Consider the following 57,413-nt stretch of genomic DNA (forward strand, 5'->3'; position numbering starts at 1 on the left):
AGGGTGTACACCAGCAGGAGGCCGGAATGGAAGTGGAGCTGGGGCTTGAATCCAGGCATTCCAACATGCGGTGTGGGCGTCCCAAGTGCCCTGCCCTGAAAACTTCTTAATGATGCTTTCATACCCATTTGGTAATTTGGTTCATTAGAGTCTAGGGTGAAAATCATTTTCCCACAGGATTTGGAAAGCATTGCTCCATGAACTCTGGCTTCAGGGTTCCTATCACACAGTCTAAAGTCATTCTGATTCCCAATCCTTTAATTTATGTTTCCTTTTGGAAATTTCCAGACTCCCTATTTTTCCAAAATTATTCAGCGACGTGCCTGGCTGTGAAATTGTGATCACACCCTGACCTTGGCGCTCACCAGGTCCTTCCTGGACATCTCCGTCCTTGAGTTCTGGGAACTGGGCTGAATGATTTCACCGGCGGATTCTTTCCCTGCTTTCTCTCTGTTCTCTATTTCTGGAACTCTGGTAGTTGGCGGTTAGGCCTCCAGGACTGGTTTTTAATTCTCTTATCTTTTCTCTCTGATTTTTCTCTTTGTGCTCCACCTTTTGGGAGATTTGAAGAGGGGAACGCTGCGTCCTCCATGCCCTGACGCTGAATGTCCAGCCCCAGCTTCCGTCTCCAGGGCTGTTGGCCTCCAGCATGGACGCCTTCCCAGCACCCTGTGGCCACCTGTCCCTCCCTCGGGGCGGCTCTGTGCCTCCAGGGTGCTCCTGTCTCCTGCAGTCCCCTTTCACAGAAAAGTCCCATGAACCTGGACCATCTAAACCCCAGGGGAAGCTGTGACGGTGAGCCGGGCTGACCCACTGAGGGGCTCCTGTGGTCAGAACCTCCAAGCCTCTCCCTGCTGGGTCTGTCACAGAGCAGCTTCCTCCAGTGTGGGGCACAGGCCTGGCTTCCAGCATGGTGGATGGGGGGAAGGCAGGCTGGACTGGGGACGAAGGCCCCAGGCTCCTCTCAGGCAGGGGAGCAAATGTGTTCTCAACATCACTGGCCGATGATGAAGGACGTGGACGAGCGGGACTTGGGGAAGGAGCTGGAGTGTAGGTGCTTGTGTCCCTGTGAGGCTGGGATGCCACCCTCCTGACACACGGGCCTAGGAGCTTGCCAAGTCCTGTGCTTTGGGGTTCCATGGAGGTTCTGTGATGTAGGTGTAACCAGTTGGCGTCTCCATCTACCTTCCTCCTTCCTGGGGGTCAGGATGAGATGAGGGGCCCGGGGTCTGAAAGCCCCAATTGTCTCATCACGTGGTTGGTTCCTCTGGCAGCAGCCCCCACCCTGAAGGTATCTGGGGGCTTCAGGCTGCCGGTCGTGTTAGCACTGAATATCCATCACCTCATAGATCCCAGGGGCCCTCGGGGCAGAGATCCCATTTTTTCCTTACTGTGTCACAGTCCTCAAGCTGCAGCACTTCACCAACACAGGTGTCTGCCTCCCCAGGGCACCCTTTCCCTCTTCCCTCCACACGGAGGCCCCCGCTCCTCTGCATCTGAGCCGCACGACCTGGACAGAGGAGAAGAGTGTCGGACAACATGGGCACCCCTGCTTCCTGGGTGTTCAATTCCCCGGCAAGGACACAGCCTCCCGAAGCCTCGGGCTCCCCGCCTGCACATGAGGGTGACACACACTCCCCAGAGGGTCACAGTACGGGTGACAAGACGCAAGCACAGAACCTGTCCCACTGAAGGGCTGAGGAAGCCGTGGAAGTCTCAGGGCCAAGGACTCTGAGGCTTTAAACGTGCTTGAATTAGAGGGCCACGGAGGGGACACTGAGCGCCCCCATTTCTCTCTGGGGCCAGAGAAGAGGGCTCACCGAAGCTCACATGGGGTGCTCAGCCCCCGTTCTGTACCCACTCATCCGTGGATGAGACAAAGATATTTTCTGCTTCAAAGTGACTTCCTGTCTAAGGAACATTGGTCTGTTTTTGCCACAACATTCAAAAAGCCTTGCGAATCCAAAGGTCTGCCCAGAAACAAGTGATGAGGGCCCTGGGCAGCCAATGGGATCGTGCTGGCCTTGCTACCTGCCTGGGGGGGGCTCCCCCTCCTCATCCTGATCGGTGAAAGGCAGCTCCGCCCACGTGGGGTATTTCCAGCTTGGTGGTTTTCACTTCCACATCCACCAAGTGGGCGGAGTGGCCTGCTCTGGACGAATCAGACTCTTCGTCAGCACCAACTTCAAGAGGTGAGCCACGGGGTTCAGGTCCCAGACGCGCAGGCAGCAGCAGCAGCAGCAGCAGGTGCACAGTTGAAGACCAGCGAGGCCAGAGCCATGGAGGACCAGCGCGACCTCATCTCCAACCATGAACAGATGCCCATGCTGGGCCAGCGCCCTGGGGCCCAGGAGAGGTATGTGTGAGCCCCAGGACAGCATGGATCCTGGGCTGCCCCGATGTGCACAGGAGCCCTGGGAATCCTAGAAAGGATGAGCCTTGGCCCTCGCACTGAGGTTCTGGTTGACCTTGAGCCAGTCTCTGGCCTGCTCTGAGCTTTGATTCCTTTAGGGCAGGGGATCCTTCCCTTCTTAGCAACGTGTACCTCCCTGCTTCTGAAAATCAGGAGAGCACCCAGAATGCTCTCCCTAGGCTTTCACACAATGTCAGGGGCTTCGCAGATCCCCTGAAGCTGCGCCATGAACCTTAGATTAGGGCAAGACTTTGAAAATGTTCTTGATCCAGCTGGTACTGTGGCTCACTAGGCTAATCCTCCGCCTGCAGTGCCAGCACCTCAGGTTCTAGTCCCGGTCGGGGCGCTGGATTCTGTCCCGGTTGCTCCTCTTCCAGTCCAGCTCTTTGCTGTGGCCCGGGAAGGCAGTAGAGGATGGCCCAGGTCCTTGGGCCCTGCACCCGCATGGGAGTCCAGGAGAAGCACCTGGCTTCAGATTGGCGCAGCGCACTGGCCGCAATGCGCCAGCCGTAGCGGCCACTTGTGGGGTGAACCAACAGCAAAGGAAGACCTTTCTCTCTGTCTCTCTCTTTCTCACTGTCTAACTCTGCCTGTCCAAAAAGAAAAAGTTCTGGATCCAAGTGTAGAAGCAGCTTTGGAAAGCAGCTGTTCCCCGAGGCCCTTCCTCCCATGACCGGGTATGGGGGTGAGTGCTGGTGCCAGGCAAGTGCAGGGGTCTGCAGAGCAGGGGGAGGGCTTCAGAGAGGTCAGGAGGGCATTAGAGGGGAGGAAGTGGGCGTGGCTGTGCCCCATCCCGTGCAGCCAGCCGGAGGACCGACCCCAGGGCCCCTCTCTCAGTCTCCAGCCTCACCTGTGTGTCCTCTCTGCCCCCCAAGCCCCAAAGAGGCTAGAATGTACCGCCCTCAATGCTAGTGCCCCCCTCCCCCCATCTCTGAAAAGTAATTTCCAGCCTATGGGAACTCAGAGTGAGATGTAATGTCACCTGTTGCCAGGCAGAGGGAGGTTGGGGAGAGATCCTCCCAGGTGTTTGGGGACAAGGCAACCTGAGAGGTCATACAGCAGCCCTTGGGAGGCCCAGTGAATCCCAGGCTGAGGGGGCTGACTCCCCGAGGAGCACTGGGTTCTGTCCAGGTTCTGCTGTGGCCACATGGTCTTGGAAGAGTCACAGCCTCTCTCTGGGACTCGGTGCGACAGCAGCCCCGGCGCTGTTAGTGCCTCGTGAGTGTGTCAGACCCGCAGGTGAAGGCGGACTCCACCCTAGGAGCCGAGCACTCTCATTACCCCCAGTTTGACAGAGCAAGAGGCTGAGGCTCACAGTGGTGACTTGGCCAGGTTATCCCGGCCAGGGAGCGCTGGAGGCAGAATGTGAACCCCGCCTGGCCTGACTGCTGGGTGGGGGCTCACCCCTCTGCTCAGTCCCCGCACAGGGAAGGAAGGTGGGACGGGGCACCCAGTGAGCTGCAGACCCAGGTGGGCTCAGGGTGCAGAGAAGGCGCCCCTTGTCAGATATTGGGCTTTCACTTGAGGTCAGTTGTTGCTCCTAAAACCAGCCCGGCCCCACGGGCGCAGGCCCTTGCCCCCTGGAGCGCATCTGGGAGCCTTTCTCAACCGCTTCTGCCTGGAAACACATGTGTCATGAGTCCTGCCAGTTCTGGTTGGCTCCTGACTTCTTATTTCAGACGCAGGGTGAGAGAGTTGGCACTCTGCCAGGACCAGGGGACAGACGCTCAAGGTGCATAAAGAGGAAGGAAGCCAGATGCTAGAGTTAACTATTAACTCTCCTGAGAATAGCACTGGGGATTTTTTTTATAGAGCACCATGCGTAAAACCCCTTTCGGTGGACTTTTTTTTTTTTTAAAGACTTATTTTGTTTGAAAGGCAGAGTTACAGACAGAGAGCGAGAGAGGGAGAGAGACTTCTATCTGCTGGTTCACCACCCAAATGACTGCAGTTTTTTGGGAGGAGGCCAGGAGCCTGGATTTCCATCTGCATCTCATGTGGGTGGCAGAGATTCAAGTACTGGGCCATCTTCCGCTGCTCTTCCGGATGCATTAGGCAGGGAGCTGGGTTGGAAGTGGAGCAGCCAGGACTTGAACCAGTGCCCGTATGAGATGCCAGTGTTGTGGGCGGCGGCTTTACCCACTGTGCCACCGCACCTGCCCCTCAGTAGACTTTCCTACCCAATCTCACCCACTGGAGGAGTTACAAGATCGGCCCCCTAAGCCTGTGCTGAGGCGGATTCCAGCCCAGGTCCTGTGATCTCTCTGATAGAAATCTGTAGCTCCTTAGGCCTCCCAAGAAACTGAAGCTTAGAGAAGGGGAGGGACTTCCCAAGGGGCTAGCAGAGGGGGTGGGCGGGAGAGCTGGAACCTAGACAGGCCTGAAGTTGGACAGACGCTCCCCAGCCGAGTGGCCAGGCCCCTGTGTTCCTCGGGAAGACCGAGAACAGAAGGTGTCTTCCCCTGCTGTCTGACTGCCTCCTGTCCCCCCCTGCAGGCACTGTGCTTTTCCTCCCAGACTAACTCTCCTCTGGGCAGGGCCTTGGCCTGGAAAGCAGAGGGCTGGTAAAGAGAGCCAATGAGAATGAGCGTGCCTGTGATGTCTCGAGTTGCTAGGCAGAAGAGTCTCCTGGAGTTTCCTAAACCATCTTCCCTGGTAGCTGCAGGAAGCAAGGGGCAGTTCCGTCCTGACAGTTTCCAGACGTCTCCTTCTTAGTCCGTTGTGTGTTGCTGTGAGCGAACACCAGACCGAGGAACTTACAAAGAACAGAAATGTGTTCTCACAGTTCCGGAGGCCGGAAGTGCAAGACGCAGGTGCAGCACGTGGTGAGGGCTCTCTTGCCGTGGACTCACCCGGTGGAGGGCGTTAGGATGCCCTGACAAGGGCACCTCAGCCACTCATGAGGGAGGACCCCTGGCCGTCCAGAATGCGAGAAACCCACGCGGGCCCGGACGCCCTGGGACGCTGCTTGGCCACAGTCAGAGCCGGCTCCAGAGAAAACCCCTCCCAGCCCTGGAGTGGCTGAGGCAGAGGCCCAGGCCCTGCCTGGCAGGTCCTTGTCCCCAGAGGCAGAGTGTGGGGCACAGGGAGCGCTCCAGCCCGACGTCCACTGCTCTCCCAACCCACTCCTAAATGTCACGGCCGCACTTCTCCTTTTCAAAAGGTGGGCCACACTCTGCGTCCCGGTCCCGCTTCCTTCCCTTTTCTGATTAATTCTGATTTCACTGTGGGAGTGGGACCTTCCCCTTACATGGTAAATACAGACATCTTTTGACACACAAAAACACAACCCTAAAATCCACACACACACACACACACAAAACACCCAGGGGCAGGCCTTGTGATGTAGTAGGTAAAGCTACTGCCTTTCACGTCAGCAACCCATTTGAGCACTGGTTCATGTCCCAGCTGCTTCACTGCTGAATCAGTTCCCTGCTAATGGCCTGGGATAAGCAGCGGATGATGGCCCAAGTGCGAGCCCCCAAGGAAGCTCTCCTGGCTCCTGGCCTCAGATCAGCCCAGTTCTGGCTGTTGTGGCCGTTTGGGGAGTGAATCAGCAGATGGAAGATCTTTTCTCTGTCTCGCTCCCTCTCTGTAACAATGACTTCCAAAATAAATAAGTCTTTAAAAACAAACAAAACAACCCCAGCCTCTTCACTTTTCTTGAAGGCAATCGTGATCCTGAGCAGGTCCCCCAGGCAGCAGGAAGCTGGGGAGACCTCCACCTGCACCTGCCATTGCACACATGGCCACCAAGGCCCACACAGGACAAGGAACGTGGCTCTTCCCCACTGACCCCTGGTCCAGGGGCAGCTCCAAGGTTTCTCCCTGGGAAGACTTTAGCAGCACGGATGGCTGGGGAAGGCCAGCATGTTACTTGTGCGAGTGCATGTGTAGCAGGGGTGGCCCCTGGGCTGATGGAGCCAGGGGCATGCATCCCCCACTCCCAGCCATGAGTTCCCTGACCTCTACCCCCCATTCTTCCCAACAGGAAGTGCAGCCGCGGGGCCCTGTACACAGGCTTTTCTGTCCTTGTGGCTCTGCTCCTGGCAGGCCAGGCCACCACCGCCTACTTCCTATACCAGCAGCAGGACCGGCTGGACAAGCTGACGGTCACCTCGCAGAACCTGCAGCTGGAGAGCCTGCGCATGAAGCTTCCCAAGTGTGCGTGCCCCACTTCCTCCTGCAGCCCACCCCCATCTGCCCCTCCCCCCAGAGCCCCGCCCCCTGGCCCTGGGATCGCTCTCACGTTCTATTCCCTGCCCCACAGCTGCCAAGCCCGTGAGCCAGATGCGGATGGCCGCCCCCATGATGATGCAGGCACTGCCCATGAAGAGCCTGTCCCAGGGGGTAAGGGCAGCGCCTGGGCGGTGGGAGGGAAAATATGCAGCCTGGATGGGACACAGGTGCCAAGTGCAGGGGCATGGGAAGACAGCTGACCCAGGGAAACCCCATGGGTCCGGAGTACTGGGGAGGGCTGCATGGAGGAAGAGCGCTCGGCAGGGTGTAGGGGAGGAGGGCCCGACCCCCAGTTTACAAAGTGCTCTTCACCTCCCAGGGCACCTTCCAGTCCCCTCCATCTCAAGCCCTGAGTACCCCATACCAATATATATTTTTTAAAGATTTATTTACTTATTTATTCAAAAGGCAGATTACAGAGAGGGGGACAGAGATCTTCCATCCTCTGCTACTTGCTGAGTGAACCAGAGTGTGCCAGTCCGAAGCCAGCCCAGAACTTTTTCTGAGTTTCCCACCTGGGTGCAGGGGTCCAAGCACAGGGGCCATCATCCACTGCTTTCTCAGGTGTATTAGCAGGGAGTGGGACTGGAAGTGGAGCAGCCGGGTCTGGAACCTGCACCCAAATGGGATGCCAGTGCTGCAGGTGGCGGCTTAATCTGTTATGCTACAACACTGGCTGGCCCCTGTGGATATTTCTACATAGAACAGTGAGCTACTGACAAAGCCCTGGGCAGGAACCTTATGCCAACTCAGCCCATAAGAACATTGAGGCAGCAAGTAGGGGACTCACTCAAAGTCTCATGTTCGATGGTGGCTGAGATGCCTGGGCTGCCGGCCCTCACCTCATTAACTGTTCCTTCTTCCCACAGCCTATGCAGAATGTCACCAAGTATGGCAACACCACACAGGACTACGTGATGCACCTGCTTCTGGTGAGTGCAGGGCAGCTGCCGGGTGGCCTGTCTGCCCACACAGGACCATGTGAGCGGCGCCCCAGTGCCTACACCACGCCTGGCTGTTCCGCATCATTGGCAGTCCAGCTTGTTTTTAAGATGAACAGAGACCAGAAGCTTGCAAAGGACTGTCTCAAAATACCCCCCTTTATCTTCCGCAATTTTTACTCCATGTCTGCTCTGTGCTGGACACTGTCCAAGGCTCTGGCTCATACTGGTAGACCAGACAGCCTGCTGAAGCCACTGAGATCTCAGGCCAGTTTGGGGGACAAGTGCCCAGGTGATGACCCAGGCAAACTGGAGGTAGTCAAGGAAGCCTTCCTGGAGGTGACTAAGTGTGTGAAAAAGACTTGGGCTCATTGGTAGAGCTAGCCTGGGACCTGATTCCCAGCCTTGGGGCCTGGTTGCTATAACAGCTAGAGTGCTCCTACCCCCCCTCCCCCACCGTGGCTAAGGTCCAGCTCAGGCTCACTCCTCAGGATGGAAGGCAAGGGGAACACGAGCTGCACTCTTCACTTTGCGTGCCAGGGAACTCTTTTTCAACCTTCCTTCCTGCCCCTCCACTCCACAGAGGTCTGACCCCCTGAAGGAGTACCCGCAGCTGAAGGGGAGCTTCCAGGAGAACCTGAAGCAGCTCAAGGGCACCATGGACAGCTTCAACTGGAAGGTGGGCGGGTCTCCCTGCACTGGAGCCACATCCCTGCCCTGACCCCACGGCTCCAGCAGGGCTGGGCAGAGACGCTGGGGAGGCTCACCAGCACGTTCAAAACCCAAACACCGCAAGGTGCTCACCAAGCTGCAGCCGCCCTCCCAGTGTGGTGGTCTTGTCCAGCCCCCTGCCGTTTCTGTCCCCAGGGGCAAAGCCAGGCAGGTAGGGGTTTAGGGATGGCTACTGACCCCGACTCCCTGCCTCTCCCTGGACTAGGTGTTTGAGAGCTGGCTGCACCAGTGGCTCCTGTTTGAAATGAGCAAGAACTCGCTGGAGGAGAAGCCCACTGAGGCTCCAACCAAAGGTTCGGGGAGTGGGAGTTCTGGGGGGCCTCCTGGAGCTGCTGATCCAAGTGCCACAGAATCTCCCACTCTGCCTCCACTCTGTCTTTCCTGCCCATTCTGGGCTCAAGTGCCCCCAGCACCCAGCCTGTCTGCACCGTCCTGGGATGACCTCCCTTGTGGAGGACAGCACTGGGCAAGGGAGCCTGCAGGAGTCCCCCTGGTGACCTCCCCAGCTCTGCTGCCCGCAATCCCAGGGACGAGGCCGAGTCGCCCAGCCGGTGAGAGCCGGCCAGCAGGGCCCTTCGGAGTTTTGTCTCCTAGCTGCCATGTTGCTTTGGGCAAGTCTCTTCCCCCTGGGCTTCAGGGTCCTGAGGTGAAAGGTCCGTGGCATCCCCTGCCCAGGGCCTCGGTTTTCCCACTGATTTGTAGGAGGGGCCTCCCAAACTAGCTCCTCCCACCGCTGGCCAAGTGTGAAACAGACAGGAAAGCTCACTCATTGCGGCGCCCGAGGCACCTCTCTACAAGTCAGCATCACAGCTACAATTCCAATTGTTCAAGGGCTTTGAGGAGGAATCACCACGTTCCGGGGTCGAAGAGCCGCATGGCCATTCTCATCCCCTCTCCTCTCGGACCCGGCTAGGCCTGTATGATGGGTGGCATGACTAAAGCCACTTGGGCAGAAGGCATGAGGCCCATAGCAGTGGTGTTTGGGTCTCACCGTGTCTTCATCATGCCTGTCGCTTCAGTACTGAGCAAGTGCCTGGAAGAGGCCAGCCACGTCCCTGATGTCCACCCGGGCCGGTTCAAACCCCAGTGCGACGAGAACGGCAATTACATGCCGCTCCAGTGCCATGGCAGCATCGGCTACTGCTGGTGCGTCTTCCCCAACGGCACCGAGGTCCCCCACACCAGGAGCCGCGGGCACCATAACTGCAGTGGTAAGCAGTGGCCGCTCCACCAGCGGTACTGAAGGCCAGGCAGGCCGAGGCAGGCCGAGGTGAGAGCTCCCTCCTGGCACGGGAGGGCGTGCCTCTCTGCATGCCTCTGTCCTTGCGATTTCTCTCTTACATCCACGCTCATCCACAGCCATCCATGCATTGTCCTCCAGTACCCAGGTGTCCCACACACCCACCATCTCGAGCCTCTTCCTTGGTCTTGCTCCTTTAGGTCCCCCCACTTCCTCACTGGGCACCTGCTCTGCCCCACATTAGGCCTGTGGCCACCTGAAGTGCCCCTGGGCACCGTGCCAGTGGTGGGCTGGGAGGGACTGGAAGTTAACACATCTGCTGTTGCTTTGCAGAGCCAATGGAAATTGAATACCCATCTTCAGGGCTGGACATGGCCAGGCCAGAAATGGGTCAAGGTAAGGGCCCTGCTTGGGGGATAGGGGGTGGGGTTCTGGTCACCAGCTGCCCATCCTCCACAGCAGCCTCCCAGGGATGGAGGGCTGGGGGAAAACTGCCTGAATCCAGTCTGGGCAGGGGGGCAGCAGATGGCGCAAAGTCCCTGACCGCTTGGGGGCCCCAGGATGCTGGGAAGGCAACCTCAACTTCAACCTGCTGCTTTCTCCTAGTTTTCATATGAGAACTGCAGAAGCCGCCTCCAGCATCCAGCCAGCTCCGCACGCCAGCTTCTGCTCCCCTCCACCCCCAACTGCAACCCCAGCCCCTTCCATCTCCCACCCTGTACCTCAACCCATGAGACTCTGGTGCCTGGCTCTCTGTCACCCTCAAGTCAGAACAGCACAGACGACACGGGTGGGCCACTGCCATGCCCCCGTCTGCCATGGGATGAGCAAGAGCTGGGCAGACCTTCATCAGTGCCTCTAGGATCCGGACTGTGCGTGAGGTGGCAAGGCCCAGGCAGAAGGGACAGCCCTATTCCCAGACTCCAGGATGGACACACCGGTGTTCCACCCCTCCACTTCTGGCTTTGGCCCCAGCTTCTTGGCCTGTTCACCTGGGGGATAAGCCACCTGCTTCCCCTTCCCCCTCACTCCCCAAGTGAGAGCCCAGTCTCTTCCTCTGCCACCCCCAAGCCCCCACCACCCTTGCACTCAGCCGTACTTGTCACAGCCCCCAGGGCCACAGCTCACACAATAAATGGTAGGAGGTAGACACTTGGGCTCCGGTGCTTCTGTTGGGATCGCGCTCGTTTACCCTAAATAGTCATCCAGGTGGGGAAACACAGGGGCTCAAACCCAGAGACCTGAGGGGCCAGAAAGGGCCAGGGCACCTGTGGTCCATGGACATGGGTACACTTGGCTGCTAACATACAAAGATGCTTCTCTTCCAAAACGAAACAGCCTGTGGCCTGGCTTTTTAAGCACAAGCTCTTCTTAGTCCAGCTTTCTTTCACTTTCCCATGTCCCCAATTCATGTCTATACTGAGAACAGCACTCGTGTGAAGACAGATGGCAGCCGACATCGGCCCGGTGTCAGGGATGGACAGCAGGGGGACTATGCCAGCCTTAAGAGGCTGAGCCCGGGGGCTGGCACTGTGGTGCAGTGGGTTAAAGCCCTGGTCTGAAGCGCCAGCATCCAATGTGGGCGCCAGTTCGAGTCCTAGCTGCTCCTCTTCCAATCTGGCTCTCTGCTGCAGCCTGGGAAAGCAGTGGAGGATGGCCTGAGTCCTTGGGCCCCTGCACCCTCGTGGGAGACCAGGAGGAGGCTCCTGGCTTTGGATTGGTGCACTCTGGCCGTTGCGGCCATCTGGAGGAGTAAACCAGTGGATGGAGGACCTCTCTCTGTCACTCTTTCAAATAAATAAAAAATCTTTAAAAAAACAAAAAAAAAAAGGCCGAGTTGGGCTCAGCCAGTTGTTGATTAGAGGGACACAGCCCACTGTTCCAACTCCACAAATCAGGTCCTCAGCACAACTGCCCCATTTTAAAACTGCTGTGGCTCAGTGAGGCTCACTGTAGTCTGTTCTAGATCCAACAGTCCTGCAAGGTCGGGCCTGGCCCAAAGCCCTGAGCGTGGCTACACATCACCCTGCGGCTTCTGCACCTCCAGCCCTTTCCTGCACAGGAGGCTAAGGCCTTGGAGAGAAACCCCCACGACCACCACAGTCCCACACTGCCCTGGGGTCGGGGAAAAGGGCTCCGCATGGCCAGGCTGGAACTGTAGAAGGCATCCTTTGCCACCCCCTCCTCTCCTCAGCCCGTAGCCAGGGCTGTGGCCAGCACACAGCATAGCTCTCAAGCTCACGTACTCGCCTGCACCCTCACGAAACTGCTGGGACCTGGACATGAACCTTCTCCAGCTCGAAACCAAGGAGCACCTCCTCTCGCCAGGTCTCAGCTCCAAAAGGTGGCTCAGCAGGTCCCTTCCATTTCTGAGCACAGGGCAAGTGCGAGAGCTGTCCTGGCACCAGGAGACCAACGCCTGCCCTACTGATGCAGCGCCGGGGGCGTGTCCCTGAGCCTCCTCCTCTGGCCACTGTCCGTCTCACTCAGCTTTGGCTCGCAGTTGAGAGGGAATCTCAAGCACTGCTTTGTGCACCCCCGCGAGGCAGCCAGAGTGTCTCTCCTAGAGCATGCCAACTGCAAGGCGCTTGCCCAGAGGCACTGGGAACCTGCACGTTTCCTTTCAGTCTTTATTTTTTTGAGTTCTTAAAAAACAAAACCAAACCACAACTGGAAAAATGGACAAAAGGACAAGGCCTCAGTACCAGCAGGAGCCCAAGTGGCAAGGGATAAGCCGCTGGCTGGGCCTCCTGGGGCTATGGAGCAGGCTGGCGCAAGTCCCAAGGCCTTTGGGCAGGTTGGCTTTGAAGAGCAAGAGGCGGGTCCCTTAAAAAAATATATATACTGTACACATCTATGCGAGCGCCCGTGTTGGGAAGGGTGGGCGAGGCCACGGGAGCTGGGCCCACCTCGTCGGACCAGCCCCCCGCAGGCTCACTGGCTTGGCCAGTGTGGAGCCCCTGGACTGATGAGCTTCTGCCGCACGGAGAGGAGTTCTAAAATCAGTTCCAGCCCACGGTGGGCAGAGGTCAGAGGCATAGGGGCGGTCACCACTCAGTGAAGAGATCCCTAGGGAAGGAAAGGTCCAGATGTAAGATTTCCTGACCCTTCTCCACCAAGAATAAAACCTGGCATTTCTGACACGCGGGCGGGACACGAGCCACTCCCAGCACACAAGCAAGACCGGCCGCTGCATGAACTATTCTGGGCCGTCCTGAGGCTACCACCCCGGCTCCTGGCATCACCGTGCTGGCCCTGAGGGATGGAAGCCCTTGCCCAGCCCCCTCTCAATGGGGGCAGACCCTGCCCTCCCACCTCGGTGATCAGGAAGTGTACCTGTGCCTTCGGCCCGGCCCCTCACACTGCCTGCTCGGCCACCTTCTGTGAGGAGAGAATGCGGGGGCTGTTGCACCTGCAGCCTGTCCCACCCACACTGCCCCCACCACTGCAGGCGTGGCGGCCCCCTGGGGCTGCAGGGGTGCCTGTGGGCTGGGGCCTGGTGTCCTCCAGGATGGCCAAGGCTCTGCTGCAATAGGGCCACCCTGCGGTCAGGCGCCCAGCTGGGAGCCGCGGCTGCTCCAGGTCCCCTGCCCCCTCAACACCCATCTGCCTCACAGGTGTCACACCCCCGCCCTCCAGACCCTGAGAAGGGAAAGAGGCAGGGACAGGCAGGCGTGTGGGGGAGGGGACAGGGCTGTGTCTCCTGGCCCGAGGCCCCCTCCACACGCACTCTACCTTTTTCTTCTTTTTCTTCTGGAACGGTGATTCAGGGTCTTTGGCTGAGGCTCTTTTTGCTTTCTTCTTCTTTTCCTTTTTTTCTTTGTCTTTTTTTTCTGAGGGAAGAAAGTAAGTTTCCTGAACAACAGAAGTCAATTCTGAGTCTTGGGGTCAGTTTGAGGGAGCTTGTGGGGTGAGGCTGGGCCCCCGGCAGGGCTACCAGTGCCCTTCGGGGGCCAGCCTTAAGCTCCTTCTCATCCATGGCCACCTGGCCTCTATGTCGTGCTACTTAAAAAATTTTTATTTATTAGGGGCAGGTATTTTGGTGAAGGGGTTAAGCGGCTGCCTGATGCCTTCATCCGCGGGAACGCTGGTTTGGGTCCTGTGCTTCCCATCCAGCTCTCTCCTAATGCCCTTGCGAGGCAGCAGGTGATGGATCAAGCACTTGGGTTTCTGCCACTCCCATGGGAGACCCGAACGGGTCCCTGGCTCCTGGCCTTTGACCTGGCCTGGCACCAGCCGTTGCAAGTATTTAGGGAGTGAACCAGCAGATCAAAGATCTATCTCTGTCTTGCTTTCTTTCAAAAACAAACAATCTTTGTAATTTTTTATTTATTTTATCCATTTGAAAGGCAGAGAGATGAGATCCAGAAACAGATCTTTATCTACTCGTTCTCCCCAAAAGCCTGCAACAGCTGGGCATGGGCCAGGCCAAAGCCAGAAGCCTGGTACTCAATCTGGGTTTCCTGTGTGGGTAGCAGGGACCCAAGAACGTGACTCAGTACCTGCTACCTCCCGGGTGCACAATTAGCAAGCTGGAGTTGTCGGGGGGGTGGGGGTGGGGTGGGGATGGGGGTGGAACTTGAACCCAGGTACGCTGATGTTCATCAGTGTCTCAAGTGGTACTTTAACTTGTATACCAAACGTCCACCACATTAACTCACTGTAATTTGAAAGTTCTACATACTTTTTAAAAAAACGGCAGGGTCTACCCCAACTGCCTGAGGGTGAAAGGAAGTCCTGGGCACACAGCCTAGCGCAGAGATCGATCAAGACCGCTGCTACTACTGGGGAAACAGGCCGGGAGGGCAGAGCTGGGCCTGAGGTTCAGGGGTTCTGCTTTCGGGTGCCCTCTGCACTCAGGGAGGTAGATGGCCAGGGAAGCAGGCTCCTCGGAGATCTGAGGACCTCATCGCTTGTCCCATCAAGTGTATGTGATGGGTGGAGGCTGCCCGGGCGTGCTCTGGGCAGGGGGAGCAGGCCACCCTGGGGCTTCCCTGGCAGCACTGACCATGTGCTCTGGAATCCCATCCTGCCTGCTACTGGCTGTCCCCGCAATCCCGGATGAAAACCACTTCCTGGCCTGCCCTCACCCGCCCTGTGGGAGAGACCAGCGCTGAGCCTCCTGGTCCTGTGGGTCCCTGGCAGCCCCTAGAGTGGCCTGAGGAAATGAAGTCACTTACTCTTGTCAGATTTCTTCTTCTCCTTCTTGCTCTTCAAGTTGCTTTGATCGCCTCCTTCAACTTTTGCTGTTCCCAGCTCCCCTTCTGACTTGTCCCTGGCCCCTGGGGAGCCAAAAGGCCCCTTCGCTTTCTTCTCCTGGCCGTCACCACTCGTTTTGTCTCTCTTTGCTTTCCCCTTGGAAGTCCGGGAGGCCTTTTCTTGGGAATCAGCGCCCTCCCTACACTCCCCAGCGGCTGCCAGCTTCTTCTTCTTGCTCTTGGGGGCCTTAGGGGCCAGCTGGTCCACCAACAGCTTGCGCTTGCGGCCCTTCTTGCTGCTCTCCTTGGAGGCGTCCAGGGCTTTCTTCTTCTCCTGCTCCAGCAGCTCCGTCAGCACCTTCACCACCGAGGCCTGCACCTGGGCCTCACTCAGGGGCCAGGGCTCGCCTAGGAGGCGCTGGGTGATGCTGCTGGGCAGGATTGAGGCTTGGGTGCCTGGGGCTCCCTTCTTGGGCTTCCGGGGCTTTTGAGGTGTGGTGCCAGAGGTGGCCTGTTTTCTACCTGTGAAGAAAGAACTTGGGGTCACAGATCTATGGGAGCTGGCGGGTATGAGAGCCGAGGAGGTTCCAGGGGAGACCCTGCCTCCCGACAATGGCACCGATGAGGAAAGTGCAGCCTACGGGTCACTACGCCCCAATCTGGCTCCTAAGCCCACACCTCTGCTGGCTTCCTACACTGACCTCACTTCTAACTTAGAGCTTCTCTCTCACTCCAACCTCCGCTTGGACAAGCCCGGCCTAGAGCTGGAGCGTAGCTGGGATGTGGAAGGCAGGCCAGGGCAGATCGCATATGTAGCTGGGGGCCGGAGCCTGGGTTCTGGGCCACGCTAGGCCACCCCTTTTTGCTGTGACTTTGGCCAGCCTCTGCTCCTCCTGGGGTCTTAAGGTTCCCGTCGTCCGCAGTGGACTCCCAATGGAAGTAAATGCCATGCAAGCGCATGGCTCTGCCCACTTGACACGGTGGGCCCATCGTCTCGGTGCCAGGTGTCCTGGGCACACACGTGGTGGCTGACTAAGCAGATTCACTGCCTGCCAGAGCGACTTCTGGTACAGCCTCTGTTTAGAATTTTCCACGCCTCTGCCTGCCTTTGATAATTGTGTGCTGACTACACGTGTTAAAAAAACCTTCCACAGCCCCCTCTAAAACATCTCCTTGTCGCACCCGCCTCCAACAAGGAGAATACTGGAGAAGAAAGTGAGCAGTGGCTCTGCTCCTGACCCAGCCCGGGGCGAGCTGCACCGAGAAGCCCGGGGACTGGGCCCCAGTGCTGCCTCTGACCCCAGGACCGCGTGGCACAGGGCTCCACCACGCCAGCCCTGGACAGGTCCACTGGGAGAGGCCCAGCTGGGCACTCTGTCGCACGAGGCTGGTGTTGCTCCCTGCGGTGTGCAGGGAGCCTGACTACGCCCCAGCCCCATGCGGGGGTCGCCGGCCGAAGGAGGCCTGATCCAGTCCTTTGGGGACTCTTGGCAAGGAGAAGAGCCATCTGGAAAGGAAAGCTGAGTGCGCCATCTGCCCTGACAGCCTCTGCCCCAGAGCTCACTGCTCTGCTCCTTACCCACAAACAGCTCTGAACATGGAGACTGAGGAACCCCTAGTGCTGTCGTGGGTGTGTCCATCCGGGACACTTGCCCTGTAGCTCTGGCAGTGTCAGGGATGACAAATGCCCAGGTCGGGTGGCCTCAGTCCTCTGGTCTACTCTTCAAATATCATGTGGCTATTTTCCATGGTGGGGGGTGGGCACAGCTTGATTCAGATCAGAGACACTGACTCCTGCCTTGTACGGTTAAGACACAGGCCCAGGGGCTGATGGCCTGCTGGGAGGCTTTAGGGCAAGGCGGAACAGCCTGGGGGCCACCCCTTACCCAGAGTCTCCTCCATGTGCTAAGACTCTTGCAAACGTGGCCCACCCTTTGGTCTTAGCCCCACATGGGGCTCCCTGTAATCCAGCCCAGGAGCCCATTCGCTGGGAAGACGAGTCAGCAAGCATGGCTAGACAAAGGCAAGGCCCACTCCACAGGCCAAAGATGCTGCTTCCTCCAGGCAGGGTCATCCCACAGGTGTATTACCCCCTCGGGGTAGGATACAATGTTCAGGCCATCCCAGACCACAGACAATCCCTGCGCCTGGATGAGCTCCTCCAGGTCCACGGCAGAACCACAAGGCCTCACTTGGACAGGTACTGGTAGGAGTGCTGCTGGGGCAGGGCAAGAACGGACCCACGGCCCTGTCTTTCCACATCCTGCTGTGTCTTAACTCACCTGTTTTAGGGGACACGGTGCCCACAGCTTGCTGTGGCTCTGCCTCCTGCTTGCCATCCAGGTCATCTTTGGTAGCCGGAGTAGAGGAAACTAAAGGGTTGGAGTCTGGCCTGGGAGTAGACTTTGAAACCTGGGAATTGGCTGGGGTCAGCCCAGGAGCCACATAACCTGAGAGGAGAGACTGCAGAAGCCCAGTGTGAAAGAGGCCGCCAGCCCACCCCACCTTGCCCCTGCCACATGGCCTGCTGGGAGGAAGCCGGTCCTGGCACATCCAGGACCAGGCCAGGCCTGTCAATGCAGAGTGGGCACTACAGCCCCAAGGGGGGCTTCCGTGTGCACTTTCTAAATTATTTTAATCAATGCAGACACATTTAAAAAGGAAACCTCCTATTATAAATGCAAATGGAGGTTTGGTATTTGGTACAGCAGTTAAGCCGCTGCGTGGGACGCCTACATCCCATATGGGAGTGCCCAGGTTAGGGTCCCAACTCTGCTCTCCATCCCAGCTTCCTGCTACTGTGCACCCTGGGAGGCAGCAGGGGATGGCTCAAGTACTTGGCTCCCTGTCACCCATGAAGGGGACCCATATTGAGTTTTTGGCTACTGGCCTTCACGTGGCCCAGCCTGGGCCATAACGGTCACTTGGGGAGTGAACCAGCGGACGAAGACACCTCTGTCTCTTTCTGCTTTTTAAACAAAACAAAGAAAACCAAAACCTAAGAAAAAGCAACCATCAGCAGCATGTGCCACAGACAGAGGGCAGCCCCTGCACTCTGCCTGGCAGCACGCAGAACGCAGCGCAATCTTTCCTACGGCCCCAGAGGCTGACAACCTGCAGCTCTGAGCTGAGTGCAACCTCGGGGCGGGAGCAGCCTGGCTGTGTCGTGCTGCCTGGGCCACACCTGGTGGCTTGTGACCGGGACGACCTTGCCCGGGGTCAGCCTCAGCCTAGGACTGCACGAGGCAGACCAGATTCTGGCCCGGAGTTCCTGGCCCAAGACGCATGAAGTCACCAACCCTGTCCCCCGCCCCGCAGTTACCTGGGAAGGCGCCACCACCTCATCCTCACTGGACTCGGAGGTCTCCTCCACCAAGGTCTCCTTCCCAGTGGGGACTGAACCTGCTGGAGAAGCACAGGTATCCTGTCGGGAGTCCCTGGTGGCTCCTGCCAGCTGGGCAGAGCAGAGCAGAGCTCTTCAAAAGGGCCTGGGGAGGCCCTGATCTTGTGTGTGTCCTCACCCACCTGCCCAAGGCTTCCTATGGATCCCCATCCACAGCATTCCAGGTGAGACACCTCAACGCCCAAGCTCTGGTTTCTAATTCCCAAGACACCACTCATATTTCCCCACCTTCCCTTGTGGGGGGAACATGCATCCGGAATTTTAGGGAGTTGGTCATTAAAGGGAGCATATCAAAATGCTGCCAGGGGTCAGGGCTTTGAAATCATTTGTACTGAGTCCCTCACGGAGCTGTGCAGGTGGGGAAGCTGTAGCCCAGTGTGCAATGGTTTGGCCCAGGCCATGGAAAGATTCGAGATCCAGAGCTTAGGCCACAGCCTGCGGCTCCATTAGGTGCGCTTCTCTCTCCCCTGGGCTGCCCGTCCCTCCCTCCCCCTCCCTGCACCTTACCCGGCCTGGGGGTCGACTTGGTCAGCTGGGGTCCCTCGGCACCCTCCTCGCTCCCTGAGGAGCTGTTGCTGCTGTCCTCGCTGTCATTTGAACTCCCAGGGGCTTTGGCCTTGGGGTGTCCCAAGGGAGGGGCTGTGGTCTGCTGGCCTTTGCTTTTTCTGAGGTTACTGGTCACTCTGGCCTGGATAGCGGCGCTCTGAGGACTCGTCATGGGGAGTGCTCCCACAGTCCCATCAACCTAATTTGGTTTAAGAACGGAAGGAAGAATCAGGCTAAGACCTGGTCCTGCCTGAACGCTTCAGCAGGGCCGGGTACTGTGTTGGGCCTCCTGAGATGCTTCCCACCACTCTGAAGAGGGGTCCTGCACGTCCTTCTCCCAGATCAGCCCACTGTGGTCCAGGGACATCGAGACAGCATTGACGTGCCAGGGCCGCAAGGCCTGCGGCCGGGACTCGGCCACACCCATCTGCACTCTGTGGTGGGGCTGAAAGGTGAACACGGCCTTGCCTCTGGAGCAGAGCGAGGGGGTGTGGTCCCCTGGGCTCCCCAGACTCACCCCGCTTGAAGACTGGGTCCTGGCACGAGGAGGCTGGGCCTCACTTGCTTTCTGGGCGAGGACCTTCAGGGCAGCCTGGGTCAGCGGGAGGGATGCTGGGTTCCTCTTTGTCACCTGTGGATAGCAAATAGCAGCCCTGAAATTCATGGGTTCTTGGGGTGTCACCTAGGCCATGCCTGGGTCGGACTAGGTCTGGCTGCGGCGGGAGGGGACCCAGGCACCAGGAGCCGGGTCTTCCTCTGGGCGCCTGCAGCCTGGGCCTGTGCGGGGGCAGCAGCCGGGCCAGCTGGACTACGATTAGGGTCGACAAAAATCAGAGGGGGTTTAATCACCTTGAAAAACAAAAACAAAACACATCCCCTAGTGATTAAAGGCTTGGTCAGGGGAAGGGGAGGTGGGGTGGAGAAGGGGAGCTGAGGGACAGTCATAAGAGCAATATCACTCTCTAGGCAGAGAAAGGAGTGCCAGGCCTCAGGTTATGAGCTGGTCTATGTTCTCAAAGTGCAGAGCAAGCTTCCTAGGCCAGAGCAGGGAAGGGGCCCGGGCCCTACCGGAAGCTCCACATTCAGTCTCTGCCCTCCTCGGAGACCCATCTCACGCCTCATGGTCTCCCTGGTACCACTCCTACTTCTTCCACCCACCAGCACTCGGAGATAACTCAAAGCCGGGAGAGTCCTTGCAGAGGGCCTCAAGGCTCCCCTCAGCTGTCGCACAGCCCCTCTGCCTTTGCTACTTTCTCCCCACCTTCTCTCAGGTGCTTTCCCAGGCCTAGGGTCATGGCACCCATGGTCTTCCTGCTTGCATGCCACCCCAGCATTCCCTGTACCTGGCTACGTCGCCTGCTTCAAGGCCACTTCCCGGGGGAGCATTCCCTGCCCAACTTCCTATAGCAGGTCACCCCATCATCCTGAGCTTATGCTTGGTGCCCTCCGCAGCACCTCCAATTTGGTGAGAACTTTTAGTTTAATGGCTGCTGTCCTCTCCGTCCTGCTCTGGCCTCAGCCCCAAGGCCTGGCATGGAGGGATACATGGTTTTGGGGGCTGTGACCCCAGCCTGGCTACCCACCCAGTACCCATGCTCCCAGAAGCTCTCCCTGGACTGTGGCTCGTGAAGAGCCAGTGAGAGGGGGGCATGCCCAGGTACCAGTGCCTGAGAAGGAGGCATGGGGTCTTCAGTGGGCGTCTCTCCAGGCAATGGGCAGCAAGCTAGTATGGCCAAAGATGCTGAGGGCCAAGAGCTAGGTATGCCGAGCCCAGGCCCGGTCAAGCTGGAGGCCCCTGGGGAGCGCATCCTAGTTTCACCATCGAGACAGTGGGCCACCAATCCTGCCCTGCCCAGTCTTGAGATTCAGGCAAGGACCAAACACGCACTGAAATGGTGACAGTCAGGGAGACCGATAAAGTCACCATGACACATGCTTAAGTAGAGCATTTATCATGTTCACGGTCATCTTAAAAATGCAAAGAAAACAAAAATGCAACTGTGTGGGTAAAGCTGGTGACGGGCCCTGGGAGCAGAGCTATGTCCCCAGACTGCTCTTCCTGACAGCTTATGGTGGCTCTGAAACCTGCGGGCTGTGGCCACAAGACCAGGAAGGCCTTGGCTACTGCCACCGCCGGGGTGCACAAGTGTGCAGGTGACAGCCAATTGTAGCCCCTTGCCCCACCGGCCCATGCAGGTACCTGCGGGGCCGGTGTCTCCTGCTTCTTGCCTTCTGACACCCGACTGCTGTCCTCACTGCCGCTGGCCCCAAGGCCTGTCCTTGGGCGGCCAGTGGGCACCACGCTGGTTCTGTAGGCTGAAAGAGAGGGATGGGGCAAGTAAGTGCCCAGGAGCCCCACGGCCTCCCCAGCAGTGGCAATACCCCAGTCCAGCACTCAGCCCTTCCTGGGGCCCTGTGCCACGCTCAGGGCTTCCACAGGAGGAAGCTGGTTATAGCCCCTCCTCGAGCTTGCCAGGCGGCCGCTGTCCCTGTGTCACAACAGGAGGAAGCTGGTGTAGCCCCTCCTCGAGCCTGCCAGGCGGCCACTGTCCCTGTGTCACAACTGGGCTGAGGGGGTCCGAAGAGCTGCTATGGCAGTGACTCGAGTTTCCTTTCCTCCGCTCGCCTCTCCGCAGGCCAGGATGCTGCTCCTGAGCAAGAGGCTGGCAGGCGGGCGCCAGGGCTGTCCTTGCGGCTACAACAGTTTCACGAAAATCGCCCGAAGCGTTTGTGGTTGCGTGCTGCTCACTGCAGCAGCAGATACAACAGCCCCAACCAAACCCTTGTGTCCTCTGATAGGGCACTGGCCAGGAGGAACCATGCGGTAAGGAGAAGATGACCCAAATCCCACAGCATCCCGAGATAGCCACTCAGAATCCCGGGGCCTCACTTTAAAGACAAACATGTCCATCCTAGGGTTTTGTAAGGTCAGCAACTGTAAACCCTCAACAGTGATGGAGGCAGTGGGATTACAGGGGGTGTTGTCTTCTTTTGCGCTAACCTGTATTTCTTAACTATCTCCCCAGTTATCAGATATTACTTCCTCATAAAAGTGTAACACCAACAATGGTGACATCGACCATTTTCTTGCTATCACTGGTAGAAGCAAAGAATCTCAGAAGTCAAACCCCAGAGCTGGTCCTGTCTCTGCTGACGCAGTCCCTCCCCGAAGGGCTCCTGTATAGGGATTACCTAACGAGACAAGTGCCTCAATACCCTCCTCACAGCCCACTGATACAGTACCCCAGCTCCAGAGGAGCCTGGTCCCTGCAGCTTCCAGCCAGTGGTCTGGGTCCCACGGCTGGGGTGGCCCAGGGAAGTCCTGGCGATTACTGCTCCAGGGCCACAGGTGAGCCAGCCCTGCCTCCAGATGCCTGATGCAGCACCTGAAGGCCGAGCCCCAAGCCCTGCTGACAACACCTGGCTGTGCAAGCTGGCCCTCGTCCTGTCCCTCGATGAGGGTGGTGCTGCCGGGCCCTCCCAGCCGAGCCTGGGAAGTCTAGCACGGCAGTCAGCTCCACGCGGGGCTGCGCTCACCAGGAGCCAAGGACTGCGTGGCGGGGATCACGTCCTCATCCTCGGTCTCTGAGGAGCTCTGGGCTGAGCTTTCCGAGGCCCGGGTCTTCCTCTGGGCGCCCGCAGCCTGGGCCTGTGCGGGGGCAGCAGCCGGGCCAGCTGGACTACGATTAGGGTCGACAAAAATCAGAGGGGGTTTAATCACCTTGAAAAACAAAAACAAAACACACCCCCCAGTGATTAAAGGCTTGGTCAGGGGAAGGGGAGGTGGGGTGGAGAAGGGTTTCACAAAGCAAGGGGTTCAAAGAGCTGGGGGGTACTCCCAGCCCAGCAGCTCCCAGCCCACAGCAGCCCATCTGCCCTCACACTGAACTCCCAGGGTCAGTGTGGTACAGTGGGAAAGCCCAAGCCTGGAGGAACAAGGACGGCTGCCCGAAGCCACAGAGCAAGGCCACTGGGCAGAAGAGCATATTTCGCCTTTTTTGCCTCTGACCATCTTCAGAGACAGCTACCCCCGAGGGCGGGCCGAGCAGCGTTCTCCACAGCTCCCAGGTGTGGTGCACAGTCCACCAGGGGAGGCCTCCACAGCCCAGCTGCCCCATCCTGGAAACATTAAGGCAGCACTCCCAGGACACGGCTCCGAGGGACACCCACCTCATTTCCCAGCAAATAAGCTGCCCAGGGAACCGGGCTGGAGAGTGGGGCAGCATCCAGTGCTGATGAACGAGGGGACCAACTGTCCCCCGAGGCAGCATCCAGTGTTGGGACTCTTACTGAGCACCCCGTCACAAGACCATCGGGGAAATGGGGTGCTGTCTGGGTGGGTCCCTTTCGGGGGTGACGCTGAAAAGTGGTTGTGAATAAATCCTGGTGGATGACGTGCCACGCCTGAAACTGGCTTCAAAGTCGCTTCAGATGTGGGGAAGTGAGTGGAGGGGTTTGCACAAAACGAGCCCGCACAGGAGGCAGTAACTGCCAAGGCTGGGGAAGGCCTGTGGGGGTTCTTTATGTAATTTTATCTTTGGGTATGCTTTACATTTCCCAATAAAATGATAAAAGAAAGCGCAAGCAAGTGGGCAGCAACAGCTGTGTGGGGCTCTACAGGGCCGTGGGGCCGGGAACCCTGGTTCCCGACATATCGCTGCACGCAGCAGGACTCCGGGTCCGGGGCCATCCCCCGAGACCTCCAGCTAAGGAGAGCCCGGGAGCTGGGGTGTCCCCGTTCCAGGCCGCACTTGGCGGGGCTGTTCAAATATTGTGCTCCCCCTCTGGCCAGGGGAGACGCACGGCCTGAGGTCGAGGGGTGGGGAGGGTCGCTGGGACCGGCTCTCTGCCTACTCCACCACACTGCTCAGGTCTTGGGCCTGACTCAGCGACCTGGGCTGCTGCAGAGAGCTGAAGTCAGAAGGAAAGCAGGAAGGGGCCTGCCTGAGGGGGAAGCTCTGCCGGGCTCAGGCCCTCCCTAGCCCTGCCAAACAGCCGCCCCCGTGGCTGCTCTGATCTGCCACTTTCAGAGCCTTCCTTCCCACGTGATGGAAAGGGGAAGGATGGAAAGTGGGAGAAGGCTTGCGGTGGAGGGAGGGGGATCTATATATATGTGAGAAGACAGAGGAACAGATTGCCGAGGACCAAGAGAGGCAACGAACCCACTGAGGCAAACAATAGCGTCTTGGGATGTTAAAAGCGTCTCAGCGGCAAACACCGCCTCCTGGTTCCACCTGCCCACGCCGGCCCACCCGGGGCCCCTGGGCTGTGGGAAGGAGGTGGGGCAGGAGGCTTGGCTGCGGAGGGCGGGGAGAAGCAGGAGGGGGACCAAGGCCCAGTGCCGTCTGCAGTGGGAGTGTGAGGACCAAGTCTGTAGAGTTTAGTAAGGTGGGCAGCACTGGCGTGGGCTGTGTTCCCCCCTCTACCATGACAGCCTTGGTTCCCCACCTGAAGGAAGGGGGAGCAGTCACGGCAGGCTAGGCTCACCCACTGCAGGGTGCCCAACTCTGCACGCTGCACGGGGCCTGCTTCTACGGTCACCGAGGAAACTTTGGTGGGCAGCGGAGCAGCGAAACCATCACTGTCCGAATGCTTGGCCATGCTTTTATGCTTCCCTGCAGGTGCTGGGCAGTAAGGACCAGAGGAGTAACAGGGGCTCCCTTGCTGCCCACGGGCCTGAGGCCTGCAGAACCAAACCTGGGGCTCTCCGGGCAGCGCTCCCTGCCTCCTGTCAGAGTTGAGCGCACACCACTTGCCCCAGCAAGTGTGTGAGGGCAGCAGGAGGGCACAGAGCTGGCGGCCCAGCCTGCCAAACCCGGCAAGGGCACAGTCACAAAGGCACCATGCCTCTAAGAGCCTCCCTCGGAACTGCCTGGGGACTGGTCACCAGACCCTGGGCCAGCCCCACCCAGGCTGACTGAGGATGCCCCTCTTTCTGGGTGCCATCTGGGGTTCAGAGGGCAGAGGCTCAGGGAGGGATGTGGTCTTGCCCAGGGTGACCAGCAAACTGGTACCAAAGCCAGGACTGGAAGCCAGTTCTCCAATCACATGCGGCCTCCATTAAACACCTTTAATTTCTTTCAAGGTGTCCTTTTGGGACCCATATGTCTTTTAACGTTTTGGCAAAGTAATGGAAAAAGTGGCACTTTAAACAAATTGGTTAATTTGAATTGATAAGTAAAGACGGTATGTATTACGGAATAGACCATGTTTTGATACATGTATGCACCATGGGGTGGCTAAATCAAGCACCAAACATATGCACTGCTTCGCACACTTACTGTTTTCCTGTTACCATCACTCACTGCCAGCACAGAGCCTGGCCTGAGGTTAACACGGCACAACAGGCCTGAGGCACAGTGCAGGGCCTTCGAAGGGAGCCACCCTTCCTCCCCAGCCTCCCAGCCCGGGGCTCCGCCCACCACCCCTGCATCGACTCCCTTCCCCCACAGATGGGCTAATAATAAAAAGTGAGACTTGTCAATAGAAAACGCTCGGTAAATGCATAATAATCATAATAATCCTAATGAGCGAGCTGGGGATTAAGGAGCTGCGAGTCCCCCAGCAGGCGGAGGCTGCAGCTTCCCTGGGCTGCGCCCGTCTGCCCTGAATCCTCCAGGGGAAGGCACGACTCCCGACTTCTTCCCTTCTGCTTTTTCAGTAGGGACTCTAGAATCTTCAGGACTAACATACCAATTAAGCGGTTCAGTTTAAGCGTGATGTTCATTTTAATTGTGTTAGTACGCCCCCGCAGAGAAAGGCGAAGGGGCCCCCTCCCTCTCGGCTGCTGAGAGCCCTCGGAGAGGGAGGCTGCTTCACAAAGGCTCCCGCGAGAGCCACGGGGCAAGGCCTGAGCCCCGGAGAGCAACGTGTCAGGCACTGCCAGGGAACCCAGGCTGGCTTGCGTTCAAACACCGGATCTGTCTATCTGGCACCAGCCACATGACGCTGGGGCACTTCATTCTACTTCTCTGAGCCTCACAGCCTCCTCCGGAAAATGGAAATAATGACAGGACCTGTCCTCGTCGGGTTGTTGTGGAGACTACACAGAACGATAAAGTCCAGGGTTCCGCACAGAGGAAGTAACCAGTAACTTCAGTTGTCATTGGTTTTGTATCTGCAGGCCTCAGCACTGATGCACTGACAAGGGCATAGTAGTGGAAGGGGAGATGGTTAAGGAGGCCCCCTGGTCTGGGGATTGCAGGATCCAGCATCTCTGTACTCCAAGGGGCTTGGTAAATGCTCTGGAAAGGCCTGTGTACACACAGAAACTTGGACCACCCAGCCTGACTGACGTGGGCCTGACCCCACCCTTGTGGGTGCAGTCTGGGGACAGCAGAGCACCTGAATGTGCCAGGTGCCTGATCTTGGGGGAGGCATACAGGTTTCTGAGAGCCCTGTAGACAAGGCTTGGGGATCTCCCCAGCCAGGGAGCCAGGGAGCCAGGGAGCCAGGGAGCCAGGGAGCCAGGGAGCCAGGGAGCCAGGGAGCCAGGGAGCCAGGGACTGGTGTTTGCACGTTTCTTAGCCCGCCGGGCATCGTGAGCATCTGGGAAATCGCTTTAGCTCTCAGGGCCTTGATTTCTGACCTATCTAATGGGCCTACACTGCCTGGCCTGATTGACAGGAGGCTGAGCCAGGGCTTTCTGTACTTACATCAGCACACACTCAGGGGAGACCCATCACTGTCCCTACTCGATGGCCAAAACAGCCGAGCCTCAGGGTCAACAAGGCACTGCCTAGCCAGGAGCCAGTGGCAGGTGGTGCCGGGCTCCGTCTGCACGGAAGCCTGCCTGCTCCACCATGCTCTGCTGCCTGCCTCACACAGTCACGGCAGGAGGGCAGTGTCCCGGGGGAAAGAGCTCTGGTGACTACCACACTGCTCCAGCTGGGGAGATGTGCCCTGTGGGAGAGATGTGCACCCTCCCTCCCCAGCCACCAGCCGGCTCTGAGCCCCTAGAAGCTGCAGGAAGAAGGCATGGCCTACCTGGCTTGAAGGCCACTCCTCATCACTGCTCTCTGAGGACTCCTGTGCCTTTTTCTCTGGGGGTGCTGGGGTGAGGGTCTTGCTTCTGGGTGTTTTGGAGTTACTGTCCTTTCGAGGCGATAAGACCTGAATAAGCACAGAGTGGGGGAAGGGCATTAGCTGAGAAGGAAAGGTAGCCAGCGAGTGACACTGCACGCACCTGCCTCTCCGCAGCCCCTCCCTGCACACAGAGGGGACAGGTGCTGGCCTGGTGTGCCCAGACACTGGAAGCACGTGCCTCAGCCCTGCTCACCCTCCTTCCATAGCTGATGCTGCACTTGACAGGGACAGCTGCCTCAGGCGAGGCTGCAGGTATGAGCCGGAGGTCCCTACACAGCTCCTATCTGCTGTAATACTCCCCAGGGAATGGAGGGCTGCCAAGTACTCCGCTGGCTGCGGGCCCCTGCTACCTGGCTGGACATAAGAGGGGCCTCCCTGGCGGACACTGTGGCCAGAGCCAGAGGACCCAGAGAGGCAAGAGGAAGTGCTGGTGGTGACACCAGCTCAGCGGAGGCCAGAGGTCCCACATCTTACTACCTGGCCCAGCGAAGAGTGGGGCCCAGGCTGTCCGAGCTTCTGATTTGCTAAGAGAAGTGAGATCTAGATGTGTACCCATCTCTCTCCACTCTTCCAATGGGGCAGTTACAATGCAGTGGGCTGCCTCCCTGCCAGCTCTGCCTGTCTGCCTTGCTCAGAAGCCCTACTGCATTCTGGGGACTGCCAGCCAGTCATGGGGACTGCAGGCCGCTCATCAAAGACTGGCAGGAGATGGTAGCACGTTGAGCCGGAGGTCTGGGCAAGACCTAGAGGGAGAGCCTCCAGGGGGACTCCCTAGCCAGCCATGAACTTGAGGCCTGAGGATCACCAGGACAGAAAGAACCTGGGCACCAACGATGCAAGCTGGGGAAGGTGCCACCTCGGTCCGGGGACAGTCAGCTCCTACTGCTTCAGCTCTTCACAGCAGGGTTCTATCCTGCAGCTCAGCCCATCCTGATGGAAATGCAGTGCGAACTCCCATCCCCAGCTCTATCACCCGGCACACCACCAGAACACTCTGTGACGACACAGGCACCTGTCCCACCCTAAAGATGGTAAGCTCCTTGAGGGCGGGGCCAACACCATGGGTGTGGTGTACCAAAGGCAGAGCATTTACCAGGATTCGCTATACTTGCTTTACTCTTGAGGAAGTCAGAAATCATGAGAGGCAGGCTGGCCTGGGGCACTCCTGGCTTCCCTTAAGGAGGAGACCTGGCCATGCCGCGAGTACACGACCACAAGGCCACCAGTGATGGGAGGTGACAGACACTGCCCCTTTACACCAGGTAGGGGCTCTGCACTCTGCCCTAGTGGCTAACACTGCTATTTCTCCTGACACCAAAGCTCAATGCCAGCTGCCACCCAAGACCTCCACCAGGCCTGTCAATCAGCTCCACACCTGAGCCCTCTAAGCAGAGGAGTTGGTCACCCTGAACTTCCGCAGGACACGGCTGGCCCTGCTGCCTTTGCAAGCAATGGAAAGCTGCCCAGACAGAGGCCTTCTCATGCCCCCTCTCTTCCTACTCTCCAGGGCCTAGGCTTCACACTGAGCTAGACGAGCACCCTTGGGTGCTCACAACTGCTTCGTGAGGCCCAGGCCCAGGCCCAGGCCCTGGTGACGGAGGTGACTTTCTCCCTCTTGCTGGGGCCTCACAACCCCTGCACCACGGCCCGGACTTCCTTCCCACTCTTGCTGGGACGACTCCAGACTCGGCTTCGTGTACCTTGGCAGGACTTGCTTGCCTAGCCTTCCACGGGGCTGGTGTGTCTGCTTTTGCTGTGGACGCCTTCACAGACGTGGGGGCGCCTAGGGCGCCTTTCATCGGGGAGGCCTTGACTTGAGGGTTTTTTACAGCCGGTTTCACCTAAGGAGACACGGGATACAGGACCTGAGGGAGGGGTCCTGCACACAGACCTTCATCTCTTCCTTCCCCACTGGGCCCTGAACCCAGCGGAGCAGCGAGTGACTGGCAGGTCTCACCTGGGCTGGGGTCATGGCTGCAGGTGCCTCCCCTTCGCTGTCTGACTCCTCGCTGCTGCTCTCTGAATCCTCCTTCTTCCCCAGCTGGGCCTGGGCAGCTGCAGGCCCTGCCTTGCCAGGGGGCACTAGAGGGACCCCTTTCCTGGGGGACTCCTTGGCAGGGGCTGAGGCAGCTCTGACCTGGGGTGTCTTTCCCAAGGGCTTCACCTGGAATGAGACAAACAGTTATCAGGAGAGGGAGTCCTGAGGGCAGGCGTGTGCAGACAGGAGATCCGTGGGGCACACGCAGCGGCGCTGGGGTGGCGTTCCCGTGGCTCCCATCAGAGGGCAGCACAACGCCCTCCCCACCTCTGCCCCGGGCCTCACCTGAGCTGGTGCCTCCTCCTCACTGTCTGAGGACTCCTCACTGCTCTCAGAATCCTCCTCCTGTGGCCTCCCAACTGGCCCCTTTTGGGCAGGGACTGCTGTGGCCACTGTCTTTCCCACGGCACTGTTCTGGGGGGCTCTCACAGGCAGCTTTACCTGAATTGCAAGGAAATATGAGACTGGAGATGGATCCTTTTAAGCTAAGCTCCCCACCACGGCTCGGGGAAGTCACCCCAGCCTATGCAGGACCCTGGGCAAGGCTGGGGGCTAGGCTCAGACCTCCTTTCTCTGCCCACCTCCCAGCCTCTCTTACGGCTTCTGGCCCCACTTGCCTTGGCTGGGGATCCCTGCTTGGCCTGGGCAGCTGCAGTGACAACTTTTCCAGGTGGTGACGTGACCCCTTCGGCTGAAGATGCTTTTGTAGAAGCTGCACTGGCTTTGGTCTGAGGGGTTCTCGCCGAGGCCTGTACCTGGAGGAAGAGGGAATTATGGTGGGAGAAGTGAGGGGTGATGGAGTCAGAGGCCTGAGGTTGGATTCTGGCTGCTCCATCTATGGCTGAGAACTTGAGCAAAGTGATCGCACTGGGCCTGTTTCCTCCTCAGTATAATGGGGATGATCAGGCCCAGCTCTAGGGCTGCTATGGTGATTAAATGGACACTGAGTGCCTGGCACATAATATCTGCTCAAATAAACTCATGGTTGTAAGCACTTTTCTTAGTGTGAGTCCAGTGCAAGAGGACCCAGAACACAGGTGCCTTCTAGGCTGACTTTCAGCTAGGGACCTTGTCATCAAATCCTGGCTAACAGACTAGACGTCAAGGACCATAAGAGGTAGGAAATCTAGCTCTTCTTCTTGGCTGGAATGCTGAGTTGATAGCTGGAACTCAAGCAGCCAACCCTGTCTACGAGGCTGAGATGACAGAACATGAAGAAAACATGAGGTTTTCTTGGGCTTCGCCTTTCTTAACTGACATCCAGAGAATCCCGCGATGCCTGTCAAGGTCCCCAGCAAACAGCTCTAGCGAGGTGAGAGCCACAGAGGGGGAGATGCCCAGCATGAGATCCTGACAGGAGAGAGTCCTGCCCCTGGGAACCAGAACGGGGAAGCGGGCAGCACCCCAAGGCCCTGACTCATTCAGACACGTCCTCTGGTCAGTGTCAGAAGACAGCCTTCCCCTGGCATCCCGCACCCGCCAGAGACCAAGCCGAGTGTGGAAGAGCCGGAGTGTGGTGAGCAAAGCTCCCCAGAGTGCAGACACACGGCACGACCAGGCAGGGCGCACTCAAGGTGGCCGGAGGGGAATCACGGCTTCCACACCGACGTGAGAAAGCAAAACCAAAGACAAGGGGACTAACTTGACCCGCCAAGTCCCATTGCACAAGGAAAGGACTGAAATCAGACGAGACAGGTTCCCCAGCCACAACGCGATTAAACCGGAGATCAACAACAGAAAGCAACCTGGGTAATCCCAGATATTTGGAAATTCAACACCTACTCCTAAATAACCCGAGGTTCGAAGAATAAAAATAAAACGCCCACCTTGTGGTGCAGGTGGGAGGCTCAGATGGAAAGACAAATATTTAAGTGATCTGCACAGTGAAACACCGTAAGGCACAGGGCGTGGAAGGCCTGCCTGCAGCCTGGAGGTGGCCAGAGGAGCCTGCCGTGCCGGAAGGGGACTCTGCACGGCTCATGACCTCAGGGAGGACTCCTAGGACCTCGGGTGCCACGAGGCAACTCAGAGCGGGGTGAAGAGACCACGACAATGTGTGCTCTTGTTCTGGGAAAAAAGAAATGGCTAAGTTCTGAGCGATTACTACAAACAAAACAGGGCGACAATGAAGAATGATAAACAGTGGGTGGCTGAGCAGAGGAGTGGGCCATCTTGCATTTGCCTCGCTCTTCCAGGATGCGGGAGCCGACCTCCAGGTCTGTTTTCCAGGAGCCGGGCCCACCCTCGGGTGATGAGTGAGGAGCTTGCTGGGCCCTTGCTGGGTTGGCAGGTGAGATCTCACCCAAACTGGTTGACTTCCGATTTAAAGAGTAACGAGAGCCTCTGATGGGTTACATCACCTGCTAGGATATGGAGCTGGGACTTGAACCCAGGCAGCACAGCTCTACCCCCGTGACACTTGCCTCTACCACACTGGAAGTATGATCTCACCTGAACCTGTTCCTTGGAAGTTGCCCAAGCCAGGCACTCCCACCCACACCCCCGGGCCTTTGCACAGGCTTTCTCTGCCTGGAACACTATCCTCCCAGAGGCTGCGACCTGTCAGGTTCTGCTAGCCAAGGAGCGCCCCCTCTGTCTCAATGCCAAGCCCTCTTGCTGGAATAATCCATATGCACATTCATGGTCCCATTTGGGTGGGACCTCCCTGAGAGCCAGACACAGTGGGCCAGACCAGGACAGCACACGATGAGAAAGTACTCAGCAGACTGTGTGCAAACATGCGAAATCCCAGTGGGGCTTAAAAGGCCACAAAAGGAGCCGGTAGAGCTCTGATGGGCAGAGAGATAATGGAAAGATGGGAATGAGGCTGCCCAGGCTTCTGTGTAGCCAGGGACAACAGCAGCCCCACAAAAGCCTTCTCAGCCCTGGCCCTGGCCCAGGTATAGGTGGGATGGGCTGGCTCCGCCCAGGCCTCACCTGTGCTGGAGTGGAGGCAGCCTGCGCACTGTCAGACTCCTCCTCGCTGCTCTCAGAGTCCTCATGAGCCTTGGCTTTGACCTGGGCGACCGCGGGCCCCATCTTTCCAGGGAGCAGAGGCGTGGTCACTGGGGCAGCTTTCGCCTGGAGGCCTTTGCCCACAGAGGTCACCTGGAAGGACGGGCAGAAGAGCACGTCTCAGGGGGAGCCTGGAGCAGCATGGGAGCCGCCCCGAGGTCCGCCGAGCCCACGCAGGCCTCACTGTTGCAGCAGGAGCTGTCTCCTCCTCACTCTCGGAGTCCTCACTGCTCGAGGAGTCCTCCTGGGGCCTCCGGGCGCCCCAGGCGACAGCTGGGGACGAGGCGGCGGCCGGAGAGGTGGCTGTGCCAGCCTTCCAGGAGGCTGGAGTGCCCACTCGCACGGGGGCGACCTTGGTAGATGCAGGGGTAACAGGGGTGCCTTTCTTGGGAGAGGCCTTGGCTTGAGTTTTCAGAGCTGGTTTTGCCTGAGGGGACACAGAGGGCAGAGGCTGGAACGGCTCCTGGATTCAGAGCCCCGTCTGTCCTCAGCTGGAGCCCTGCTGCTGCCCCCACCAGCCAGAGCCCACGTTCTGACCGAGGAGCAGCCAAGCTCCCTGCAGGGCTGGCTGGCGGGGGCAGCTCCTGGTCTGCCAGGCTCACCTGAGCTGGAGTCGTGGCTGTGGGTGCCTCCTCCACGCTGTCAGAGGACTCCTCGCTGCTTTCTGAGTTTTCCTTGGCCCTTTCAGCCTTCACCTGGGTGGCCCCGGGCCCCAACTTCTGGGAAGGTGCCACGGCCACATCTTTCCCCAAGGGTCCCTTGGTGGGACCCGAGGCAGGTCTGACCTGGAGGATTTTCCCCGGGGGCTTTGCCTGGTGGAAGACACACAGGATCAGCAGAGGGGACCTACAGGGTGCAAGTGTGCAGACACGAGGGCCCAAATGGCCAACAGAGAACCCCAGGGGGCTCCCAGCACTGACAAGAGAAAGCAGGGGCTTGCAAGTTGGGACCTCACCTGGGTGGCGGACACAGCCGGGGTCGCCTCCCCCTCGCTGTCCGACTCCTCCTCACTGCTGCTGTCTGAGTCCTCCTCCGGCTTAACCACCTGAGCCAAAGGGGCTGCAGGTGCTGCCTTCCCAGGGGGCGCTAGGCCAGTGCCTTTCCCGGAGGGCCCCACGCCCACAGTAGGTGCCGGTCTGACCCAGGAATTCTTCCCTGAGGGCTTCGCCTGGGAAGGACAAAGGACAACAAGATCAAGGTGGGAGTCCAGGGCAGGAGGGACAGGCCCACCAGGGCCCTTCCAGGCAGGGCTCTGCCACGCAGGGGGTCCTGCAGCTCACCTGAGCCGGGCTCACAGTGACGGCCATGGCTGCCGGGGTCTCCTCGTCGCTGTCCGACTCTTTGCTGCTGCTCTCTGAGTCCACCTCCCGCTTCCCTACTTGGGCCTGGGTGGCTGCAGGTCCTGTCTTGCCAGGAGCCGCTGGAAGGGCCCCTTTCCTGGGAGACCCCTTGGCAGGGGCAAAGGCAGCTCTGACCTGGGGAGTCTTCCCTGAGGGCTTCGCCTAGAACAGGGGAGGGAGAGCAAGGTGGCCATGTGCAGAGACAGAGACCAGAAACTTTCTGGCAGCACGAAGAAGGAGAAAGGGCTTGGGGCCTTGTAGAGCGGGATACATGGCCTCCAGAGGCCAGGAGGGGAAGGGCCCAGGCCTCACCTGCAGTGGGGTCCCGGCAGCTGGTGTCTCTTCCTCGCTGTCAGACGATGCCTCGCTGCTGCTCCCCGAGTCCTCCTCTGGCCTGCCTGCCTTGGCCTGGGGGGCAACGAGCCCGGCCTTTCGAGGGGGTGCTGGGGTGACTGCTTTCCCAGGGGTCCCTTTGGCAGCAGCTGAGGAAGGTCTGACCTGGAGAACTTTCGTAGAGGCATTCACCTGGGAGAAGAGAAAGGGCAGTTTGCACTCCCCCTTCTAAAACCTGTCTGGTGATGCCTTCAGAGTACAGCCCGAAGTCTAACTGGGGCTCACACGACCCCTGCCTGGCCTGGCTGGAGCCCCTTCAGCGCCAGCCAACTTCACTTCATTCTCGCTCTTGGAGCACTGCCGGCCCTGCCCCTTCCAACTGGCCCCTCAGTCCGTGGCTCCCCAACAGACATCGCCTACTTAGCGTGGCTTGCCCTGGCCCCTGGATGGCCTCCATGGCTGCCCCAGGACACAGGGTGGTCACAGCCTGTCCCTGGTGGACTCTCATCAGTTGGGGGCCCGTGGGTCTAGAAAACCTCAAGAGTGGATTTGATCAGGCCTACGGGAGAGGCCCACCAAGACCCAGAGAGAAGAATGCACAGAGCCCAGACTTGGCGAGAGAAGTGTCTGAAAGGGGTCAGGGATCTGGTGAGGCCACCCTGGGCTTTCTGCACACAAAGGGAGAGCAGCAGGACCCCTGGGAATTGTCTTCCCTCTCACTAACTCCTCCCCACGGCTCCAGGTGCTGCACTGTTTCCCATGGAAGGTCCCCACAGCCACTTGGCCTGGGGCCAGTCACCCCAGAAAAATCAGTGTCTCTGATCTTTGAAGAATCTTTCCCTGCAGAGGCTGGAGGCTGTTCCAGACCAGCTTTGTGGGGCTTGCTCCTTTTTGAGGTCTTTAACCAACCTGGATGGAGAAAAGTTTCTAGAAAAGTCCACACTTGGGTGCTCCTGAAAAATGGACACTCACACAACACTTGGTAGCTCACAGGCAGGGCACAGCAGACCCGTGCTGAGCAGCGGCGGCCCTGCATATCCTGACTGGTCCCAATTCCCACGCCTCTGCCACCTCAGGGCCTGGCACTCACTGCGCTCCCTGCCAAGAATGACTTTCCTAAAAACCTCCCACGCACCCGCCCTCCGCTCCTAACGTTTGCCCTAAACACTACATTTTAAATTACCATTCCTGGGCACGCATGCGCAGACACATGCGCGCGTACACACACACACCCCAGCCCTCCTTCCTTCTCTAACGCTCACTGGCATGTGACAAAGGAAATCATTTATCTGCTGCCCTGGTCCTTCCGTCCCCTCCCTGCTCCGATTCCAACAGTAGTCCACCCATGGGCACCCACAGCCTCGGGGCTAAGGTCCCTAGCAGGGGAAGGTAAGGGACACCCTTCAGTAACGCGCTGCGTGCCTGCTCAGCTCTGCCTGGGAGGCCAGAGGCCTGGGCACAGGCAACTTCTCAGGGGCTTCCAGGCGGGTCCAGCAGGGATGAGGGCAGCGGGCATTTATTACACAGGGAAACTGAGGAAAGCGGAGCAGAGTGCAGGACCCCCCTCAGGGAGGTGGCCATCCCCGGCTGTGTGGGCCAGAGGGCAGTTTCCAGGGGTCAGCCGTCCCCACTGTGCCTCCTGCATGCGGCTCTCCTTCCCCCCTCCAACTGCAGGGATGTCTTCAACAGAAATGTTCGCCATGGCTACTCCGTCAGCCCCTGCGGGCCCCAGGAGAGCCAGGGTGCGTGCAGGGCCCCCGAGGGGCAGCCCTCCAGGCCTCACCTGGCTGGGCCTCCCCGCAGGGGCCTCCTCCTCACTGTCAGACTCCTCACTGCTCTCCGACTCCTCTTCCGGTTTCCTGGCCCTCGCAGCCAGGGTCAGTGCCCCTCCTTTGGCCTGGGGTGTCACAGCTCCCACCTTCCCAGGGGCCGGAGCTGCCCTTCTCGCTGCGGGCTCCTGGGCAGGGGCCGGCGGGGCTCTGATCGGGGCAGGTTTCACTGAGGGTTTCACCTGCAACGAGAGGATGGCGTTAGGAACCAGTGCGTCTGTTTCCCGTCAGCTAGAGGAACCTCAGCCCACAGAGCCCTGCCCGACTCTGGCTAAGAGTCGGACAGACACTGTCCTTAGGCCCATTTCACACGGGAGCACGGCAGCTCAAAGGTTAAATCGCTCAAGACCAGCGCACAGAGGCACGGCTCTGAGGGAACTCTCGGCTGTCACGCCGGGGCTCCATGTGGCATACACAGGCTCCAGTCCCTCTGTCAGGACTCACCTGCCCCTGAACTGACACACAATCATGGCCGCCGTCCCAAGGGCCAGGAGCTGGCTGACCTCCAGTCCTGCCACTAGCTTGCTGGGCCATGTGGAGCACATTCCTCCCTCCCCTGAGCTTAGAGGCTTCTGAAACCACAGATGCCCACGGCGTTCAGAGCTCCAGCTCTACCCCCTGATCTTCAGACTTCACCCTGACCCTAACCGCCGTGCGGGAGCTCCGAGCCAGCCTCTGGCCCACCGAGGCTGTGTACCAGGGCAGGTGCCCTGGGTCGGCCGTGATCCCCTTTCTGTTGGTCAGGCCCAAGGTGAGGGGTGTCGGGGCAGTCCTTCTGACTTGCTCTGTAGGGCCCGACGGTGAAGACACAAGGTGGGGAGCGGCCCACAGCCAGCCCGAGGAGAGAGACAGGTGAGGTCTCAGCCTTCATGGGGAATAAGAAGCACCTAGGCACCAGATGGCTGACATCCTTGACTCCTGCTGTCCTCCCTTTAAAACACCTTTCAAACGGGGCACCTTCTCCCAGCACCACTCAGGCAGCCCCTAGGTGGTCTCCCTGCTTCCACTCTGCCTCACCCTCCCAGCAGGCCACAGCCTGTGATCCCTCTGAAATCTGAACAAGGCCACCCTCTCTGTGCCTGAACCCCTGCAGTAGCATCTCCCATCCCCTGGGAATAAAATGCAGCCTGATTATGGTGCCCTCTTATGACCTCGTGCTGTATCCCTGCCCCCTGGGTCATGCAGAAAGGTATTTTTGCAAAGCACCAAATCCATTTGCCTCTGTGTCTGCACACTCTGCCTCTTCACTCATCCAGGACAGCCTCCTGCTCGGCTCCTGGTGGCCCACTACTCTCCCTTCAGAGTGGCCATTACTACTGTGGTCAAACGGTCTGATGGGACGCCCCTCCCATCTTGTTCTCCAAAGCGTTACCTGGCGCTAGCAGGTACACAAGGAATGACTTGCAAGAAAGCCACACACCCAGAGGCCTGCCTGACTCTAGACCAGCACCCCCGAGTGGGCAAGTGGGCCTAGAAACCTCTGAGCAAGCTCACTCCTGCCGGCATCTCTTTCTAATGGAATGCCCTCACCCCACACCCCTTCTCAGGGACACCCACTGGGCTCAGGCCACCTGCCTATTCCACAGGGCTCCCCTCCCTGGCAGTAACCCTGCCAGCTCCCAGTCCCTGGGCTCTGAAATCTGGCCAGGCTCCTGGGAGGGCGGGAAGCTGGGTCCAATTACCTCCACATCCGTCTCATCGCTCGAGCTGGAGGTGTCCTCGCTGGAGCTGTCAGCCTGGCCCGCTGACACCAACCCTGAGGGACAGACACAGTGGGGACTGAGGGCTATCATTCCAGACCCACCTGCGCCTTCTCCCACCAGGTGCTGAGCACTGGCTCCCCAGCTGCATAGTTACAGCTCCGCCCGCCCTTGGAACCCCCATCTGAAGGGAACACCATCATCACCCTGCTTTCCCGCACACCTAAGGCTGTGCTAGAATGGGAGCAACAACCCTGCACCCGGGCTAATAAATGTTCCAGTCACCTGCACATGCACTGAAGCAGGTGGGGCACATCGGCTGTTTCACATGGGAACTGGAGGCAAACCTGGGCTCTTCAGGGAAGTCTAAGCTGTCAGGGACCCATGTAGCCCCCAGAAATGTCCACCCACTCCTGAGACTGCTCAGACTCCCTTGGGAGAGCTGAAGTGGTGTCCCTGAGGCTGTCCTCCCGCACCTAGGGGACCACAAAGGCCCGAGGCACAGGACACTCACTGTCCACAGCCAAACCTCTGGGTTCCAGAGTGGCCTGGAGCTTGAAAAAATAGTGCTCAGGCCTGCCTCCCCAGCCCAAACTCCCCAGCCCAGGGCTGCTCACCAGGTTTGGCGGCGGGTACAGGGGCCGGGACACCGCCCTCCTCCTCGGTCTCTGAGGCCAAGACTGTGTTTGCTGAGGGTTCTCCTGACTTCTGGGCTGACTTCCCACCAGTTAGCAGGTGGGCTAGGGCCTTCCCAGAGGCAGGGTGTGGCACAGAGTTCACAGCCTTGGCCGCCTTGCTCTGTGCCTGCAGGGAAGGGAGAGACAGAGTGGCGAGTGCAGGGCACCCCACAGCGATACCTGGCTCATCACCCTCCTGAAGTTGTCTCCTCATCCTTAAGGGGGGGGGGGCACACACAGCCCCCACCTCACAGGGCTGAGAGCTTTGAGGGAACGGGATTACAGTTCTTGGGACATACAAGCTACTTGCAAGGTGGGAAGCAGCAGTTTGGTGTGGCTATTGGCATCTTTGTAACTGCTTTTACACACTGTTGCTAAGCTGCAGGCACTTTCAGGGACACAATCCTTTATGCGTCTGGAGCACTGCCGTAGTTCCTGGTTCAAAAACCACTGTTAGGAATTTCAGAACCTCAGGTATTAATGGTTCACTATGGTGTCTCTGCTGCCTAGCAGTGCCAGAGCACAACAGAGAGGCACAGGGATGGAGGAGGAAAGAAACTGCCTGTGCCACTGCCTACCGTGGCCTTGCCGTGGCCCACTGCAGGAGGCATCACCCCACCTTACTTGAAGAGGAGACTATTCCATAGCTAGGTTATGTGAATCCAGGTGCCTTCACCAACACAGGGGACTGTTCCCTACAGGGGACCACAACCCCCACAGCAATGGCTGGCGAGGTGGGCCACTCACCTTGGCCTTTTCTTTCACGCCTGATGGCAAAGTCACTGCCGTAACAGAGGAGTTGACAGACGCTGGCCTTGGGGCTGCAAGTCACAAACACACGTTGGATGAGCCAGATGAGCTTTTCACGTCTGAGCATGGCAAACAGCTTTCATCTCACCCGACACTTCACCTGCTACTGGCTGCCGAGAGGTGGCATGAGGACGTGATGCTGAACCCAGGCTGGGGAAAGAGCTCTGGGTGGCATTAGCATATCCCCCAGGAGCAGGAGAGCAGAGAACAGCACCACGAAAGCTGCTGTGTCCACATCCTGATGGACTCCCAACGCCACCGGCCATGCGATACGGAGGCCTCCAGAAGGAAAAGGCTGCTTTCGGTCCCTGCTGCCCACTACCACACAGCCACTGCACAACTCCAGGAGGCGTGCCAGTCACACGGGCCGCCACACCAGGAAGAAAGTCGCTCAGCTGGAAGGTGCGAGGGTCGGATAGCCCGGGCAGGACCACAGAGGAAGCTGCTCAGGGCTCATGGATTCTCACAGGCAGCAGCACCTGAGCCCTGTGCCCGGTTGCATGTGAGTTACGGATCCTCCGTGCGTTTGCATCAGCGCAGTAACTCGAGATCTCAGGGGAAGCTCTCTCAAGTACGCTCTCAAGAAGGCTGTGGAGACGCATGGCACGACCTGACTCGCACCTGCACTAACTCCCTCTCTCTGTGTGACTAAACACATTCACAAGGAGGGAAGGGGGAATGCCGAACCTCCTGGCTCCAATCATTATCAACTCCTGGTTCCCTTCACTTATCTACTGTCTCATCCAGAGACTGCCAGACTTATCATGTTGTCCACAACACCTCAGGACATTTCTCTCAATGAAGACTCTTTGAAAAGTATGTAACTTCATTCTCACAGCCTACAAAACTCAGCTGTCAGCTCAGTCCAGCGGTCAGCCAGGACGAGGTCCCACCACTGTTTCCAGGAGTACATAGGTCTGCGGCTATGCACCCATCACCTGCAGCCGCAGAGGAAGTCTGGAAGGGGCCCCGCAGGGGGAGGGTTTCAGGAATGCGAGGGGCAGGGCAGAACAGGGAACCGGCAGTTTTCCCTTTCATGTTTTTGTGCAGTTCAAAGTGAATCTGTTTGGGCATTTATCATTTAAGAAGATTAACCCACGACATAAAATATTTTATCCGGTATGATGACCTCAAACATTTTTTAAAAGCTGAGGAAAACAAATGGAAGAGTAATTTGTGAAACTGTAGGTGGCAAGACTATGGGTAATTTTTTCCCTGCCTTTTTTCAAAGTAACTTTCAATAATGAATACTCTATAATGAATCTTACATTTCTTTTATAATTAGAAAATACATTTAAAAATCAAGAAATTATCTTCTATGTAAGCTAAAAAGAAACAGTAATACGATGTGTAGGAGAGAGGGGCGGATGGAGCACAGGGCCCCGGAACATGGGTGCAGATGGGCGGCCAAGGCCTTCACCGGGTCACCCTGCCAACACTCAAACCAGAGCGCTCAGCACAGCCTCCGAGTGCGAGCGTGGACTCTGCCCCAGTAACGGAAGGTCAGCAACTGACGCAGTCCACAGGAGAGGCATCCGGAGGCTGCCCTCTGGGATCCCAGGCAGCACTTCTGGAAACGTGGGCTTCCTCCCTCCTCTATCAGAGCCATCGGAAGTCACCCACGGAGGGGTGGCCATGTGTGTACCCAAGAAGACAGTAAGGGTACACCTGGTGTTGCTACTTCAGCCTCGGAGATAGAGCACAAGGGAGGGGCACAAATGGGTACTCCACAGACCTGCGGCCCCGCCCCAGTTTCCCCTGAAAATGCTGACCTCCCTAGGCTCACTTAATGAGAAGACCCTGTCCTGGCACAGCCCCATACCCCACAGGCTGTCTCCAAAGGGCACCGGCCCAGGGATCCCAGCAGCACCTGGCATGCAGGGCTCTTACTGGTTTGGGCAAGTAGGGCTTCTGCTTCCTCCTCCTCTTCCGAGCTCTCGGAGCTGCTGATGGGGTCTGACACGCGGGTCTTCTTGGCTTGCAGTGCCGCATCATCCTCGGCCTTCCTCTTCTGGCCAAGCTCCGAGGTTCTGCAGGACAGAGGGACAGGCGATAGCAACTGCGCCCCAGGACAGAGACCTCGCCACATCCTCCCAGCCCCCAAAGGACACATGCGTAAATTTAACAGTGACAAAAACACAGTGTTTTTGCATTTCCACTCCACTCGAGTGCTTTTACAATTCTTGATGGGTCTTTTTTTTTTTTAAGATTTATTTATTTATTTAAAGTCAGAGTTACACAGAGAGAGGGAGAGGCAGAGAGAGAGAGAGAGAAAATCTTCCATCTGCTGGTTCACTCCCCAATTGGCCAGAATGGCCAGAACTGCGCTGATCCAAAGCCAGGAGCCAGGAGCTTCTTCTGGGTCTCCCCCGCGGGTACAGGGTCCCAAGCACTTGGGCCATCTTCTACTGCTTTCCCAGGCCATAGCAGAGAGCTGGATTGGAAGTGGAGCAGCCAGGTCTCCAACTGACGCCCATATGGAATGCCGGCACTGCAGGCGGTGGCTTTACCCACTATACCACAGCGATGCCCCCCCCCCCCCCCCCCCGTTTGCTCTTTAAAATTATCACGCTGGTGGGTAACGTTAGATCGTATCAGAAGCTCTCAGGCACTGCGTGGTGGGTGCCGGCCTGGGCAAGCACTGCTCAAAACCACCAGGTGCCTCGCCTCCAGAACTCACTGCCTGCTCGGGGCCCTCATCCTGGGAGACTGCCCAGGTGCTCCTTGGCTCTCAGGCCTCAGCACGCTCACCGCCTCCCCCAGCAGCCTCCTGTTTCATTTCCTTCCCAGTACTTTTCTAGATACCCTGCTGGCTTACTTACTACACTTACTACTCCCCCGCTACACAGAAAGGCCCGGGGGCAGGGGGAGAGGAGGGCTGGCAGCTCAGCAGTGTCCTGAAGCACATATCTCAAGGAGTTAACCCCCAAGTGACCTGCCCAGGGCCGACGGCGGGCGGGGGGCTGAAGCGGGCAGGACAAGCAGGCAGATGACCCTTCAAGTTTGACCTCTTTTGATTTCACCCTCCCACACGCAAGGAGTCACTGCCCATGCCCCGCGTTCTCCAGCTGGCACTGACTCTGCCATGCCAGAGTGGGGTGAGGGGCCTGGGGGCCTTGTCTCCAGGAGGGCCATTTGTCAGGAGTCTCCTGCTAAAAACAAGTTTCATTTACTGCACGTTATCAGCTCATTCTGCCTCTTCCCTCCCAACAAGATGTAAGATCCACAAAAGCAGGGATTTTTCTCTCTGGTTTGTTCCCAGCATAGTGCCTGCCCGCTAACAGGTGCTCAACACAGAAACATAGAAGGCCTCCAGTCAGCCTGGTGTGGCACCCTGTAGAGTCCCAGGCTTAATCCTCACCATGCCATGAGACAACTACCATTATTTTTATTTTACAAATGGAAACAGACTCAGGGAGGCCAAGATGCTCGTTTGATGTCAGAGCTGGCAGCTGGTCTGCACTCTGTGGGGAACCACTGGGCTAGGCTGCCCTGGTGGGAGAGAGGTCCTTATCCCACTCAGTAACCCTCACCGATGGAAGGGGCCGGCAGCACGCGATGGGTCTGCGTGGAGGGTCTGCTGGGAACGGGCTTTCAGTAACACCCAGACACCTGGGCAGGCCCGAGGTGAGGCCATGCGGGTGTGCCCTGGGCTGCGAGCTCCCCTCAGCAGCAGACAGCCAAGCACTTGGGCTGGCCGGGTTTCCAACGAGCTTAGCTCCCCACTGGAGGCGGGGACTGTGTCCACAGAGTTGCTGCCTTTGCTAGTGGGAGGACCCACTAGCAGGGATGACAGGGAGCTCCGACCTGCCTTCCCCCCACCCCCCAAGTAGCCCACCTCATTTTTGGATTGCTCCAATAATCAAGTACTTGTATTGAGAAGGTAAAAAATCTGTCTTCCTGAAACAGGTACACGTGGGGCCCACTCCTATCTCCCAGAGCCTCAGAGAATGCATCACTCCCTTTTTCATCAAAGATGTGCAGACAAGGGTGGGCGTCTGGCTTAGCAGTTGAGACACGGTTGGGACGCCTGCATCCATATTACAGTGCATGGATCTGGGAACCAGCTCTGATCTGGATTCCAGCTTCCTAGTGATACAGACGCTGGGAGGCAGCAGCAATGACTCAAGTACTTGAGTCCCCATCACCCATGTGGGAGACCTGCATTAAGTTCCTTGCTGCTCCTACCTTCTGCCTGGCCCAAGCCCCAGCCATTTGAGGCATCTGCGGAGTGAACCAGTGGACAGAAGCTCTCTGTCTCTCTGCTTCTCGAATAGGTAAAAATTACAGAAAAAAGAAAACCACAGAGGACCTGAAGTTTAAGAAACCAACCAACCAACCAAGTGCAGGCAGTGGTCCCTCACCATGCCCCCCAGCCGCCTCTTTTCCAGCCTGGACAACTCGACACCCACTGCCTTTCCTCCCGGGGCAGCTCTGCAGGGCCTTCGCTCTCCTGGTTGTCCGTAGCCAGGAGTGCCTGCACAGAACGCTATGATGCCCCCTTCCCTCTCAAATCACTCCTTTGCTCATAGACGCTGGGATTCTTCCCTGTCCTTGGGAAGTATCTCAGTCTTACGTGCTTCATGGGCATTCTACATCCGACACTGTCCTTGAAATCTTTCCCTGCAAATGGAGCTCCAGTCTATGCTCCATGCACACACCCACCTTCCATCCAGGTGTACAGGCCAGACCTGGAAGCCAACCAGATCTTCTTTTCCAAGCTACTCACAGACCCCGCTTTCATCTCAATGGTCTTGGAATCCATTGTCTGGCTCCTCTCTCAGCCCTGTCTCAAGTGGGTCTCGCCATGGACTGGGTGATCGCCTCTCCCCCTGCTTCACTCTTCCATGGCTCCCACAGCCCTTGGGTCAAGACACGAGTCCACACCACAGGTCAGCAGGCGCTCGTGTACCGTAGCCAGCCACAGGCCTCAGCACCAGCAGCTCCCACTGCCGGGCACAGTCTGCCTGCCTCTTTCTACAACTGTACCTAGTTTACTCCCCAGCTTCTTTCACTCCCAACTCCAGGCCACCTCAGAGGCCTTCTCCAAAACCCCAAGTGGCCAGATTTACGTGGTGGGGGCACCAGGTACCCCTGCCTCATAACCCTACTACCCATCTAATTCTGTATTCACCTGGTTCATTCTTTGACCCACGCCTGTCTCCTTGATACACTATCAGCTGCAGGAAAGGATGATGTCCTTCTGTCTTATGACAGCAGCTACATACTGAGAACAGGGCTTAACATTCAGAAGGGGCTCAATGCACGTTGGCCCAATGAGTAACAAGTTGACGAGATACTTGTATTCTTCAGAGACCACAGATCCCAATGTCTCTTCCGAGGACATGACACTCAGAAAGACCCACCTAGGGGATGTGACCTGGCTTCCTGAGGACAGAGCTGGACTAGACTGCCAGCCTGGCTCGGTCCCAGCTGGCTGCCTGGAGTGGCCCTTCTCCACCCCAGCCCCCGCGGACTTACTGTTGCCAGTGCGTGTAGATGTCCAGGAGGGTTACGGGCTGAGTCAGGAAAGTTTTCTGCAGAGAGGGAGAGAGAGCCCCAGTTAACCCTCCAGCACAGTGAGGGCCCTGCCTCCCCCAGCTCCGCCGGCCTCACGACTCGCATAGACAGCTGGTTTCAGAAGCGAGCTTTTAGCTCTGGAAAGTCTCTCTTCTTGGTCCTGCCAGGACCATCCAAGCCACCTGGAGCCAAGAAGGGCAAACAGCTCCAGTGAAAATCCTTAACAGAATAGTATGTGGCTCCTTTGAGAGGCTGGAGTTGGAGAGTTCTAAGCTAGCATTTATGCAATCTAAAGCCTTCCCAGTATTCATACCCCTGACCCTTTTTTTTAAGATTTATCTATTTATTTGAAAGTCAGTGGACCAGCATCGTAGGTTAGTTCTCTGCCTGTGGCGCCAGCATCCCATATGGGCACCAGTTCTAGTCCCAGCTGCTCCTCTTCCAATCCAGCTCTCTGCTGTGGCCTGGGAAAACAGGAGAGGATGGCCCAAGTGCTTGGGCCCCTGTACCCTCAAGAGACAGGGAAGAAGCACCTGGCTCATGATTGGTGCAGCTTCGGCTGTTGTGGCCATCTGGGGAATGAACCAACAGAAGGAAGACCTGTCTCTCTGTTTCTCCCTCTGTCTGTAACTCTACCTCTCAAATAAATAAAATCTTATAAAAAAAAAAAAAAAGTCAGAGTTACATAGAGAAAGAAGGAAAGGCAGAGAGAGAGGTCCTCCATCTGCTGGTTCACTCCCCAAATGGCTGCACCAGCTGGAGCTGGGCCAGTCCGAAGCCAGGAGCTTCCTCCGGGTCTCCCACAAGGGTGCAGGGGCCCCCCAAGGACTTGGGCCATCTTCCACTGCCTTCCCAGGCCACAACAGAGCTGGATCGGAAGTGAAGCAGACGCAACTCTAACTGGCACCCATATGGGATGCTGGGATTGCAGGCAGCAGCTTTACTCCCTACACCACAGCACGGGCCCCTGACCTTATAAAAAAACTCTCAAAAGCCTTACCAGTCACTGTCCCCAAAGCGGGAACCACAGCCCAAACATTAGAGCCATCCAGCTGTCCTGACTACCGTCCACTGTTGCCCAGGGAAGAGACTGGGCCCAAATGGTGCCAGTCTCTAGGTAGTGGCAAGGGGGAAAAGGTGGACTCCAGACCCTCGGAGCAGAGGCCAGAGGGCCTACTGTCTCAGCACATGTCAAGATCCCAGAACGTCAAGTGCTTCAAGGAGGCCGGGTCAGGAGCCTGGACAGAGCTCCTCTGTGAAGTGGCTGGGCTATCCGCGTCACCTCTTCAAACTTCAGAGTCCTTGATGGCACAGGGATGGCAGCAGATTGCTCTCAGGGTTGAGGGGGACCTCAGTGCCCAGCGCGGGACCAGGAACATTGAGAGCTTGCACGTCAGCGTCACTGTGCTCCCCCCAGGCTCGGTGGCACCTCACTGTCCTCAGATGTTAGGCTACCTTGCTGTTCCTGCTGTCTGGAATGCTCTCTTGCCTACTAACCAGGCAACTCTTACTCTTACTTTAGGACTCTGGCCAAATGTCACCTTAAAGAGGCTTCCCGGACCACCCTTCACCACTCATAACTGAACCCAGACACTCCTATCTCCCGAGCCTGCCTCAGTTTCACGGCCAGCACCTACCACCACTGGGTGCGCTACATCATTAACTGATTTAAAAAATTCTATGTCCTCCGTCTGCTGCTGGAAGGACCGCCCCCTCGACAGCAGACATGGCTGCCTAGGCATTCGCATCAGTAAGACGGGTGCTATATCCTGCTCCCTCATCTGCTCTGCTCTCCAGCACTTTACAGCTGCTCCTCGGTGGAGATCAAACTGCCCACGGGCCCGCTCCAGCCAGCCTCGGCCTCCATCCAGTCTCTGTACTTCCCACTTCTGCCACAGCGGACTTTCTGGAGGTCAGGGTCGTCACAGCTCCCTCCCACCACAAGGCATGTGCACCTCTGCTGGGGAGAAAAACCCCTCTCTGCTCCAGATCTCTAACCAGCGGCCACTTCCTCAGGGAAGCAGCTCCCCACACCCCCCACAAAGGCAATCCGCTGTCCCGGCTGCCTCACATTCTTCCCCACAGTAGTGTTAAACGCATACTTCGATGTCGGTCTCCCCGACTGGACGGTAAGCTCCAAGGGGGCCGGGGAGGCTGCCCACGCCCACCCTTCTATCACCAGCACCCTGAGCACCCAGTAACTAGGAAACGAAGTAAGAAATGAGTATAGTACGGCGTGGCGGTCCCACTCAGTACGGTCGTGAGGGGTCGTTAACACCCGAGTTCCAGAGCAACCACCAAAGGGTCCTTTCTCTTGGTGCCCCCGGGTAGGGTGGGGGTCATCGCAATCCACTCTCGGCACCACGGCAGTCTCCCAGTCCCAAAGGGGTCGCATCGGGCCACGTGGCCAGACTTAGGAAACTTAAAACCGCCGCTACCAGGAAGAGGGTGGAGGTAAGAGGAGCGGGAATTACAAAGCCCCGTGCGTCAGATCGCACGTTCCGGCCCGCCCACTGCACAGATGAGGAAACTGAGGTCCAGCGGGGCTGGAAGTCCCACGGGGAAGGCAGAGGCTTGCGCTTCTCCGGTACCCCCGGCCGCGACCCCGAGCACCGCGGGACCCGGTTCCAGGCGCCCGCCAGATCTCCAGGGGCGGGGCGAGGGCCGCCGTTCTCGAGAGCCTGCACGCGGCCCTCGCGCACGGCCCTCGCACGCTTACCTGGCCGCTCTGCTCCTTCACTTCCCGCGCCGCGCGCACATAGCCCGCCTGCAGCAGATGCTGGTAGATGAGCGGGAGCAGCTCCCGCCGCTTCCTGGCCTCCGCCATGCCCGCGACCCCCGGCCGGCCGGCTCACCTGCACGCCCCCCTTAGTCCCCGCCCGCCACTTCCCTCGTGCCCTTAGACCTCGCGCGTCCCACTTCCGGCTCCTCGTTCGCCCCGGCCGCGCGGCGCGCCGGGAAATGTAGTCTCCTCTCTGGGAGGAGCCGGCTCCCACCCAGCGGGAGGAAGGGGCGGAGACTCAGCGGGAACAAGCCTCCCATTGGCTTGGGGGCGTGTCCATGCATAGCTCCGCCCTCTTTTGGCCACGCTTCTGGTGAGTTCCACCCACTTCTCCATTCTTAAAGCTTCCTCTTTGAAGGGATTTGTCTTCGGTATACATTCTCTGACTGAGGCTGCGACTGCCCTCGCCCACCTCCTCACCCCTAATCTGCACCCTTCTCTAGACCCGAACTTGCAGTTACCCACTCATTGCTTCGTTCCACGCATTTTAGGATCCATGAATTAGACGTGTGTTATCACTAGCGTACTCATTCATTCACTCACTGGTTGAACAAAGCCTTACTGAGCACTGTATCTTGAGCTAGCACCCTGCTAGGCTAGGGTAAGGAAAAGATGAGTGAGACATGGCGGTTGCCCTCAAAGCCCACAGGGGTGAGGGAGGCAGTCGGTAACTAAGCAACCAGAGTTCAGGGCTTGGTGTGCTTTGTCACGACCCCACAGGGACATCTGCACTGAGGCTTCAAGACAGGAAGCATGTCTAGGTGCACAGGAGACGGCCAGCACACCACGCAGAGGCTACCGTGCGGGTGTGGAGGTGAGAAACCACCCTGGCATAGGTCGGGGACCCCACACAGAGCCCATTCTGTGCTGCTGGGTCCAAGAGTTGGGCAGGGGCGGCGTAGGTGGGAAAGAGGGGACGGAAGAGGACACGGGAGGACGGAGAAGAGGACAAGGCCTGCAGCACCCCCTCTCCGCCGGCAGAGTTAGAACTTTGCTCGTGGGGCCATAGACAGCCCGGCTGGGTTTGTGCAGGAACTTGACCTGGGTTGTATCTGCTCGCCGTGACCAGAAGCTCGGACTTGTGGCGAGCAGGAGGAGACGCGAGGCTGTTGTTGAGGGAGGCTGGGGGGAGAGGCTGAGCGAGGCTGGGAACGTCTGCGTCAGCTGTTCTTTCCCCCACAGACAGCACTTGATGCTGGCTGTGTGCAGACACATAACGTTTCCAAGCGCGTTCAAGACAGATACGTCCTAGGGCCCAGGAAGAAACACGACCAGATGACTGACTGTGGTCGTGAGGAAGAGCCGGCTCACTCTGCATTCAGCTGTGAAGCGCTGAGCACCTGCTAGTGGGGATGGAACTAGCTGTGCTGCTGTAGAGCAGACGTCTGATGGAGCAGACCCTGCTAAACCGGCGGTCATGCAATAAAACGGGCGGTCCGTGCAGGGAGGAGGAGGACAGTGTTTTCTGATGGAATCCTGTGGTGTTTAAAAGCTGCACTCGACTCGCAATGCCTGGGTCCGAGGCTTTGCCGCTATTACCTAGCGAGTTACGTAACTTCCGTGTGCTCTAATTCCTTTATCTGTAAAATGGACGTACTTATACTGGTGGGATTATCACGAGAAGCGTGTTCTGAGCAGAATTGCTTGGAAGAGCTTCTGACCGGGGTGGTGTCTACAGGCTGGGACGGTGAGAGCATTGACTGGAAGGAGAGCTCTTGGTTCTGGGCTCAGGGAAGACGTCAGGGAGGAAGTGACGTCAGGGAGGAAGTGACGTCAGGGAGGAATCCGGAACTGTGGGGGGGGGTGGGGCGGGGCCGGGGTCCTGGGCCTGACGACGCAGGGAGGAACCTGTGTAAAGGGCCTGAGGCAGAAGATACAGCTGGGAGAAGAGGCAAAGGCGGCCTTTGTCACAGGGACCAGGGCAGCGTGTGCAAGGTGGGCAGAGCGCACCTGCTGCGCTAGGGGTCTTTCTCTTCAGTCTACGAGCGAATGGAAGCCCTAGCAGTGTCCACCAGGGGTGGAGGGGGAGAGCTGGATGCAATGCGAGCCCAGGCCGGAGGTCTGAAGCCCACCCATAGGCTGGGGCTGTGCAGTCAGGATCAGCCTGCGCGGACTGAGAACACCCAGGAGAGTGCGCTTGCGGAAGGGTGCAGAGTTGAGGTCCCGGGGCCTTAGCGGCGCTATGGAAGCGGAGAGTGAGATGGCAGTGGCCTGGTGGGCGCGGGAGGGAAGAGGGAGGCACCAGGTCTCCTGAGAACTTCCTTTGTGGAGGAGAGGACAGAGAGGAAGTGACCGGGCACTCTGTGTGTCGGGAGAGCCCTGTGTGTTCCGATGCGAGCGGCCTGAGTGTGTTTACAAAGGGATGGCAAACCCTGGCGGGGGAGATCACTCAAGGCTGTCATGGAGCAGTGCCCTGAGCAGGTGCGAGGGGCTGGAACCAGGCGTGTGGGCGCAGGGCTGTTCCTGGGGAGGCGGGGGCGCCGAATTCTCTAGAACCCCGAGGCGGGAGCCACGAGGGGTGGGTGCAGATGTAGATGCGGGTCTGCAGTGGGACGCCAGGGAGACTGCATCTGGCGCTTCTGTTTTTCTTTGCCAAGTGGGAGGCAAGGTCTGCTGAGAGCGAGGAAGAGATGGTGAGGCGTTGGGAGTGGGGGCAGGGGAGAGCGATCCTTCAGAGTCAGGGTTCAGCTTGCCTGCCACATTCCCAGGGCCTCCTGGTCTTGACAGCCCCATGAAGTCTGCCCCAGGCCCCGCCCACTTTTCTGCAGGTGGGGAGGAAGACGAGCTGGGTGGGGGAAGGGTGCAGGGGTCTGAAGTGTGGGGCGGAGGAGATGGCAAATCTCTTGGGCCTGAGTCCCAGGCTGGGTAGGAAGATGGATGGGGTCAGCTTTTAGGGAGCGGAAGCTTGCATGAACTGGGCAGCCAGGAAGTTGGGAACCAGACGCATGAGATCAGAGGGCCTGGCGGCTCTGATTGGCACTGATGACCATGTTTCCGCTTGGGAGCTGGGCTGGGTGATGAGCTTATGCCATGAGCGCACAGACCACTGCCGGACCCAAGGCTCTTCCACCAACTTCCCCCAGAAGCAGCATTTGTCCCCTTGAGGACTTTACCGCCTGGTTGAGAATAGCAGTGCCTCCAGGCCAGCGTTGTGAAACGCAAGCATCCCGTATGGGCACCGGCTTCTCCATTTCCAATGTGGCTCCCTGGTAGTGGCCTGGGAAAGCAGTAGAAGATGGCCCAAGGGCTTGGGCCCCTGCTACCCTCGTGGGAGACCTGGAGGAAGCTCCTGGCTCCTGGCTTTGGACTGGCCCAGCTCCAGCTGGTGCAGCCATTTGGGGAGTGAACCAGCGGATGGAAAATCTCTCTCCCTCTGTAACTCTGCCTTTCAAATAAATAAATAGATCTTAAAAGAGAGAGAGAGAACACAAAGCCTCCGTGGGACGTACATGCACTGAAAGCACAGAGCTTGCACCCCTAGCAAGTGTGTGAGCAACGGTTAAGTGGGGTCTCCCTGTGAATAAGACCTGGAGGCAGGAGTGGGGAAGGCTTCTAGAAGGCAGTGGGGAAGGAACTGGGTCACAAATCCTTGTATCCTTGGCTGATCTGGGAAGAAGTGGAGAACTGGTATTAAATTAAAAAAAAAGAGAGAGAGAAAAAAAAACCAGGCAGGATGGCCTATCACCTTCCGTCTGCCAGCAGGTTGCTTGTTTTTGTTTGGTTCCTAATAAAATTCATTGCTGGCGCTTAAAGCTTTGTCCTCGGCTCCGGAGAGGCTGGCGCTTCCGTGGACAATTTCTTTATCTCCCTGATTTTCCAAATCATACCCTTCGCTGCATTGCCTCCAGGCCCAAGCACGGAATTAAAACATTAAACCGAGAAAATATAACATGGTAACAATTAAGGCAGCAGCAAACAAAACAGTGCATGAAAAAAATCAGCCACAGAACATTTCTCAACCAGTTTGAAAAAGATGTCTTTGTGAGCTGCAGAAGCCAGAAGCTTCCAGAAGCTTCCAGACCACTGACCCACGAGTGCCTCTTGGGCAAGTAGCGTGCCTTCTTCAGCATGGCCAGGCAGGGCACCGCAAGGGCATTGGGAGATGAGTGAGGGGGCGATGAGCCACAGAAGGGCAGGAAGCTCTGTGGGTGGACCCTGCATAGGTGGGAGGCAGCACAATACACAATAGAGGCTGCTGGGCCAGGAGGCCGGAAACCACCTGTTGGCCTGGTGTGGCTGTGTGACCATGAGCCAGCCTCTTACCCTCTCTGGCCCTCAGCATTTGCCTTCTGTCAAATAAAGCTTTTGGACAAAGGCCTTTTCTGTACTACAACTCTCAAGAGAGGGCGCCCTTCTGGGAAGCCTGCTGCTGCCCCCAGGGCTTCAGACACCAGAACAAAGCATATTTTTTCCCCTGAGCTCAGTCAACTCTGGACAGTAGATTTCCTACGGCCTCCCCTGGGATAAGTGTTTCTTTTTTTCTTTATGTCACAGGAGATTTTCAAAGGTTTACATGTTGTTGGAGAAGTAGCAGAGTTCAGAGAGATAACAAGACCGGCTTCATCGGGGCTGCATTGTGCGGCTGGGTTAAGACAGACTCAGCCCGGTGCCTGCCTCCCACCGTTCCCAGCCTGCTTCCTGCATGCCAGCCCCTCTCGCTGCGGCAGCCCTGGGGGCCTGCTGGGGTCCCTTCACAGCGTCTCTCACAACCGGAGACCCTTCCTTCCCTTCTTCCGCTTGTCTCTCTTCTTTCTTTCCCACCGACAGGGAGCACATTAAAGACTCTGCTGCTCTCTCTTTTCGCTGAAAACAACACAGCAGAACCGTTCTCCAGATCTGCACACGCTTTTTTAAAAAATTTATTTATTTGAAAGAGTGACACAGAGAGAGAGAGAGAGAGAGAGAGATATCTCTCCTCTGCTGGTTCACTCCCCCAAGGCCTCACCAAGTCAAAGCCAGTAACTAGAACTCCACCCGGCTTTCTCATGTGGGTAGCGGGATCCCAAGCACTTGGACCATCTTCTGCTGCCTTCCCAGGCACGTTAGCAGGGAGCTGGATCGGAAGCAGAGCGGCCAGGACTGGAATCAGCGCTCTGAGACGGGATGCCTGCGTCCCAGGCGGCAGTTTAACCCACTGCGCCATGCTGCTGCTCCCTGCCACACTCCTTTGGGAAATAATAACAGCTCACGTTGGTTTGAGTGTGCAGTGGGAACCGGGCTTTGAGACTTGCTGACGCTAGCTAGTTTAACCCCTGCAACACCCAGTGAAGCCGTGTGATGTTATCAGCCTCGTTTGTAGACAAGCAAACTGAGGCCTGGGCCGGGAAGGCAGTGAGTGGCAGGATCTGGACAGGCTGCAGCTACCAGGGGCCAAAGCCTGTGATAGGAATGGGAGATGGTAAGATGCAAGTCCTTCATGTAGATACACTCTGACCGACGGGGCTTCTGTGGGACGGAATCGAAAGTGGGGCCAGTGGGAAGTGGTGGGCACCGGGCCTGGTGGTGAAGATACCTGTGTTAGGGTCAGCATTGCGCCCCAACAGGTTAAGCTGCTGCTTGGGATGACTGCTTCCCATGTGATGGCGCTGGTTTGAGTCCTGGCTGCTCTGCCTCTGATCCAGCTCCCTGCTAATGCGCTGGGAAAGCAATGAAAGATGGCCCAGGTGCTTGGGCCCCTGCCACTCACTTGGGAGACCTGGGTAGAATTCCAGGCTCTTGGCTTTGACTTGACACAGCCATGGCCTTTGTGGCCCTTTGGGGAATGAACCAGTGAATTTTAAGATCTCTCTCGTCCCACCTCCCATCACCCTGCTTTTTAAGTAGATGAAAATAAGTAAGCATTAAAAAGACATCTGTGTCCCACATTGGACTATCAGAGTACGTGAGTCCAGGACTCACCTCTGGCTCCTGGCTCCAGCTTCCTGCTAACGGGCACCTTGGGAGGCAGTGGTGATGGCTCAAGTAAGTGAGTTTCCTGCCAGCCACGTGAGAAGGAGTTCTCAGCTGCCAGCTTCAGCCCATTGTGGCCAAGGCCTCTGGGGAGTGAGCCAGACGGGTGTGTGCTCTGTGTATCGTCTCTCTCTCTGCTTCTTGGATGAATACATGAAACAAACAAACGCACGCGCACAAGGTGGACCAGAGGGGATGTATGTGTTTTACAGTCACAGGCAAAGCCGGATTAACTGCCGAAAGAGGTGCAGCCATTCCCAGCCTCCTCAGAGCAATTTCTTGCTGTTGTGGTTTTATTTCCCAGAGCCGGGAGGGCCTTGGAGAGCTGCCCTTCCTACTGCGGAGGAAACAGACCCAGTGACAGCAAGCGACTTGGCAAGGTCTCCAGAGGCTCCGAGGCAGAGGCAGACCCTCGAAGAAGTTGTGCCTTTTTAGCCTGGGCCATCGCCACAGCCCCTTCCCTGCAGGCCGCCTCTGCCTTCTCTCCCTTCTCTCCTGTCCACTCTCCAGGCTGTAGCCAGCTTCGCGGCACTCCCCTGGCTGAGACACTGACCATGGGCTTCAGCCACAGATGCTTACCAGGCAGAGGGAGCACAGCCCAGCCTGTTTCCTGGTGCATCTCCTGTCACCCAAGCATGCGATATCACCGAGTGTGTATCGTTCCGGCAACATCTCACTGCCTTCACACTATTTGCACTGAATTGCCTTTTTCCTCTTAGGAGTTTGTTCCTATTCATCTCCAAAGCCAAGTGCAAATGCCACCTCTTCCGTGCTGCCTTCCCTGACTGCCTAGGCTTCCCACCTTGGGCGGTCATCTCTGTTTTGCCCAAGGCCCCGCTCTTCTGGCCTGTCCTTCCAGGAGGACATGCATTGCAGAAGGACCAGCCAGGAGAGGGCAGTGCACCACCAAAGGAAGGTCTTCCCAAAGGTCAAGGTCACCAGGATGGCAGAGGTGGTGCACACGTGTGGAAACACCAGGCTGAGATCCAGTGTCTTGATCTCCTGCAAGCCCTGCCCCTCCCCAGGGCTCAGTGTGCCTGTCTGTGAATCAGGCAGAGTTGGGCTAGTTCAGCATTCCCGAAAGTGTGGTGACGCACAAAGTGGCTTCAAGAGAGAAATAGATGGACATTTTAAAATGGAAACCATTATGTATTTATTTTAATGTGTATTAGACAAAAAAAACACCTCATGCATCAAACCTGTTATTTTGCAGATATCATTGCTTTGGGTGGGGCTAAAGCAGACATTCAAGTAAAAAGAGAGTCAATAGAAAAGAAAGTGCCAATTAAATAATAGTGCAGGTAGTAAGCTGGCGGTGGATGGCTGCCGTCGGGAGAACGCTGGTCTGCCTCTGGCGCGCTGGGCTGCTGTGATTTTGCAGTGCCTCCTGGCTTTGGAACGGGTGCGGGCCGGGAGAAGGAGCTGCCTCCAGCGGCTGGGCTGCAGGGGCAGGAATCCAGCAAATGGGCTGTCCTCGCTCCAGGCCTTCCTCCTCCTGTAGAGGGGTCTGAGCGCCGGCTGCCCCCACCTCCTTGCTCAGCTTCCCTGCTGATCCTAGGGACTGGGGGCTGAGGGGCCGCATCCTGGGTGCTCATCCGCTCCCTCATTCTCACCCACCGCCCTGCTTGACATCAGCTACTCAGGGCAAGGATTGCCCGTGCTGCAGGAAGGCCCTGGGGACAGAAGATGGGCAGTGTGGACAGAGTTTTATCTCACACATGCATGCTGTCCAGCCCGAGATGACTGCCCAGCCGTGCCCAGTGGTGTCACTCGGCGACTCAGAGCAATACGCTTCCAAGGCCCTACCCTGGCAATTCTGCTTTTGGTCTTTATTAAAAAAAAAAAAACAAAAAAACAAAACCACTTAACTTATTTCTTTGAAACAGAGAAAGAGAGAGAAAGGGAGATCTTCCATCTGCTGGTTCGCTCCCCAAATGCCCACACCAGGTCAATGCCAGACCCTGGACCTCCATCCAGGTCTCCCACGTGGGTAATAGGGACCCACATACTTGGGCCATCTTCCCCCACTTTCCCGGTTGCATTAACAGGAAGCAGAATTGGAAGTGGAGCAGCCAGGACTCGAATCAGTGCCCTGATAGGGGATGCTGGTGTCACAGGTGGCTGCGTGACCTGCAGTGCCACACACCAGCCATCCCCAGTAATTGTGATGCTTGCAGACCTGGGAGGTCAGCGAGATTGTGTCACTCGCCGACAGTCACTGGTAGGTGAACAGCACTTGTCCTGACGGCCAGCTCTGTTCTTCCTCCTGAGCAGGCAAGCCGTGTCAATCTCGCCCACAGTTAGCAGAGAGAGCTCCACGGAGAAGAGCTCAGAGAAGGCTTCTCTGAGCCTCCATCATCTGGGGGCCTCCCCAGGGTGGCCATCCACTGAGAGGGTCCCAGAGTGGTGAGGGGTGGTGGTGGAGCAAGATCGAGGAGTGGCAGGAGACCTGGCCTCTCTACCGGTGCTGGCAGCCATTTGCATCTGTGCCGCCAATGGCTGGGGTTCACCTAGGGTCTTTAAGGGACAGCAGCTGGGCCGCAACTGGGGACGAATTCCAGGTGGATCTTTCTCACAGTGATCGGTGACCTGGGAGACAACTGACCTTGAGGCTACCATGGAGCTCCCCGCTTTTATAAATGTTGAGATATTTGAGCTGTGAAACATACAGGGGCATAGGGACTACCGCCAGGTTCCTCTGCTCTGGAATGTGAGATAAAGACACTACAAAGAAATCAGAGCTCCTCTCTCCTGTTCAGAGATAGGAGAGAGCAGCCCATCCGCCCATTCCCTGAGGTTGGCATGAGGTGCTCACACTTTTTTTTTTTTTTTAAGATTTATTTTATTTATTTGAAAGAGTTACAGAGAAAGGTAGAGATAGAGACAGAGGTCTTCCATCCACTGGTTCACTCCCTAGATGGCCGCAACGGCTGGAGCTGTGCCGATCTGAAGCCAGGAGCCAGGAGCTTCTTCTGGGTCTCCCACGCGGGTGCAGGGATCCAAGGACTTGGGCCATCTTCTACCGCTATCCCAGGCCATAGCAGAGAGCTGGATTGGAAGAGGAGCAGCAGGGTCTCAAACCGGCGCCCATCTGGGATGCCAGCGCTTCAGGCCAGGGCGTTAACCTGCTGCACCACAGCGCTGGCCCCTTCCCACGTGTTTTGATATTTATGCTCCACCTGTGTACATTGCTAAAACATAGATAGCACTGCTTTGTGGACTTTTACGGTTGTAAATGACGCAATGCCATACACAGCCTGCTGCCACTTGCTTGCTTTCAGCAACGTTGTGCTTGGGATCTATCCACATTCATGCCCAGGGCTCCAGCACGTGCATGTCCATTATCCAATCTATTTCATTTTAGGCATGTGCCACGCTGTATTAATCCATTCTCCCTTGGATGGGCATTTGAGTGGTTTCCCATTTTCCACTATGAGCACCACACTTCCATGGCATCCTTGTGCGTGTCTTCTGTGTGCGACCGTCCTGTACTCACCAGTCACTGCCAGACTCCTCTGCAGGATGTTTCTGTCGCTCCACATCCAGATTCGTGGCAGCAGTGGTCACACGCGGGAGTGCTTGCCACTCGGAGGGGCCGAGTGGCTCTCATTCTTGTTTTCAGTGTTCTTGGAATTTGTCTCGTCCTTTGGATTTCATTTCCCCGGAGTGGCCTTTCTTGTCCCCCGCCTGTGTCTCCATTGGGTTGTCAGTGTCTTTCTTGTTGATTTGTAGGACTACGATCCTGTGATCTATGCGACTCTCTTCTGCCAGCCTCCGGCTGGTCTTTTCATCTTGTTTATGCAGGCCTTTTTAAAAAATTTATTTATTTATTTTTATTTGACGAGAGAGAGAGGAATCTTCCATCCATTGGTTTATTTTCCAAGTGGCCGCAGCAGCCAGGACTGGGATCTGAGTGTGGATCTCCAACCTGCTCTCCCACGTGGGTGGCAGGGACCCAAATACTTGTGCCATCTTCTGCCTCCCTGGGATGCCTTCTTAGCAAGAAGTTGTATTGGAAGTGGAGCTGGGACTCAATCCCAGGCCCCCTGATATGGGATATAGGTGTCCCAAGTGATGGCTTATTCTACTGTGCCGCAGTGCCTCTCCCTGTGCTGTCTTTTGATGCATAAAGGTTTTAGGTTTCAATACAATGAACAGCATCCCTGTCTTCCTCTACAGTTTGGGGTTCTGGGGCCCTCAGCAAGCTGAGGCTACTTCCAGTTTAGGGTGAGTTATTTTGCCTTGGGGCATCGGCTTCTTTACTTTGTAAAATCTGGGTAAGAACAGCCCCAAGTTCCCTGGGGTGCTGTGAGGTTAGAAGGAGGCCAGGGTCTAGCAGGGAGCGCTGATGTCCCCAGGGAGGTGGAGCCACTGACCAAAGTCTCTGGGGAAGCTGCTCCCTGCAGGTCATCCAGAGGGGATGTCCTGCTCTTGCCTGGGCTGAAGGTATCGCTGCAGCCACTTAGAGTGCACGGCGGGGGAGGAGTGGCATAGAGATCTGTTGGGAAATTCAGGAGAAAATGGGGACCAGCCCCACGGCCTGAATATACCACGGCTGCCCAAAGCTGCCCAGTCCATCTGTGCCATGGCTAAGGAGAGCATCTAATGGCTCCAAGGAATTTG

The 57,413-nt window shown here is 57.6% G+C and overlaps 2 protein-coding genes across 8 annotated transcripts; one reads left to right on the forward strand and one right to left on the reverse strand.

The window, feature by feature from the left end:
* The first annotated feature begins 2,142 nt into the window (after nucleotides 1-2,142).
* On the forward strand, nucleotides 2,143-10,715 carry CD74 (CD74 molecule). Of its 2 annotated transcripts, XM_062189711.1 has the most exons (9): nucleotides 2,143-2,356; nucleotides 6,405-6,577; nucleotides 6,684-6,763; nucleotides 7,522-7,584; nucleotides 8,177-8,272; nucleotides 8,531-8,618; nucleotides 9,345-9,536; nucleotides 9,899-9,961; nucleotides 10,172-10,715. In XM_062189711.1, exons 1-9 carry the CDS (start codon nucleotides 2,280-2,282, stop codon nucleotides 10,180-10,182), a joined length of 843 nt encoding a protein of 280 aa, XP_062045695.1. In that variant the 5' UTR covers nucleotides 2,143-2,279; the 3' UTR covers nucleotides 10,183-10,715. The 2 variants fall into 2 exon arrangements, with proteins under 2 accessions (XP_062045695.1, XP_062045696.1); XM_062189712.1 differs by lacking the exon at nucleotides 9,345-9,536 and having other exon boundaries at nucleotides 2,146-2,356.
* A 1,234-nt stretch (nucleotides 10,716-11,949) lies between these two features.
* TCOF1 (treacle ribosome biogenesis factor 1) lies at nucleotides 11,950-46,915 on the reverse strand. Of its 6 annotated transcripts, none has more exons than XM_062188846.1 (28): nucleotides 46,779-46,915; nucleotides 44,021-44,076; nucleotides 40,430-40,569; nucleotides 38,477-38,550; nucleotides 37,670-37,856; nucleotides 37,035-37,108; nucleotides 35,307-35,534; nucleotides 33,503-33,715; nucleotides 33,131-33,352; nucleotides 32,806-33,018; nucleotides 32,453-32,662; nucleotides 32,035-32,277; nucleotides 31,773-31,943; nucleotides 29,453-29,590; nucleotides 29,121-29,276; nucleotides 28,755-28,961; nucleotides 28,498-28,638; nucleotides 26,699-26,824; nucleotides 22,250-22,433; nucleotides 20,913-21,028; nucleotides 19,230-19,343; nucleotides 18,674-18,911; nucleotides 18,086-18,165; nucleotides 17,046-17,226; nucleotides 14,746-15,285; nucleotides 13,301-13,398; nucleotides 12,902-12,946; nucleotides 11,951-12,634 (listed from the first exon to the last, which is right to left on the reverse strand). In XM_062188846.1, the coding sequence occupies exons 1-27, from the start codon at nucleotides 46,884-46,886 to the stop codon at nucleotides 12,923-12,925; spliced, it is 4,482 nt and encodes a 1,493-aa protein (XP_062044830.1). In that variant the 5' UTR covers nucleotides 46,887-46,915; the 3' UTR covers nucleotides 11,951-12,634; nucleotides 12,902-12,922. The 6 variants fall into 6 exon arrangements, with proteins under 6 accessions (XP_062044834.1, XP_062044830.1, XP_062044832.1 ...); XM_062188845.1 differs by having other exon boundaries at nucleotides 11,952-12,634; nucleotides 18,086-18,168; XM_062188848.1 differs by lacking the exon at nucleotides 12,902-12,946 and having other exon boundaries at nucleotides 18,086-18,168.
* Nucleotides 46,916-57,413: the final 10,498 nt, after the last annotated feature.

This window comes from Lepus europaeus, chromosome 4, assembly GCF_033115175.1.
Source record: "Lepus europaeus isolate LE1 chromosome 4, mLepTim1.pri, whole genome shotgun sequence".
Classification (NCBI taxonomy): domain Eukaryota; kingdom Metazoa; phylum Chordata; class Mammalia; order Lagomorpha; family Leporidae; genus Lepus; species Lepus europaeus.

Excerpts from the sequence above, each read along its gene's own strand:
- CD74 (XM_062189711.1), top strand. The coding sequence starts at position 2,280 with ATGGAGGACCAGCGCGACCTCATCTCCAACCATGAACAGATGCCCATG. Across the intron at positions 2,357-6,404 it reads CGCCCTGGGGCCCAGGAGAG|GAAGTGCAGCCGCGGGGCCC; the intron begins GTATGTGTGAGC and ends TCTTCCCAACAG. Across the intron at positions 6,578-6,683 it reads GCGCATGAAGCTTCCCAAGT|CTGCCAAGCCCGTGAGCCAG; the intron begins GTGCGTGCCCCA and ends CCTGCCCCACAG.
- TCOF1 (XM_062188845.1), bottom strand. The coding sequence starts at position 46,886 with ATGGCGGAGGCCAGGAAGCGGCGGGAGCTGCTCCCGCTCATCTACCAG. Across the intron at positions 33,716-35,306 it reads CTGCGGGGAGGCCCAGCCAG|GTGAATGCCTCTACGAAAGT; the intron begins GTGAGGCCTGGA and ends CTCTTCTCCCAG. Across the intron at positions 13,399-14,745 it reads GAAGAAGAAATCTGACAAGA|AAAAAAAAGACAAAGAAAAA; the intron begins GTAAGTGACTTC and ends TTCTTCCCTCAG.